The sequence below is a fragment of the Oryza sativa genome, chromosome 1 (genome assembly GCF_034140825.1).
Source record: "Oryza sativa Japonica Group chromosome 1, ASM3414082v1".
NCBI classification, from domain to species: domain Eukaryota; kingdom Viridiplantae; phylum Streptophyta; class Magnoliopsida; order Poales; family Poaceae; genus Oryza; species Oryza sativa.
Window position 1 is genome coordinate 43,093,053 of NC_089035.1, and position 65,870 is coordinate 43,158,922.

A 65,870-nucleotide genomic window follows, 5' to 3' on the forward strand; every position below is an offset into this window, starting at 1 on the left:
AGTTTTATGGTTGAGGAATATGAATCGGATTCAATTTATATTTGTGTGAGTAGTTAAATTTGCTTGTGTTTTTCTTTCTTCATCAGCTTATTCTTATTTTTCAATGATGATAAACTGATCAGCGTAGCCGCCGGCCCGTCGCCCACCCTTAAACAACGACAGCTAATTTATGCATGCATGGATTCCGATGGAGGAGCTGTGTGCACCACTCATTCGTAAGACTTCTTTCGAATAATTCAACGGAAGAAGGTTGAACCATTTGAAGCGAATCACACATTATTGATCTTTCTCTCCAAAGAATCGTGCTAGCTCGTTGGAAAAAAGGGGAAAAAAAAACGGCGAGCCTAGCTATAATTCAATTTGCGAGATTACACATATGTGAAAAATCGCCAAGTTAAGGGTTTTTCTTTATACATAACTAAATTTGCTACTAATCCTTATATAGCCGCCTATGAGCATTTGTGCATTGTACTATGCACCAACCTCCACTTGTAAAGTTTCAACCAAAAAGAAAAAAAAAGCCATCCACTTGTGCTGCCAATTTGCTCAATCCCGACAAGCTCGCTCGATCGTTCGCCGCATCAGCCAGTCTCAGTCCGCTGCAATTTGTTCGCGCATGCGTTCATATAATAGACCTATCATAGATTTTTCGACGATTCCAACGACCTCGTGGAAAAATCGCAGATGCACGCACCAAATCCATCAATTTCATCACGACACTCGCAAGTAGTGCGCGTCCGCTATAAAAGCGATGGAAATCCTCGGAGGACGGCACACGGTTGATCGATCAGTACGAGTACGACGAGAGCTAAGTAAACTTAGCTATATCGATCGACCATGGCGTCCAGGACTAGTGCTACTGCCGGCATGCTGCTGCTCGCCGCCGCGGCTGCGCTGGTGTGCAGCTCGGCGGCGGCGAGGATGCCGCCGTTGGCGAAGGGGTTGTCGTTGGGCTACTACGACGCGAGTTGCCCGCAGGCGGAGGCCGTCGTGTTCGAGTTCCTGCAGGACGCCATCGCCAAGGACGTCGGCCTCGCCGCGGCGCTGATCCGGCTCCACTTCCACGACTGCTTCGTCCAGGGCTGCGACGCCTCCATCCTGCTCGACAGCACACCCACCGAGAAGAGCGAGAAGTTGGCGCCGCCGAACAAGACCCTCCGCAAGTCGGCGTTCGACGCCATCGACGATCTCCGCGACCTGCTCGACAGGGAATGCGGCGACACCGTCGTGTCCTGCTCCGACATCGTCACCCTCGCCGCCCGCGACTCCGTCCTCCTCGCCGGTGGCCCGTGGTACGATGTTCCCCTCGGCCGCCACGACGGCTCCAGTTTCGCGTCTGAGGACGCCGTCCTGAGCGCGCTCCCGTCGCCGGACTCCAACGTCACCACGCTCCTCGAAGCGCTGGGCAAGCTCAAGCTCGACGCCCACGACCTCGTCGCCCTCTCCGGCGCGCACACCGTCGGCATCGCGCACTGCACTTCCTTCGACAAGCGCCTCTTCCCTCAAGTCGACCCCACCATGGACAAGTGGTTCGCCGGCCACCTCAAGGTCACCTGCCCGGTGCTGAACACCAACGACACCACCGTCAACGACATCCGGACGCCCAACACCTTCGACAACAAGTACTACGTCGACCTGCAAAACCGCCAGGGCCTCTTCACCTCCGACCAGGGCCTCTTCTTCAACGCAACCACCAAGCCGATCGTCACCAAGTTCGCCGTCGACCAGTCGGCCTTCTTCGACCAGTACGTCTACTCCGTCGTCAAGATGGGCATGATCGAGGTGCTCACCGGCTCGCAGGGGCAGATCCGCAAGCGCTGTTCGGTGTCCAACGCCGCCGCCGCCGGCGACCGTGCTTGGTCCGTCGTGGAGACCGTCGCTGAGGCCGCCGAGAGCTTGGTGCTGTAGGGTGCTAACAAGGATGGCTAGTTTAATTAAGCTTATTTCCTTGATAAATATTTTGTTGCTTCCAAATGTCATGAGTATGTACACTTGCGTGTATTTTGTAGCTTATTTTTTATTTGCAAATAAAGTTGAATATATGAAAACTATTTAAATCCCTCGAGAGGATATCCCCTCGTTTGCTTAAAAACATCAAAACGGTTATGAAAAATTCTGGAAAATTTTGACAATATTCATATAACATATCTATACAGCTCCACAAAATCTTAAGTCCAAATGTGATTCACACGTCGAGATATAAAAAGACAAATTCAACCTCTACATTGTTTTTTTTTCAGAAATTTTCACAACTATTTATATCAAATTTGAAAGAAAAAAGGTGTACGAGGGGATATCCCCTCGAGGGATCAGAATCTACTCCCCAAATATATAGGATTTATTGGATCCATGCAACTTTGGTGATTTGGAAATCAACCATTACAATTCAAGAAATCACCTAGTATAGGAGAACCTTGGCTATTGATTTTGCGTATAGTAAGCCAAACTTAACCTTAAGTAGAAACTAAGCAATCTAACAAACAATGTGGGTGGCTAATCATTTTTTATAAGGATATTTTTTTACCTGGCCTCTACATCCAACCAGATATATGCAGTCTTTTTAAATTAGGAACTTATCCTATCAAACAAAAAACTTAGCCCTCAAATAACCCAATCTGAAATTCGTTTCAATAAAGATTTGAATTCAAGATAATCATGTTCATGTTTGAGCTCGATCGGAATCACAATTCAGATGAATACTGAATTTAAAATCAAATCAAAATTAAATCATCAGACGGCGTCTAATGGATGATCAACAGCAGCAGCAACCCTGTCTTCTTCCAGGGGAAGGCTGCCGTGGATGGCGAGTTGCACGAGACCTATGCAACAGAAGCACACGGATAGGAAGACGAAGACGGACAGCACGAGGAGGAAGACGGCCAGCGCTCCATGGCCATGGTGGGAGCGGTAGTAGAGCACCATGAGGACGCCAATGGCGATCAGCGCGCCGGGTAGGCAGGCGAAGAACACCGCCGCGCCGTAGCCGCTCTCGCCGTCCCGCTCCGCCACGGCGGTGACGGTGATGCCGCCGCCGCCGCCGCTTTGTACATCGGCCATAATATATTACTGTATTTGCTTCGATAATTTGATTCGATTCGATGCCTCTTGTTTCTCTTGTCTGTGCGGATTGCAAGCAGTGCAAGTCAATTCTGTAAAAATAAAAAAAGTTGCAGGGTAAGTCAGTTATTCGATTCGGTCATGGTGCGTTTCGAATATCCATACTGATCTTGTTTGAGTTTGGAAAGGAATCCTCTAGAGAAATTGAGGAGGAAAATAATTTCCTTGATAGCAAACCCAGATCGATAAAGAAAACAGGACATGCATGCACCTTCCTTGGATTATATCTCTAGCTAGGAAGTGGATAAAACGAGTGTACATGTCCACTCGAGTGATAAAGGATCACCAAATCCTCTCCCTAGTTTCTTGATCAGCAAAAGTTTGTTGCTTCCATTAATTTGCCAGTACGTACATGCGTGCGTGTATTCTTGTAGCCTTACATCTTTTCAAATAAAGTCAAATAAACTGAAATCTGGTATGTATCTTTTATTACAAACACGTAAAATGAGACTATTAACTACTCATCCTTTTAACGTTTAATCCATCTTAAAAACTCTGTAATGCACACAAACAATGCAACGGCAGTGTATCAGGGGACAGACCGGCCGGCCGGATGAATGATGGGCACGGTGACTACTAGTGTGGCTGGACTGGTACAGTAGTTGCTAGTGGCTGATCTGCAACATAGCGCCAGGTGCAACCTCTCTCATCCGCCACGACTCAGTACGTGTACGCTCTTGTGCTGCACAGGCGGAAGAGGATTTTGATTCCCTCGAGTTATTTGCATGTCACTCAAATGGTTATAAAGAAAATTAAAAAAATTAGAAAGATATATTAACATGTGATATATCACTCCATAAACATGCAAATAAAAATTCAACTTCTATATCTCGCAAAAAAACAGATTTGACTTTAAATATACGTTAACTAGCTGTAGTTTAATTTGTTTTTTTGTTACGAGATGTAGAAGTTGAATTTGAACTTGCATGTTCGTGGAGTGTTATATCACATGTTAATATACATTCTCAATTTTTTTATAACCATTTAAGTGATATGCAAAGAACAAGAAGATATCCCCTTGAGGGATTAGAATTGTTTCTATGCACAGTGATATGTGAACCAACAAGATTGTTGTCGGACTAATGCCTCACTGCTTGGTCAATGAAAGTGGCTAAAACCACACTTCAATTTGTGCACCATGCATGACACTCAGATTATTCGATATATCTGAACGAACACGTACAACCTACTCGATCATATGATGCTAAAGTAGATGAGAATTTTCAGAATATGCCATTCAATTCACATCATCTTCAAGATTTTTCACTTAATTCTTAGCACTTTCAGATCATGCCACCGAGGTTCTTAGTTTGCTGCGTTTATAGCAAACGTGTACACGGTATGGGCAGGAACAGCAGAGTGGTCGACGTGTTTGGCCAAGAGCGCTACCCTGCACTCCCAACTCCTGGAGAAACCGATAAAATCAACAGTACACCGACACCCAGGACGTAGGGAGATAGGATCGGTTGTTCTCTTCTCGCCCATATCTTGCATCTCACAAAGCATCCTGCATTCACCTACGTCAACATGCATGCATGACAAGTTTGATTAATAATATTTTAAATGTCCAAAAACAAAATCCCTATCAATTATGAAACTATTTTGATCCATCCATAAATATTCCCTCGTTATTTACATGTCACTTAAATGATCATGAAAAAAAATTAAAAACTATAGAGAAGATATATTAATATATAATATATCACTCTACAAATATACTAGTTCAAATTCTACATCTCGTAAAAAAAATTAAATTACAGCCAGTGAACATATACTCACAGTCAAATTTGTTTTTTGACTGTGAGATGTAAAAATTGAATTTGAACATATATCATATGTTAATACATCTTCTCAAAATTTTTCTAGTAACATGCAAACAACGAGAGGAAATCCTATGGAGATATCAAAATATACTCCCCTATAAATTGAAGCCTACAGCTGCGTATGTTCAGTACGAGCTTACACTTAGAGCAGTAGAAATACAATTACGGGAGGAAATGGCTTCTGCGACGACGCTGGTAATGCTGGTAGCTGCCGTCGCTTGCCTGTGCGCTCCGGCGGCTGCCGGCGACGGCAACGCCGACGCGACGCGGCAGCCGCCGGTGGTGAGTGGCCTGTCGTTCGACTTCTACAGGAAGAGCTGCCCCAAGGCGGAGTCCGTCGTGAGGAAGTTCGTCAGGGACGCCGTCCGCAAGGACATCGGCCTCGCCGCCGGCCTGCTCCGGCTCCACTTCCACGACTGCTTCGTGCAGGGCTGCGACGCCTCCGTGCTGCTCGACGGCTCCGCCACCGGCCCCGGCGAGCGGCAGGCGCCGCCCAACCTCACGCTGCGCCCGTCAGCGTTCAAGGCCGTCAACGACATCCGCGACCGCCTTGAGAAGGCGTGCGGCGCCTCCGTCGTCTCCTGCTCCGACATCCTCGCTCTCGCCGCCCGCGACTCTGTCGTCGCGGTAAACGTATAAATTTAGAGTCTTACAGTTTGCATGATCGTGAGGGCGTGTTGTGTATAATCGAAAATTATTTATACTTTTTAAGTAAATTTTATAGAACTATATATACTTGATCAAATTATTGTAAAAATACAGATTTAAGATAATGTATTAGAAATATATATTTAACAATAAATTTATCATAAAAACTATAGATTTAATAATTAATTAGCACAAAATTATAGCTTATAGGGTTTAAATTCTTAGCATTTATGTTATGCCTGAGTTATAAATATCCAAGTTTTTTACTAAATCAATATTTATGAAATTTCACAATTTATAGTTTTATGATAATTTAAAGTATCTGAAATTTACTTTTACTATTATTATTTTTGACGTGTAGTCAGGAGGGCCGGAGTACAAGGTGCCACTGGGGCGGCGAGACAGCGCCGAGTTCGCGTCGCAGCAGGACGTGCTGAGCGGGCTGCCGCCGCCGACCGCCGCCGTGCCGGCGCTGCTGGACGCCCTGGCCAAGATCAAGCTCGACGCCACCGACCTGGTGGCGCTCTCCGGCGGCCACACCGTGGGCCTCGCGCACTGCAGCTCCTTCGAGGGCCGCCTCTTCCCGCGCCGGGACCCGGCCATGAACGCCACCTTCGCCGGCCGGCTCCGGCGAACCTGCCCGGCGGCGGGCACCGACCGCCGGACGCCGAACGACGTCCGGACGCCCAACGTGTTCGACAACATGTACTACGTCAACCTTGTCAACCGGGAGGGGCTCTTCACCTCCGACCAGGACCTCTTCGCCGACGCCGCCACCAAGCCCATCGTCGAAAAGTTCGCCGCCGACGAGAAGGCATTCTTCGACCAGTTCGCCGTGTCCATGGTGAAGATGGGGCAGATCAGCGTGCTCACCGGCTCGCAGGGCCAGGTTCGCCGGAACTGCTCAGCCAGAAACCCCGGCACCGTCGCCGCCGGCGACCTCCCGTGGTCCGTCCTCGAGGTTGCAGACAGCTTCGTTTTCTAGATAATAAAATAATACTCTGGGACTACTACTAGTTAGCCTGGATTAGTGGATTAGCAGCTGTATGCTTTCAACTTATGGCCTTGCTTGTATGCAATCTTAGTGAAATAAATTCAGTGATGAGGGCAAGTGATGGTATACGCATGATTTTGCATGACATGATCATTTGTTTATTTATGTGAAAGATATATTAATCACAGGTAGACTGGTAGTGTTTCGAATCTCCTGAAAATGAAGATAAAGATTAAATGTTTCACGGAAAACAAGGTGCTAATAACATGTGACCTTTTAATATTACAAACTTGAAAAATGGATTAATCTGATATTTTAGAACAACTTTCATATAGAAAGTTACCGCACGAAACATACCGTTTAGCAGTTTGAAAAGCGTGCCACGAGTATTAAAAGTTTATCCAACTTTTGTTGGAGAAAAAAATAGGGCGTATGAAATAAAAAGATCATAATAGAGATGGAGCAATAATCAGGTAGGATTTGAAAGATATGAGCAACTCGTGTATTTGTTTTCTGTTCTCCACAGCTTACAGTAGGTAGGTACAGCCGCAAAACACGAGGCTTGGAACACTAGTGCGTTATGTCAAGAACACCAACACGAAAAGTATAATGAACAGAACCACAAGGAAGAGGATCAGCATAATCTGCCCTTTTATGCCAGCCTTTTTCATGACCATCGCCACTCTTTTCTGCACCAGGCAATGAGAGGAAAATAATTTCAGGGCACTACTCTAATTTCCAGGAACTTCTACACAACTTGAATGCAGCAAATAAGTATGACATGGTACAGGCTTGTTAACTGATTCAGCAATAAAAATTGCTAGCTGAAACATAAATATAAGCATCTAGTGCACATCAACAAATAACTTGTGGAAATTTAAACTATCTTGAATACAAGAAACAACGACGGCGTCATGCTTTATAATGAAGCAACTAACCTGCACGAAGTCAAGTCTGTTTGAAGTAGTTTCCATCTCCAAGCTTAGGTCGTTTAAGATCCTTTCCTGTAAAAAAGCAAGACGTTCCCAGTTACTTCAGCTGACATGTTCTTTTTAGAGTGCTACACTCCCAGCCAAAAAAAAAAAAGAGACTGAATGGCCCTGTAGTGAACATTTTTTGGCTCATTAGGCAACATCTCCATCAATTTGCCGTGTGACAAGGGCAATACCTGTCCAGACAGCTCTTCGTGTATGGTTAGCCCTACACCACCAATCCTTTGAACACTTTCGCTAAGCTCATCAAGTTCCTCATCCTGCTGCCTGAAGGTAAATTAAGTACAGTTATCAGATAAGTGCAGAACATCAGGCTATATGAACTTTACACTGCTAGAACCAAAAATATATCCTTCTTAGCAATTCCAAGTGTAACTCGAAGATTATGCATCAACCAGCTAACCATTAACAGAAACATAAATGCAGTGCTCATATTATATGTGCAGGGCAGACAATATATATTTCTAACTAAAGTATTTGCAAAATTGCAAAATGCAATAAATGTAGCAGAATGAAAATTGACCTCATAAGTAGAAGCTGTCTATCTGATTCTGAAGCAATGAAGTCATCATTGTCTTGTGCAGTGTAGTGGTTACTTCTGCTTGTGCCCATGTCTTGGTGCGCCGAGAAAGTTGAATTACTCTTCCCCTTTTCAACAGATCTCCTGACTGCAGCAACCTGGATATGTTTACCCGTAAACAGGAATCCAGCGTAGATGAAACTTGCATTGGCTACATAGAGTTCAGAACACAGTAACATCAAAATTATTCTCGTGTCTTTTTTTTTCCCACGCCACTGTATATCATGTTTAGCAGTCATTGTATTTCTAAGATGCTCACACATGATCAGGATATACCTAATTGATAATCCTATGAAAATGAAATAGGCGCAAACGAAAAGGCACATGAAATCTGTAGTATAAGTATAATTTGTAAAGTTCCAATAAGTCACCCAGCAGTTTATATAACATAAAAAGCGAAACAAGATGAAACATCAAGAAATACCTGATTACGAGCAGAACCAATCCAGTTCCGTCGTCTAGAAAGCTCAACTTCGTCCAGTCCATAGTACGCTGGATCTCTTGATGCAACTAAGATTGTCTTTTCCAACTCATCCACCTTCCAACATAAAAAAACACCAGTTATACCAGAACAACTGTGCAGGAAGAAGAAAACAGATATTCCGATAAGTAACTCTAATATATTAAATGCAACAGCGGCTTCTTCCTGTACCAAAAACATCAAAGAATGACAGCACTGATATTCCCTGTTTTCTCACCTGCCACTCAATGCTTTCACAGCTGGTATGAAGCTCCTTTGTCAAATGAACATGTTCTCCTGTGTTTGACGGTGTTTTCTCCCATCGATGGAAAGTAGTTTGCAACTTATCAATCTGTCACAGAAATATCTTTATCCTCAGTATTAGAAGAATAAGATAGATGCATGTGTGTTGATGGTGTGATATGTTTTCGAAGTTATGAAGGAAATAAGCAGCACAATAACACGAAGGGGCTATATCTTCAGCGATAACAAAATCTAGCATAGTAAAATGCATGAGGATGAAATATGTTTCTGAATGTGTGAGGGAGTTAACAATAGAGATGCAAGGAAGATGTATATTCAGGAATGGTAGAATAGCACAGTGAACAGCATGATGGTGCAGAATGTTTCTGAAACTATGAGTTAAACAGAAAAGCTACTCCAACAGTTCTTAATCTTAAGGGGTCATGAGTTATGAGCTTAATAGGACCAATTAGTGATGGAGTCTGTAACATGGCAATTCAGTGATAATATAAGTGTATCAGCTACCAACTTAACACAAATCTGTTCAAGGTCTGTTCAAGAACATAATTACAATTCTTCCATCATTACATCAAAAATGTTAAAAATGCAACACCAGACTGTTGTCAATTTCCCACGCCCTGTCACCCAGTCCCATTCCTCAAGCCCATTGGACACAACATGTCATCCTAGCATACGTTGGAACTACTCTAAATTGGATAGACATTTCTTACAGTGTACCGACAAATCTGTACTCTTAATCCTTTTGGTGGCATCGCTAGACATAAAAGACATCCCAAATCACAGGTAGCATCTGAACAGAAACAGGACGATCGGCATAATCTACAAAATCGGTCAGAATCAAGCAACTAAGGGGTATGTCTGCGCGCAAACGCTCGAATTTTTGGTTTTGATCCATATGCATACAGGACGACGGCAACTAATTTCGCATTTGCTGGAAGCGGAGAAAGGGACAAAGGAGAGAAAGAGCAAGAATTACCGAGTCCTGGATCTCCTCCCGGACGATGTAGAACGGATCCTGCGCCGAGCTCATGCTACCTCCTCCAAAACGTCTTCCAAAACGAATCCGGATTTGGAGGGATTGGATTTCCTCCCAAACCCTAGAATTCGCTCGCAGGAGAGCTGCGAAACCACCACGAGGAGTTTGGTGCGGAGATCGGATGCGTCACCTTGCTTCGGTTGCGCAGAGGAGGTAGTGGGCCGTGGGCCAGGCAGGTTGGTGGCTGCTGGCCCGTGGACCGTGGACTCGGTCCACGAAAACCAGTCCACGCATCTACGTGGTGGACCGGGTGCACCACGCTGGCGCACCTGGTCTTCTTCCTCCCGAATCGCCGGGATAAGGGTAAGCCAGCCACAAAACCCTAGAAGGCGCGCGCGAGATTCCATGGCGGCCTTCACCTCCACCACCACCGCCGCGGCGGCGTCGCCCACGCCGTGCCGCCCCGCGGCCCTCGTCGCGCGCTCGTCGGCGGCGCCGCTCCGCTCCGCCGCGCCGGTGGTGGTGGCGGCGGGGCTTCGGCGAGCGGCCGCGCCGTCCCGCCGTGGCGCCACGCTGCGGGTGAGCCCCCCGCGAGCTTCGTTCGGGTTACTCGTTGGTTTGCCTTGCTTTGATGCAGCATTTCGTAGTGATTTCGCTGCATCAAGTACTAGCTGTTGCAGCTTCGTTCGGGTTGCTCGTTGGTTTGCCGTGCTTTGATGCAGCATTTCGTAGTGATTTCGCTGCATCAAGTACTAGCTGTTGCTGTGGTGATCTGGCCTGGATCGATTTTAGATGACAACGAAGTGAAATTTGGGGCTATGAGTTATCCAATAGATTTGTTGGTCCCAGTTCAGTCTTTCTGGGACCAGTGTAAGCCAAAGCCACCATTTCTGTACTTCTATTGCCCGTGGAATAATTGAGTCAACAATTTGATGTCCCTACTATTTGTCATTTCTTCACATATCACTGTGCAGCATCAGTTACTTGATTTGATGGCTGTATGTCATGAATATTTTTAGACTTAGTTTTATTTTTGCTAACCACACCTGTTGCGGACCCATATCGGTTGGAAATCTTTCATGAATGTAACTATATATGATTAGATGTAATGCTGTGTAACCAGATATTCATCATAGGTTTATTAACCATCATCAATCCAAATCAGTATTTTCTCCAATCCTTCAATGTGCTTATATTCATGGATGTCTTTCTAATTAATTTGATAGTTACTGTTAACATAATATTGATATTCCGTTTCTAAAAATTGTTTGTATGTTTATTTGAATAGGTTCAAGCGAAGAAACAGACGTTCTCTTCGTTTGACGAGTTACTGGAGAAGTCTGAAAAGCCTGTACTAGTCGACTTCTATGCAACTTGGTAAGCTACTGGTAAGAGTAAACTGTGTTCCAAATGTCTTGATGGGTTATATCACTATCAGTGCTCTGTACTAGATTTATGTACTCCAATTCTCACAGTGTTAGACCTTAAGGAGTTAGTTTTGATGGAGGTAATGTCCTGTTCCTACCTGAATGCATCACTGACCTTGTGAAAGTGAATGTGGAATTCCCTGCACATTGAGTAATGCAAACACATTATTAATGGGATCAATTTTTTTTTGTCCAATCTTTAGTGTTTCCATGGATAAAGGGAGAAGACAAGTGTATGTTTATTGTCCATCGTGTAGGCTTGCAAGGTGCTGTTGTGTTGTTTTTGTTTTTAATCAAAATCTTAGATCAAATCTATTTCTTCCTTATGGGAGAAAAAAAAGAGAGAATAATAGTCTGGCCGTATTCTCTCTACCACTTTGGCAACTCCCAACACCAAACTGACAAAGTGATTGCTCATTGATAACGGTTACTCACCATTCAGATAATATGATGGCTTAGCAGTTCTTGGCTTGTTAGTAGGAAGATTGATAAACGCATTTTGAGTGTATCTCTCCATTTATTTATTTATCTTCCTTTTGTCAGGTGTGGTCCATGTCAATACATGGTTCCTATACTTCAGGAAGTAAGCGAAAAGTTAGGCGATAAGATTCAAGTCGTAAAAATTGATACAGAGAAGTACACAAGCATTGCTAATCGTTACCAAATTGAAGCATTGCCAACTTTTATTATCTTCAAGAATGGGAAACCTTGTCATCGCTTTGTAAGTTTTGAGGATCCACCTTTTCTCAATTTTAATTGATTTGTTAATGCTAACAATAATGAGGTTATCTCTTTTTTTGTGGTCTATGCTGTTTTTCATTTTTGTTTTGGCAATGCAGGAGGGAGCGCTGCCTGCTAATCAACTAATCCAACAGATTGAGAGTGCTTTGGAGGTTGCAAAGTAGCATGTGTGGTGAGCACTGAGCTGGGCAGAAAATTGTCCCTGACATTTGTATTGCTACCCATCGCATCTGCATTTACATGTTTGAGTATTATTGGTGCACATTATTCATTATTTGTTAGTTATGCATGAATGGTATTCGATAGTTCTTTCTGCATCTACATCTCAGATACATTACTGAAGTGACATGAGTCACTGTTATTTGATATTTTTATTTATATAACTGGGCAAGGTCATGGACTAAACCTTGTCTTCTGTACCTTGTAATGAACTCTCTGAAATATAGGTCTGAAATATCACGATAACATAGTTTTGTAATAAGTACAGTTAGTTATGCAAAAGTTTTTTTTAGAAAACACCTTCTCTATTCGTCATGCTGGTTCACCATATTTTTTTTCCGCGCCTTGGTGAATTGAGATCTGTTAGCATCCAACTTTAGTTAGCTCCTATTCCTTTCTATGATCGCATATTGTGGCCACTTTCCATGTTATTCGCCTAGTTAGAACTTAAAACTTACAAGTAGTGTGAAATACTGAACGGGCTTCTTTAACAATATAAGTATTGGTGGGAGATACTACTGGTATTAGTAAATGCCATTTGGATTTTCTTTCCTGACTATTCTAGACTGAATGTTACATGGTTTGCTGAATGAACTGAATCTGATTTTTCTTGTTTCTCTTATTCTGTATGCAAACAACCACAGTAATCATACTATAGAAGTGTAGTATAACAAACTAGCTAGTATATGCTTGTGTAATATAATCTAATTACTTGTTTTGGGACATCAAGCCAATAATGAGCTTATAGATGAGGTGTTCAATAATATGAATTATGGAAAATCAAAGTATCAAAGTTAGACACTGTTTTACATAACTATGCATTAACTAAAGAATCCCTACTGGATTGTGTTTATATGTTATCCTAACGGATGCTCTGTACTGACTTCAGAATACTATTATTCGTACCAGCGGAAGCTACCAATTTTCTTGTGGACAACAGTATAGGTGAACAATTGATTCTCCGTGAATTGATGCTGTCTTTTTTAAATTACCTCAAATCCCAGCAAACAAGATATGGGTGCAAACACCTAAGATGCAGCTTGCTGATCTTCTGTGGTCTGTTTTTTTTTTATGTTGTTGTAAAATTGTGTGAACTAACTGATGATTATACTTTGTACCTCTGGGCACCATTTACTGTATTTATCAATTCTGAGGGAAATTACCTTATCATTTTACCTTTTGAAATGCGGACTATTTACTTAAAATTGGCTGTGGTAATTCTGGTTTGCATCCAGAAAAGGCGATTTATAATTTTATACGGGTCGTCCTTTAGTTAAGTTGAAGCATGTATATAGTATTTTAAGGCATGTTGGGGAATGAAATAATTCTCACTTGACCACTTCTTTGCTCCATTTTAGTGCTGAGCGATTGTGGATTCTAGCATCTAAGAGACACTCCATCAAGGTTATCTGTTGTTTGTGGAGAAAATTATGAAGTGTGCATTTGGTGCTGTTTTTGAGGAGGATGTTTTGCGTTCAGATTGTCGTCCTGTAATCTTCTTTTCTATTTGTTAGTTATGCAATCCCTGTCTGGAACGCGAAGGCATCATCGTGAGAACTACGTAAAGAAAACATCGTCTGCTACTGTGCCCTTACTCTGTTCAAGCAGTTGTTCAAGATTGTCGGCCTGTGTTTGTCATAAGGACGTGTTGATATGCTCGCATTTTCTTTACCTACTGGAGATATGAAAAAACTCTCTTGATAAAAGATCAAGATGAAAAAAAAAAAGCAAATGATGCCGTTATTTCTTAAACACAGAATAACTTTACTGAGTGGCGCAGTTAAAAATAGGTTGGTATGGTCCCAATTGGCAAATTAACGCACATCCCTTTTCTCCAAAGCAAATAAGACAATGCGCACGGGAATCTTAAGGCCCCATTATTTTCAGTTTATTCACTGGATTATTGAAATGTATTATTTGCTTCATATTTTAAAAATATATTTTCTCAATAAATTTTCTTTCACCGCATTCCCTTAAAGGGAAAATTGGAACCATACCATTATAATTGTGCAAAATTTGAGATATGTCATCCTGACCTACATGTTATTGACTCATATGGGGTCCTACATGTCATTGAGATACTGATGGCATATCTTAAACTTTAAAAAATTATAATGGCATGGTTCCAAATTACCCCTTAAACCACTAGTCCATGTTGCATGTTGTATGGCTTTTCCTTAGTATCCTACCACTACGGGTACTACATAACCATACACCAGTCATCATGACGAAGTAAATCCTCACCGTTTGTCGTGATTATCATTAGGTCCCGTTCGGTAGACTTCAAGATGAAGATTAAGTTTAGGTTCACGAAACGAGAGAGTCATCGATGTTTGATTAAATTTTTTTTAGATAATGAAAATGGTTACATCTCCGGCCTCTGCCTGTAGGCACACAACCAAAAAGTTCAGTAGTGAACAGAAAATAACTTAAAAAAGATGAGATGGGACAAACCCCCAACTTCTACCGATAATATGATCTACTAAGATAAAGTTTTTTTAAAATCACGTAGATTCTATCATGAAATTCTGTAGGTACTGCGCCATCCAAACTGGAATAAAAGTTTCTTGGCTACCAATTCCAAACGCGTAGCACCATTGCGCATAGTGTCTTGGTGTTCCTGTGAAAGCATCATACAACAAGAGTGAAGCCAATTGGAACACATGAAGATAACCTGCATGATGTTAGACATTCTTTTATGATTAAAAACTATATCATTACGGCAACGCCAAATTGACCAACATAGAGCACTAGCACCAAATAAAATCAATTTTTTTGGGGTCTAGGCACTCCCCTTAGCCAGTTACCAAAATTATCTTTTGCATTGCACCAAACAAAATTATCTTTTCCATTGTGGGCGCTCCCCTTAGCCAGCGATGTTTGATTAATTAAATTTTAATTATTTTATACTCATGAAATGGATTTATCTGATGTTACGTTTTCGCGTGATGCACCATTTAAAATGCGTAACTTATATATATATATATATTTGTTTGGTGCTCCATGGTGCCCGGGCACCATTGTTGAAATTGAGTATATACCCAATTCAAATGAGTATGAAACTTTTTCAATTACCTAGGTATTAACATTAACTACTTTACTAACTAGTTTAAAGCAAGTTTGAACTGAATTTGAACTTGTTTTTGTTAGATTTTGATTCTAGGTATATAGCATCCATACATATAATTAGTTAGGTATGTAATCATGGATTGTGAAATAAAGTTAAATTTGAGTTGTTTTGTTGATAAGTATAGGTATGAATCAAATTATTATAACTAGGTATATACTCACAATTTGAAAATTTTGAAAAATTTGAGTGATTTTGTGCATTAGATACCATGGTGCCCGGGCACCATGGTGCCCCATATGAGTGTCCTATATATATATATATATATATATATATATATATATATATATATATATATATATATATATATATAAAGTTTTTGCATGATGCACAATTTAAAATACGTGCTAACAAAAACTGAGACTGTATTAGAAGAAAGAAAAAGACCTTAGTCTCACTCGCGAGACGCTACAAATATATAGTCCCCTCCACCGGCACTCACATCAACCAAAGCTGAAGAGCACACCACACCTTGTTAGTGGTGCACGATCGAGAGAGAAAGATCGATGAGAAGGTCGATCGAGGCGATCCACGTCCGCACCGACTACGATGATTGCAGGAGGAAGGGTCACGGTCACGGCGCCATGAGGATGCAGGACGAGCTTGCCCGCACCAAGACCAGGTGGCCCACCCCCGCCCAGCTTGAGATGATAGAGAGAATGAAGGAGGAGGAGGAGGACGACGAAATTGTAGCGTCGGTAGGTAATTCAATTCGATCTCACGATCAAATTCAACCAAAATTCATCTATCGATCTCATCTGTATGATATGACTGTGTGGATGAAGGACAATCGGACGCCATCCGTGGTGGAGACGAAGGTGCAGGTGCCGGAGATCGTCGAACAGAACGTCGTTGAAAGAGATGAGCGGCTGCGCACCAGCGATGACAACGACGACTACGAAGACGAACCCATAGTGAGGAGAGACGGGCACGGCGGCGGCGGCGGCGGCAGGAGGGCGTACGGCGACATCGGCGGGTACCACGGCAGCAAGGGCAGGTGGCCGCGCGAGCCCGAAGTGGAGAAGCTCGAGAGGGAGAAGGAGATGCTAAAGTATGGCATTATGTCCAAACCGACCACCACCAGAAAGGTGAAGATCGTCCACAGGATGATCCGGCCGCCGAACCAGTATGGCGCCGCCGGCAGTGCACCACCACCAACAGCAGGAGGAGGCCACCAGCCAGCTACCAGTAGCTACCTACGGCCCATATACTACCACTACTAGTACAAGATAGTTCGTTCGATCATCCATCTTAAAATATAGCAACTTAACGTTGAATCATACGCAATCTAATACTATGAATCTGAATTGATGTTTTTTAGATTCGTATATTTTAGAATGGAGTGAGTATATAATAAGAAGTTAATGGATGCATAGACGCATCTAGGCAGATAGCTAGCTTAGCTAGTGTATGTATGTATGCTACTGTGTGTTCAGTGTGTACCACCCGATCGATGGTTATATGGAGTATTCTCCTATTGTAATATAGACTATGAATGTTATACTATACTGTATATATGGTTTGGTTCGGATTAAGACTGTTAATTTCTTTGGCTTTCTTCACAAAGCCAGGATAATTCAATCGCTGAATTGCCTGAGTTCCTCCAGAAGAAGAAGAATAAGATTTGGTTTCATTCGCTGTCGATCAGTTAGTCGATCGATCTATACCTGCGCTCAACTCAACCTTTGAGTGTTCAATCCGACTAAGGCTATATGGCCAGCTAGTTTATTTCTTCACGTACGTCTGGCTGTTTCACGGGCGCTTCAGTGGCATGTGCATCCTCCTCGTCGTCGACGAGGAAGCTGAAGGAGAGACGGTGTGCCGGCGGCGAGGCATTTCGTCGAGCAGGCGGCAAGGACTGAGAGCTACTAGCTGCAGGGGAGATGCGAGGCGACGCGGACTGAGTGTCTTCGGGCCCACTCCCGATGACGGGCCGCGTGGTGGTCTATTGGCCCAAACTAATCCCCACAGGGCGAAGAATAGATGGCCCATTACAATCGACCTTCGCGGGCCCCGCGTAGTGGTCGGCTGTTGCCTATTGGGTGGGCCGTGATACTGGGCCGCGTTTCCGATAGCTAAAGGTGTGATTTGCCTGCTGCATTATATTATATTGCTCCATTATTATTGTGCGATGTCATGTGGTGAGTGATTGTGGATTCCAGCATCTGTACAAGAATATCTATCTGGTTGAGTATAGAATAAGTAGTGTGCCATAAATATTCATACAGTGCTCGACCTAGGAGGACGATGTTTTGTCCGTCTATAATTGACTTAGGGATTGGGAATTGGGATTATTAAGCTTACTTATCAAAGTGTTTATTGATGAGTTGAAAAATAATGAAATGCGTATCTAGCTAGAAACATTATAGTTGTCCAAAGACTTGTTTTAATTATCTCCATTTATCTAATTATTTGCTCCCACTATATAATTAATTTGGACATATAGCCTCGGTTCCTGTTTATTTAGTCTCTGTTGGAACATATTAATTTGATCCGTGCCTTAATTAAAGGCATCATACTGTATTACTGTTTGCTATGCTGTGCGTTTACTTTGTTTAAGCCGGGGTCTTCATATATATGTTCAATTCATTAAACATTCTGAAAATTGTCGGCATGCGTGCATTATTATCATCCAGGACATGGATGAAGAATCTGTCGTCAGGACGCGTGTGTGGATGCTTTCCTTTTAACACTGAAGATGTGAAATTCTCTTGTCAGAGGAAGAACAAGATGAAATGCAAATGGTGTTGCCATTTCTCGATAGAGAATAACTTTACCGAGTGCGGCGAGGAAAGAAGATAAAAATGCTGATATGCTCCCAACTGGTGAATAATCGCATACCCTTTTTTAAAAAGAGAGAAAACAACGCGCACAAGAATCTTAAGAAACTACTATATATGTATATCATCAACGTATGACTCTTACAATGTAGGTGAAGGATTCTTCATTGATTGGCCAATGAAGGTGGTATAAAATGTTAGTACTAGTAGTAGGAAACCTTTGTGTGAACATCTTTTCCTTCAAATGTTGTTTTGTACTATTTCCGTTCTTTAATAGATGATGTTGTTGAATTTTGACATAATGTTTAACAATCTATCTTATTATTAGTGTAAATATGTAAAGTACAAGCCATGAATTTTAGAAGTATTACTAGAAACTTTCAAAATTTAGACCACCGAATATGAATCAAAATTCATGTTGCAGGAGAGTAGGAAAAAAAAAGACATGTGCTTTCATCTGTGTGTGCGGCAAATATCGAACTCGTGACTCGCGATCCGAATGCTACTTGCGCCAGGATGGTTTTGCAACAATTGCATACTAGTTATATAAGACTTATAATGTTAATATTCTAGTTACAATATAATTACAGTATAATTATATTTTATTTGAAAGTTATAACTTAAAAAACTTTCAAAAGTAACATATGTACTTTTTGATGATAAAATAATTCACAGTAAATAACATTTATATAAATATTTTGGATAAGATAAATGATCAAACATCATTTATATAATCAATGACGTTACTAAAAAAAAGTGGAGAGTACGTAGCTGGGTTCTACATCTACTGATCCAATCGTGTCATCCAAGGGGTGGTAGCGATTCCTGCCGTGGTGGCGCCTTTAGAGCAAGTTTATAGCCAACTACTAACTTCAATTCATCTATAACTAATCTAATAGCTCATTTATACAATAATTACATACTACACTATTAATATCTGGTCCCACCTGTCATACACACACTGTATCTTAAAGTTTGTGCTACAGCTGGCTATAAATCTGTAGCCCGCTGCTCTTCTCTCTCCTTATTTGTCTTCTTAAAATATGTTTGCAGCTGGTTTATAGCCTACTATTGTACCTGCTCTTAAGTTACATCAGGCCGGTGTCAATTAGGCAGGCAAGGCTTAGCTAGCTAGCTAACAAATACTCCCTCCGTATTTTAATGTATGACGCCGTTGACTTTTCGATCAACGTTTGACTATTTGTTTTATTCAAAATTTTTGTGCAAATATGAAAATATTAATATCATGCTTAAAGAACATTTGATGATGAATCTAGTCACAATAAAAAAAAGACAATTACATACATTTTTTGAATAAGACGAATGGTCAAACGTTGGATAAAAAGTTAACGGCGTCGTACATTAAAATATGGAGATAGTACCAAAATAAGTAACTGCCAATTATTAACAGAGCGGCGATCATCAACAAATCGTTGTGAATTAATCCAAGCCGTCCATCTTCACCCGTCACTGTCACTCGCCACACTATAAATAGCACCCAAATCCACCCCCACATATTCAGCAAGCAAAGCAAAGAACTTCCCTTGCACCACCACCTGATCGGAGAAGTAGCTAGCTGCAGGAGAGAAACCGACCAACAATGACGGAGTACTACTCCAGCACCGTGGACGAGTGCTACGAGACCACCGGCAGGCAGCACGGCCACGGGCACGGCCACGGTCACGGGCACGGGCACGGGCATGGTGGCATGAGGGTGGAGTCCCACACCGACGACTACTACAGCGAGGGCGGCGAGATCGACCGTGGGAGGAGGAACAACTCCATGCACTCGCAGGAGTACCTGATGAGGCAGCAGAGCGGCCATGGCGGCTACGGCTACGGCGGCGGCCAGCAGCAGGAGTACTACAAGCGGGAGGAGCGCGAGCACAAGCAGCGCGAGCGCGTCGGCGAGATCGGCGCCCTCGCCAGCGGCGCCTTCGCTCTCGTATGTCTTAGATCTTCTCATCTTCGAATAATTCTTGATGTATTCCCTCCTTTTTTTTATAGATGATACCGTCAAATTTTAAACACATATTTAACAATTCATTTATTCAAAAATTTTATATAACTATATAAGATGTAAATCATGCTTAAAGTACGTTAAGTGATAAAATAAATAAATAAAAATATAAATACACAATTTTTTAAATAAAATGAATGGTTAAATTTGTGATGAAAACCAACGACATCATCTATTGAAAAACAGAGATAGCATTATATTAAATTAGAGCAATTTTATGGTTTTTAAGATGTATACCACACGTTTACATTAAAACTTTTGGTACGTACATCATAATACATTCTCAAGGATTGTAAAACTGCTTATTAAATTAGCTGAATATATATATATCGATCGGTAATATATACGATGTGTTGGATGATCAGTATGAGGGGCACCAGGCGAAGAAGGACCCGGCGAACGCGCAGAGGCACAGGATCGAGCAGGGCGTGGCGGCGGTGGCGGCGGTGGGCGCCGGCGGCTACGCCTACCACGAGCACCGCGAGCAGAAGCAGGCCAGCTACGGCGCCAAGGAGCAGCAGTACGGCTACGCCAGGATGCCGCAGCAGCAGGGCTACTACTGCAACTGATTAATTATTAATCACCCCCAAATTATTAATAATCCATGCGTACGTACGTACCACTAAATAAATACTGGCTACTACGTACGTATATATACGGTACAATAAGATGAGCAAGGATGTACGTACGTACACGTATATACGTTGCTCACCCACAATTTCGCCGCCGCGGCCGCGCGCCTTATTCCAAACCAGTGTATGTGTGTACGTACATCTATATATGTACTGTGATTTCTGTAAACGTGTGGCCATCGGATCGATGAATTCTACCGTGATGATAGAAACTGCTTCCTCGTACTCCCTCCATCCCTAAATATTTGACGCCGTTGACTTTTTTAAATATGTTTGAGCGTTCGTCTTGTTCAAAAACTTTTATGAAATGTGTAAAACTATATAGACATAAAAGTATAGTTAACAGTAAATCAAATGATAGGAAAAGAATTAATAATTACTTAAATTTTTTGAATAAAACAAACGGTCAAATTTTTTTAAAAAAAGTCAACGGCGTCAAACATTTTGGGATGGAGGGAGTATTAGATATGATGTTTCTCTAGTACAATACTAGAAAATCGGTGCGCCTTTGGCGCACAAACTAAAAAAATATCCCATGAATACTTGTACTTTTTCTAGGATATATAAATGTTGTATAGTTATTTAGAATTAGTTTGATTTCTTAGATATATATATGAGATGGAATAAGAATGAACCAAGCAACAATAATTGGTGATATTTCTTTTTGGAATATTTCTATTTGGGAAAAAAATTCTAGAAATGTTTATTTCTCAACAAACATATTACACTTGGATAAATGAAAACTGGTAAAAAGAAAAATCTAAGCTCAAAATAACATCTCAAAACAAACACAGCTTTGCCGCATAACGGGCCAATAAGTAGAATATATTAATGTGCTAGCATGCAGAATATTTTATTTGGCCAATCATGTAAACTCTTCACGTGAATACTATTTACCAAATCTTCGATATAATTAACAATTCTTGAATAAGACAAGAGCCAGCTCTTTGGGAAAATAAAGGTGCTGGTTGACATGCTGCTCTCTATGCCTTGTATAATTGCTGAGGGTAATTAATGCTAATATTTTGCTAGACTTTATATTAATTAGCTCAAATTTTCATCAAATTCTTGTGAAGATCATGCACTTCGAGTTATTCACAATGAAAGTGTTTCACGATGCACAATAGCCTTATCGTAGCCTTATCCTCTTATTTTATTAATTAATATTTCTCTTGATTTCTTTTTACCCTTGGGGACCATAGATTAGAAAATTAATTACATAGATACCATATGGGCCACTTCACATTCTAATTTACTGTCTCCATCCCCAAATAACTACTCATTTGGATGTGTTTAAGTGAAGAAGAAAAGAGAAGAATGATAAGATACGCTAAATGAGATACGCCATTAGCGTATGATTAATGGATATTAATTATTTCAAACCTAAAAAATGGATTAATATGTTTTAAGATAACTTTTCTAGAAAATTCTTTTTGGAGTAATTTTTTACTTGGGTCATCTTTTATTACCGATGTTTCGCTTTTGATCACCCTTTAATCAATGTTTTCACTTTGGATCGGATGATGTTGCCTTTGATACTCTCTTCTCATGCATATGAATGATCTCAATACTTCTGGTCTTATTGGTCAATAAACTCCCTCAGCTATATATACACCGTTTCTTTGACATACGACAATATAGTTGTATACGATAAAATAGCTAAGGACGGTATAAAATGCCACAAAGGTAAAAGTATCCCGGTCAAAAGTGAAAAAGTTGGACGAAGGGTGACACCCGGTTTACCATTTTATTTTACTGTAGAACCCATAGATGAGAAAATTAATTTCACAAATACCCTATTAGCCCACTTTGCATTCTAATCCACTCCATCCATTAAAAAAAAATGCTCTTTTGGGTTTAAAATTTATCCCAAAATAATTAACACTCAAAGTGTGTTTGAGTAAATGAGAAAAAAGAACGATGATATGATACACAAAATTAAGTTATTAGCATATAATTAATGATGATTAATTATTTTAAACATTGAAAATGGATTAATATGGTTTTTAAATAAATTTCCTATAGATTTTTCTTTTGAAAAAAATATCATTTATCAGTTCGGGTGGTATACATGCGGAAAATGAGATTTTCTTTTCACCTTCTCACACTGTCAAACATAGATTAATGTTCTCATCGATTGTCCATATTTTCTAATAAACCAAAACGGCTTATTTAAAATAAAAATATGTATTGTTAGTGACTTAAAAACAAATAAGTAGAAACTACATTAAAAATACCTTTAAATCAACTTTAGAAGTAAGTTTAATTTTAGCTTTAATTTTGAGTTCTAAGGCCTTATTTGGATCCCATCCCAAAATTTTTTACCCTGTTATATCGAACGTTTGAACACTTGTATGAAGTATTAAATATAGGCTAAAAAATTAACTAAATGCACACTTGCGAGATGAATATTTTAAGCCTAATTGCTCCATGATTTAACAGTGTGGTGTTACAGTAAACATTCGCTAATGGCGGATTAATTAGGCTTAATAAATTCGTCTCGCGGTTTACTGACGGATTCAATAATTATTTTTTTATTAGTGTCCGAACACCCCATGTGACACCCTATATAATACCCGATGTGACGCATCAAAACTCTTTGATCTAAACAACCCCTAACTACCTAAGTAATATAGGGGCATATAATATTTGTCTTTTTTTATTGGTAGTACTGTATTTTTTTATAGGGGTATGTTTTAATGCAGCCTTGAAGTGAATAGTTGTAAATAAAAAGAAAAAAAAGAGAAACGCAGACCAGGGTACTACTACTGTGCATGTAGGAAAGAGCAGCGTTTCCCATGAAGCCACAACCACTCGTTTCCCAATCCCACAACCACGCGAGTACGCGAGGATGGCTGCAGAGACGGCGACCTTCAGGAGCACATGAGCAGCAGGTACATGGCCCAGTGGGAACGACCACTGGCGGCGCAGGATGGCGGCGATGATGGGCAAATCCGCGGCTCAACTGCTCCATCCGTCGCTGGCCATCAGCCTCATCGTCGAGCTCAGCTTCCTCTCTCCCCCGCCCCACTCTCTCGCCCTCCGCATCCTCTGAACTCCTGAAGCGGAGAGGCGGCCGGCTCGAGCACATCGAGGAGGCGCAAGGGGGCTTCCATCTCCCTCCGCCGGTGTTGCCTCACCATCCCCCGTAGGTGGAGCAGTCCGTGTAGATCAAGCCGCTGCCACCCCTCCTCGTCGCCCGAAGCAGGCGCCAACGATGTGGATCGAGGGTTCGACGCAAGGCGGCGGCACAATGAGTTGGAGATTTTTCTTGCGTTTTTTTCCCTTGGATTTTTCTCTAATAACCCAGACTCTTCCGGTTAAGATCACACGTTTTGAAAAAAACCCCTGTCAAAACTTACAATTTACATCAAGGTCCGCCAGATGGTTTTTCACCGTTGATATCTCATCTAACGGCTGTGGAGGGGTGCGAATGCGTGGCACCTTCTCCAGCCGAGAATCACGACAGAGGGCAACACGCGATGCCACGTGGCCCAATGAGAGGTCTGGGGTCAGACCCTTAAATCGGTTTATAAGATATCAACGTTTCAAACATCTCATCTGATCCTAAATTCTTAAATTTTAAGACGGAAATAGTACTCCCAACAATTTTCAATGTTTGACGCGCATTAACCTTTAATAACGTGATAATTTGACCATTCATCTTTTTAAAAAGTATATAAATATTATTCATTTTGTAATGACTTATTTTATGAAAGAATAGTCTTAACATATAATTATATTTAAAAATATTGTTCGAAAAGTCAAAGGTTTTTATACATGGTTCGTCGTCTCCATCGCCGGCGGCGCCTCCGTCATCTAGCGATGGGCCGTACGTAACAGGCGAACTTTTATTGTGCCGCATGGAGAACAGCGGATCCAACAGTCTTGGTTCTCACGGGCCTAATCGCCGCACGCCGGAAATGGCCCAATATGAGAAATTGGGACGGACAAACACTGGCTGACCTTGCTGGGCCGCGCCGTGATGAATTATACGCGTGCTTTTAATTGTTCGCGCCAAATTAATTGTGATTCTTTTTATAACGTATACCAGTGTTTTCCTAATGATAAACCAATATGTACGACTATCCTATGGAGCAGTAGCTAGAAAAAAAAATGTAAATAGATGAGTTCGTACAGTCACCATCATTTCCTTTTTGGACGGTTATCCAAAAAAATAAATATAGCGACTTTTAATATGAATCTAAATGCACGATTATCCAGATTTATAGTAATAAATGTTTGTATTTTGGGATGTTTAAGATACTCAATTTTAATTTGATGGTATATCTAATGGTACTTCTTTTAACTTACTTATAAAAAGGTAATTGAATAAATACTGTTAGTCAAAGTTAGGGAAAAAATCAACTACGTCCAGTAGTGTATCAGAATTTTTATATGGGTGATCCAATTTCTATATCTTAAATATCGTAAATATAATAAGATTAGAAGTATAAATTAATCAAATGCACATCATGATATAGAAGTATAAATTGATCAAATGTCTATCATAATATACTAATAAGGAGTTATTTTTCTTTCAAAAGTTTCTTTTCACATATGTAGGGCTAGGATTTTTTTTCTAGGTTCACCTATGACTACATCATTAATAATTAAAAAAACAGTAGTATTATGCATTTACTTTGTTTAAGCCAAGTTTTTCATTTTGTTCAACTCCTCTAAACCTACGGAAAATTGTTGACATGTGTGGACTATATATGACCCAGCATGAAGAATTTGTGTCATAATAAGGACGTGTGGTAGAGACGACGTGGATGTTTTCTTTAACACTGAAGACGTAAAATTCTGCTGCTAAAAGAAGAAAAGGTGAAATGAAAATTGTGCTGTCATTAATGACTTGAGAATAACTTTTACCGAGTGGAGCATAGAAAAAGAAATAAGTGCTGATATGCCCCAATTGGTGAATTATTACCGAGCGCATACTACCCTTTTACGAAAAGAGATCGAGAAAACAACGAGCACAAGAATCTTAAGAACTATGCATGCATAAATGCACTGCACATCAGTATGTCAGCATATATAGATGACTCTTGCGATGTTAGCTAAGGTGAAGGATAGTAAGAATCTGCCATAGTAGGAGGTAAAATGTTAGTACCAGAAATTCTGATGGCTGCATGATAACCTTTTGTCATGCATCTTTTCCTTAAGATTGCTGTTTTCTTAGATGCAGCTGGGTTGTACTTTGTACATATATATACAAATCCAAATTATAAGCTAGCTCATAATAATAATTAACCATCCAAAAGTTACAGGATTAATAGTTCCTCTGTATTAACAAAGGCGAGATCATCCAAACGTCATATCCATTAATACTTTCGCCACCACCACCTGAGAGTTAATTAGCTGCACGTACGAGAGAATGGCGGAGTACTACGAAACTGGCAGGCACGGCCACGGCGGCAACGACGGCGAGGACCATGGCAGCAGCAGCAAGAAGACCTCGCAGCAGGGCGGCGCCGGCGATCAGGAGTACTCCCACAAGCAGCAGGAGCGCATGGCCGCAATTATTCAGAAAGGGCTCTCCCTAGTGGTTGGTAGCCAGTAACCTATACTTGACCCACCATTAATACATTAATACAGTGGTTATTTCTCAACCGTTATTGACTTCTGGTCAATGATTTCCAGTAAAAAAGAAGATAGACTTCTGGATATCAGTATTAGGATTAAATTTCATAAAACTTTATTTACTATGTTCCAAGTTATACAAGATCATAAGTACGTATAACCCATGTATTATACTCTTAATATTTCATAAAACCACACCGTAAACTAATTTGACATACTTGTATATATCAAAATTTTAAAAACTATAGTTACATGGACATAACATTTAAATACGATAGATAAAACGACTCAAAAGATTTGTAGAACTTAAAAGTGTGATAGATCAAAATTAAAATAATTAATAGTGTAGTTTTATGAAACTTGATGACATAAATTGAGATACGACAAAAAAGTAAATGTTACCGATATGGTAAATAAAGTGTCGGAGAGAGTAACTATCGATGTTATTAAAATGAATCGGAACCTTTGAGTGCTATATTTTTAAAATCGTGAACTTTCGATGCTATTAAAATATTTTTTTCCTGTTATTTAATATCGAACAGTTCTTTTTTAAGTACTAACACCTTAATTTAGCTCAGGTAATGTCTACAATACTGATTCATCATCTCTAAGCTATGGACACCATGCATTATTATATAGGGAAAATTTGAACCATGCCACACAAATTTTACAAAATTTGTGATATGCAACCTTGACCCACATGTCATTGACTCATGTGGGTCCTACATGTCATTAAGATACGAGTGACATATCTTAAATTTTATAAAATTAGGGTGGCATGGTTCCAACAAACCCTATTATATATCCCATTCGAGCTAACGTGACCTATGTCGTCTCATCTTGATTGGATCGTGCGTGTATACGTACATTAACTGAATCTGTTCATGTATACTCCATGTATGTTAGATCAGTACGAGGGGCACAAAGCGAAGGAGCAGTACGCCCCTGCGCCAGGATGCCGCAGCCGCAGCACGGCTAGCTACTACTACTACGGCAACTTATTTGATTAATCAACACACCCCGTATATCATGTATGTACGCCGCTACTGAATAAATATTTATACAGTAACTGTATGCTCCGTTCAATAAGATGTGCTGCATATCAAGCATATGTATGTTTGTACGTACATGAAATCCTGTATCATCGGATCGATGAATGTACTGAAATTCCGTTCAAAAATGAATGTACTGAAATAAAGAACGGTGTACTACTCTAACTTATAGAGGACTCTGTTTTCGAAGAAAAAAAATTAGGGCCCCTTTGAATTAAAGAAATTATGAAGGAATTTCATAGGATAGAAATCCTATAGGAAATTTTTCTATGTAGCCCTTTGATTCAAAGGATTGAAGTTTTTCAAATCCTACAAAATTCCTATGGAATGGTTTATTGCATGTAAGTTTTGGAGAAAACTTAGCAAGAGGTCCAACCTCTTGGTAAAAATCTTTTGAGTCTATCTCTCTCATCCGATTCCTGTGTTTTTCTTATGATCCAATCAAACGATCATTCATATGTTTTTCTTGTATTTTGCAATCCTTTGTTTTACACTTACATTCCTGTTAGAATCCTATATTTTTCCTATTCCTCTGTTTTTTTATTCTTACGATTCAAAGGGGCCCTTACAGAGGATGGTCTTTATACGAGCAAGTTTAATAGTATAGCTAATTACTGGCTCCAAATCATCCATAGCCAATATAATATCTGGTCCCACCTATTATACACATATTACGTCTTGGAGTCCGTGCTGCAGCTAATTACAGATATGTAGCCTGTTGCTTTTCTCTTTTTTCCTTTATCTGTTTAAAATATATTTATAGCTGGCTTATAGCCTGCTATTGTACCTGCTCTACAGCCACTTCCAAATTCCAATCCAGACATCACCAAATAGTAATGTCTATCCAAGCAAGGCAACTCAAATTTTTAGATAATAGTACAATTTATTCTGCCTTTTTTAAAAAAATATAATCAATTATTACAAAGTTGCAGATCACGGCTTTGATTAAAAACAAGAAGACTACTTCGAATCCTAAGCAATGTGGAGCCATTTCTCTGGAAGACAAAACTAGGCGAGTGCTACGTGCCTGTTACTCCCCATTCGGTTTGACGGTGTTGAGACAGTTCAGGACAGGCACGCAGTCCGGTAAAACTAAAAGAACCTCCCGCCGTAATTAGCATCTCATTACTTACCTTTAGCACACCTTTATGAGTAATTTAACAAGAGCCGGTGCTTTAACTAGTCAAAACTCATCTTCCAAAACAGCACTCTTGCTGTTACTAACTGTTTGTTTCTTCTACTTGTCGAGATGCAGACTGTTGGAGGAGAGACATGGATGAGCTTAATTAACTGAAGAAAAGATGCATTTGCTGCCTGCCTGAAACTGCACAAAACTGCATTGATGTAAAAATCCTCAGTCAATTGATGTCATGTACTGGTAGTCTGGCACTATGACTGGATGAAAGTGCAGTGAGTGGTGGCAGTGCAGTGCTCCAGTCATTTCCTTCCGGATGAGTTCAAACCTGAATGATATACTCCTACGAAGGCAAAGATGCCAGAAAAAAAGATTGCTGAAAAAAAAAGATTGTAAACTCATCCCTGCTCCAAAAGCAAAGCAAACAAAGCAAGCAGAAACTTGCACAGAGATTCCAAGGCCTCGTTGCTGCAGCCCATAGAGAGGGAGAGAGAGAGATGAAGAGAGAAAGCTTTGCTTTACTATACTATTGGTATAGCTTTTGGTATTGGGGCTCACTGTATTGTGTACTGTGCAATTTGTACATTTGCACGATAGTAGAGTCACTGTAGTGTGTAGATTGCATGGTAGCTGCGTCCGTAGCCACTGTAGCGTCATTATCATCACCATTCCCTCTCCTCTCCTTGGCCTCCTGTGGCTACAAAGCTCTCTATTCTGCACAACACTCTGAATCACTCATCACTCACTAGTTAAGTGCAACTGACCAAGAATTAAAGATCAGCAGCTACCCTCGTCTCCTCCAAGAGACAGAGCTGTTTAATTATTTACTCAGACTCACGGTCACAGTCACAGGAGCAAGAGCCAGAGATGGAGAAGAGGAGGAATCATGGCGGTGGCCTCACCCTGCTGTTTCACTTTCACCTCGCCGTCTTGGTTGTCTTGCCGTCTTTGCTGCCCCGAGCTCGAGCTGCCGCCGCGGCTGATTCCTCGGTAACCCGCTCATCTTCTTCCTTTCACATTCTTTCTCATCGTTTCTTAATTAATTAGCTACAAGAAATGGGGTACCATTTGCTTCTGCATTTCACAATTTTTAGCGTCACTACTCACTTGCGTCAACCGCTTTGCACCTCGCGAAACTTGAGACCAAACTGAAACTTTTCTGTTCTTAAGTTCTTGCTTTCTTTCATGCGCTCTGCTGAAGCTCACATGCTATAGCTGCTAGCTGAGCTGCATTCCCTAAAAATCGCATGCATGCTTTACTATACTCCAGGAGTTTAAATTAGGAGTACCAAACATTGCAGCAAGGATGCATGCTACACTTGCCAAATTCCATTCAAGATTGAATAACTGCATTTCTTTTTCAGTCAAATCCATGCTACACTTGCCAAATTTCATTTGAAAGAAAAGTAGTACTAGTAGTAACATTTTTAATATGACGTTCCCTCGCAGTGGCACCCGAATCATCCTCCTACACGACGAGGCCACCACGTCGGCGGCGGCAATGCCTCGCCTAGCGCCGCCGCCGGCCACGGCCTCCCGCCACTCTCCGCTCCCGCTCCGGCGCCCATCGCCGGCGCCGACGACCTGCCGGCCTTTGGCCGCGCTCCCAAGCAGGCACCCCCGCACTTCGGCTTCCCGCTCCAGCCGACCTTCGGCGTCGCGGCGCCACCTGTCGCCCCGACCGCCGCCGGCGAGGGCTACCCGTTCATCGGCAGCAACCCGACGGTGCCGCTGCCCACCGGCATGACCGACACCTCCACCGTGCTCCCGCTCCCGGACCGAGGCGACGGCAACGACAAGGTAATTAACCTCTAAATTAAGCTAACAAAGAAAACTCAAATCATCCCTCAAGAGAATATCCCTCGTTTTTTTATGTCACTTACAAAGTCATAAAAAAATTAAAAAAAATTAGTATGATAGATTAATATGTGGTATGTCACTTCACGAACATGCAATCTCAAATTCAAATTATACAAGTAGAAACAAAAATAATAATTTTGTCTGTGAAGTGAACGTGTAATTCACAGTCAAATTTATTATTTTTGTTTTGAATTGTATAGGTCGAATTTTAACTTGTATGTTTGTGAAAAAATATATCATATATTAATCTATCTTGATAATTTTTTAATAACTTTTTTTGAACTACACGTAAAGAGCGAGAGGATGTTCCCTCCGGAGACAAAAATCCAGTTCCAGCTAACCAATCACTGTGAATTCCATTCCATACTGGCACCGGTCACCGGCGATCTTTGGAGCTCATGCTTGCTTTTGCATTGCTTTGCCTTGCTGCAGGTGGTGGGGCGTGCTGCTGCTGCTCCGGTTCGTGCTCAGATCGCCATGATTGGGCTTGTGGCTACCATCTCCATCTTGTTCTTGTCGGGGAGGAGCTGACCATCCTAGCCTCTCCTCGATTGATGCACTCTGTAGTAGAATTTGTTAATTTGCATGAACCAAGAAGGAGATTAGATATAAACCTGTCACTGCTTGCTTGCAATTGCATTGTCTGTAAATATGGTTTCTGTCGCTGTGATTCGTACTCAGCTCCCAGCTTTTGTTCAAAGCGGCAACGAATTTTACCTTTCTTTGACAGTGGTATGTCTGAGGAGACACCGACCGAGATGGAGCCCCACGAGGAACAGCGCTTAGATCTGAACTGTTCTCTATTGCCGGCTTCCAAATAATTCTTGGGTTTAGCATATAGTATTCGAGCTATATGAACAACAAACAAATACAAACGCAGGCCTTCGAGAACTAACAAACACCTAGAACAAAGCATCCAATGATCCCAAATTACGCAGGCGAAAAAACAGAAAAGGAAAAAAAAAGAATACCTGTAGGTTCAGTAAACTTGGTATTGCAGTTGAATGGTAAAAACACCTCTCTGGATCTAATGATTCGATCGATTGTCCTAATCCCTTCTTTCTATAAAATTAAGACCCAAAGCTGAGATTTGGTGAAGCCACGTCATCATTTAATTATCGGCTGTTGGATTACATCTCAGTGGTCCTCATTGCGTTTTGGAGCATGCCCTCGGTCCCTTCGCTCCCCACCGCATCGCCTCCCGCACCGTATCGCCGCCCCGCCCCCCCCCCCCCCCCCCCCCCCCGCGCGACAGCAACAGCGACTACGGCGGCGACGGACTCTGTCGATGGTGGCGGCGGTCGCGGACGAGCGCGGCGACTGCGGCGGAATTGGACGCGGACGAGGGCGGCGGCGGCGGACGCGGGAGAGGGAGGCGGCAGCGGTCGAGGGCGGCGGTGGACGAGGACGAGGCGGCTGTAGTCGACGGTGGCGGCGGCGGACACGGATGAGGGCGGTGGCAGCGGTCGAGGGCGGCGGTAGTGACGACGACGGCGGACACGGACAAGGGCAGCAGCGCCTTTGCTTCTGTTGCTCGTGCTGCTATCATCGGTTCCTCTCTCTTGGAAGCTCGCCCACTCTACTGCTGCAGGTTAATTGGTGCCCTTTTTTTTCTTTCGTTTGGCCAACAAGAGGAAATCTTCCTCCTTGGCTAATTCGGTTGTGCTGCTCATTATCCTCATTGTTTCTTGGTGATTTTTGCAGACACACAGAATTGGGGGCAGACCTCTGTTGTTCATCTTAGGTGAGAATGAATTTACAGACTTTCCTTTTTCTGCTGGGCAACACTAGCAATCTATTCTGGCATTATCTCTCTTTCGCTACTTTGTGTGAAGCTATTCAAGGATGGTGTGCTGCAGACGAAGATTAGGGACAAAGACGATCCCCGCCTGTCCAAGATGCGGAAAGAGGTGGTGGCTGGGGGAAAGGATACTATGGAGGTGGACAATGACTTCTTCCTGGTGCCTGTCAAGATCTCTGATCACCAGGTATTCTTATTATTTCCTACCTGTTGCATAGTATAATAAAAACTTACAGTTTGCTAAATAAGTTTGCTTCCTACAACATAGCAATATTAAGGTGAAAACCAAACATGCATGGACATTTCACTTGACTGGGTAGCAGCATGTTCAGCATGTTTGAAACCTTGAATCATCACCCCTCATATCATTTGCACGATATTTTAACAAATCTATCTATCACTTTTATAATATTTAACATATACTTATCAATATGTTTCACATTGAAGCATGGTATTATTTGATTGATAAACCCTGATGTTTCATTATTATTTTTTTCTTTTTACTCCTAACTTGCTGTCAAAAAAATTAATAATTACTTAGTAATTCCCGCAGTAAAGCGCGGGGAATCACCTAGTTGTAACCAATAACTAAGATTAAAACAAGACAGTTAATGGTTAATGCCAAACAAACTTAAAAAGTTATAAGTTACATAAAACATTCTAACTGTCAGTCTTGCTTCAAGATTCTAGAATTCTACCCCATAACCAATTTTATTGTAAGGCCCTGTTTAGTTCCCACATAAAAATTTTACACACTGTCACATCGAACGTTTGAACACTTACACAAATTATTAAATATAGGCTTAAAAATAACTAATTGCACAGATTGAGACTAATTTGCGAGACGAATCTTTTAAGCCTAACTAGGAAGGTAGCCCACGCAATTGCACGGGCATCTTATTTAAAATATCATAATTTTTGTTGTTATTAGGATTGTGAAATATTATGACTTTGTCTATCCGTGAAAGAATTTAGGGACTCCTTTGTAACATAGGATTTTGAAAAGAAAATAGAAAAGGTACATAAATATGATTGAAATGTATGTGCAAAATATAGTATGGAAAAGAAGTGTACATAAACACGGGAATTTAAAATTTATTAACCCACCAAGATAAAATTATCATCCATCAGTGCACAAATAATAACCAACCTTTGCATTAGTGGCTTGATTGCCTCGATGCTATGTGAAGGAAAAAAAAGATGCACGGACATCTTATTTTTATTTTATTGATTTTATTGCCGTATAGATATGCGACGACTTTTACTTAAGATGTTAATTAATAATAGTTTCAATATACGATGTTTGTCCATAAAATATTTAGTACTTATGATAATATCATATAAAATTATACAACCATATCCTTTTGTTTTGAATATGAGTGTTTGATATTTTCAAAACTAAATGTTGAGCGTTAGTTATCTTAAAAATCATTAACATATTTAAGCAGTGAAACATTAAAATCATAATTATATTCTATGCGATGACCTAGTCCGGCATCATAACATTATGCGTGCATTATAACTTGTCACATGGTCTGAGTATTTTATTATTTTACTTTTACTCTAATTGAGTTGCCCTGCACCAAAAAGATTGTATTTACACAATAGAACAATATATTAAATCACATGTTTACAACAATCATACCTCTGCATCTAGTACAATCATCTGTATACCATAGAAATCATCAGCCATTGTAGGATTAACCGCATCCCATAGCCTAGTAACTTTTACTTTGATTTTCCACCTATCGTTCTTTGGTGTTAATGCAATAATCAAATTATCAGGTGCCATGTTATCTGCAGATGAGTAGTATTGCATATAGTTACTAAACAAATTTGACAGAGAATTGTAAACAATTTTATACATGTTTATGTTATTTTATAGAACTAATTAATATAAAATAACATAATTGTGTTCTTTGGTAGGTGCAAGGTTACTTTTTTGTGCTGAAAAAGAATGTGACAAAACTGTATACATAGATAGATGCAACATAATATAGCTCTAACTAATACAGGATATCGTAATTATGTTCTTTAGTAGGTGCAATGTTAGTTTCTTCTGCTGAAAATATTATGACAAAACTGTACAGATGCTTATGTTATTTGCTAGTTGCAAAATCATGTAGTCCTAATTAATAGAGGATGACATGATTGTGTTCTTCTGTGGGCGCACAATTACCTCCTTATGCCAAAGATGAGTAGCTGGAATTGAGTAATGTCGCAAGGTGCTGCAGAGCTCTTCTTCTCCATCCGCCGAAATTGACTAATGTCGCAAGATCGTGTTGCTGGCGGGGTGTATATATATGCATTGCCTTAGGAATCTTGTCTCATGTATATATGGAACTAATCTTTGGTGCAATTAATAATCTTGCCTCATGAAACTAATCTTGCCATATGTGATTTAAATTTTGCTTTGAGACAGATTTGGAATCTTGCCTCACGTACACAATTATGGAATTAATCTCTGTTGGTTCACGACAAATACATGGCCCTAAAATTTGCTTTGAGATTGACTTGCGTACATATAGTAACTAATCTTCAATTATAGAAGCTCACGAGTCTGCTGCAAAGCTGAAAAGAGACAATGTATAAGAAGAAGAATCAGAGCGTATGATCCAAGAGCTGAACGAGTTTGGTTTGGTGGAGAGCATCATTGACGAAGAATTCCTCAATTACTTCTATCAGCTACCACGCCAGCCTCCTCGTTCTCATGATGATACCTACTTCTATCAGTTGCCACGCCAGACGAACGCCAGCCTCCTCGTCCTCATGATGATACCCAACTCACTGATGATGATCAAATTCAGGACCTCTTAATCCGCCATGCGCTTTATCGCATCAAGTACTAAAGGTACTCCAGATATAAACAAATACTATCTCCATTTTAAAATGTATGTACAACGTTTGATCATTCATTTTATTAAAAAACTATATAAATATGATCTATTTCATTATGACTTGCTTTATCATTAAATAAAATATAATCTTAACTTATATTTTACATATTTATACTAAATTTTTAAATAATATGAATGGTTAAACGTTATGCAAAAAGTTAACGGCGTCATACATTTTACATTTTAAAATGGAGGGAGTATATTATATGCATGTATGTATGTTGGATTCGTTAAAAACCTGTCATTATTATTTACATTAACTAATTATCTTGTTGCTAATTGATCTTGTTTTCATTACTAAGTTGTCAAAGCAGCAAGTAAACAATACATACTTTGAGCAATATGCTAACAATAAATTGGACGAAGATTTGAATTTTTTTTTTTGGATAACTCTAAATGCATTAAGGAAGATAACATTAAGCTGTCGTTTCTCCATATGCATCGATATTTTTATGAAATTGAGAATGATGGTACATTAGATGGTAATTTCACACTAACTATTGTATACTTCCCCTCGATTACTATCAACTTGCAATTCAGAAATTTTATCATAAATAGTGTTCCAGAGAAGTATACTTCCCCTAGATTACTACCAACTTAACAAAATAGGTTTGCTATTTCTCTTCACATATAACTTTTGAGTTACTTTATAAATGTTATCTTTGTGGTTTGCGTGCTTATCTATTTTAACTTTTTTTCATTTTCCTTTCAGTTATATGCTCAAATTAAGTTACTGAAGAATAAAGATAAAAACTACTAGTTGAAAAAACATAAAAACATGTTTTCTATTTCTCTTCACATATAACTTTAGGATTACTTTAAAAATGTACTTTTTGGTTATTTTAAAAATATTGTCTTTCTGGTTTGCGTGATTATATATTTTATCTTTGTTTCATTTTTCTTTTTAGTTTTATAATTTTACCAAAGATGTTTCACTTATATGCTTTTTCCAAAAACATTTAGAGGGAAGTAACTGAAGGATCAGAAGTACAACCGCTCAAGAGGAGCAAACATACACCACTTAAATGTAAATTTAAACACAAAAAAGCCCCAAAGGCAACACACGCATAACTCACCCAAAACTCTCTCAAAAAACCACTCAAAAGATTGCCAAAGGCACACTCTACCGTTGCATCCACTATTACCAAAGGCACACTCCATCATTGCATCCACCTCTCTGTTTATAGAATTATAGCCCAAGATCGCTAAGAAAATGTCACAATTGCCCTTAGAGTGAAACCCTTGTCTAGACTCAATCTTAGACATCCACTCTTCCTTCTCCTCAAAGGAAATACTCTAGATGATTGCCATGCCATCGATCCGAATTTTCCACACCGGTCCGGGCTCACTTGCTTGGGCCGCCTCCTGGCTCCCTTGCTTGGGCCGCCTCCTTCTCTCTCCCTTTTTCCTTTTCTTTTTCTCCTTGATTTTCTTCACGAATTCCAACACTTGCAATTGACCTTGCAAAGTCTTCCCAACACAGTGTTCGTCCACCGTGCGTCACCTTGATCTCAACCTTGTCAAATAACTTCCTCGATCGTTCTGGACCTCAACTCCTTGAGTTCTGTTGACCAAGGTTGACTTTGATCAAGTGCACACACATGAACCAAACGACCGTTGTCTTGGCACAAATATAGCAACATGACCCACGTTAGTTCACTCACACATTTCCTGCAATCTAACACTTGCCAATCTTCCAACACAAATATATCAAAACCACACATGGTTTCACAGTAAGTAGCTTCTTGTGTAGTTCACATTCAAGTGGAATCCATTGGAATAATGTTTTTTTTCGAGAATAATTGGGATAATGTTTTCATATATACCTTGTTTGCATGCGTTTAGGTTACAGATGATAAAGCTCTGGAGTTAGGTTAAATACAAGGTACGATGCTTCTAAATTTCATGTCAAGTGTAATATTTAAAGACAATTTGGCTGATGTGAAAATGGTTTTCTTCTTTTTAGTGGCGAAGGCCAAAGTTTTATGGCAATTATGTCAGAAAGAAGATGGACATTGCCATTGATTCCACGGTACAAAATTGATTTTGTTGATAACTGACTGTGAATCCAAATTAAGATATACAGGCTGACAACTAGGGATGAAAACGGTACAAAAACGGATAGAAACTACCTTTATCATTTTCGTTTTCATTTTTTTTTTCAGAATCGGATACCCCGGATACGAAAACGGAATCAAATATTGTCGAAACCGAAAACGGCGCTGATACGGTAACGAAAATTTATCGGAATACAAAAGCCCCTCAAACTAAGCTTTAAACTATGTCAAATCCAATTCTCAAGTCTCAAATTTCAACATTACATTACAAAACACAATCATGTCAAGTCCAATTCTCAAGTTTGAATTGGGTGTATTGGGTTGGACTGAATTGAGTGACTCAGGGGATGCTGAATTGGGTTGGGGTGGGGAGGAATTATAGACTATGGTATGGGCCTTTATAATTCCAAAAATTCCGAGAAATTTTTCGGAAAGCTTCCGACCGATTTTGAGTTCCGACGGAAACTGCCCTTATCATATTCGATTCCGTTTCCGAGAAAATAGTTCCGAATCCGTTTTCGTTTCCAAAAAATTTCCGACCGACAGATTCCGTTTTCGAAAATAGGTCCGGAACCGGAAAGTTTCCGTACTGTTTTTATCTATACTGACAACCATCATATATTGTTGGGCCGTATATGTAGAAGTATGTCTATCTAGGTTCAAGAGGCCCATATATCCATATGTACATGTATATATTCAGATAGAGTAATGGAAAGAGTGAGCTTCCAGAGAGTTCAGCTCAAAAAATCCCTAACAGTTTCTTCATATATATTTTAGAGTAAATTTCAGAAAACTACAACTTTAGTGACAAAATTATCAGTTTGCTACAATATTAGCGACATGTTTTTCAGTTTGTGATAATTTCCCACGCTATTGTTGCAGCAAACTGAAACATATCACTAATGTTGCAGCAAACTGATAGTTTTGTCACTAAAGTTGCAGTTTTCTGAAATTTACTCTCTATTTTATCCTTTCAGGGATTAGTTGGAGCATCGATTAGTTGAAGCAACAGGATATCAGGATACCCCAGTCTTACGGTCTCTGTTCGTGTTCCATGTTCTTGTCGAGTACTCCTAGCAATTGTCGAGTACTCCATGTTCTTGTCGTGTTCCATGTTCTTGTCGAGTACTCCTAGCTATTGTTGAGTACTCCATGTTTCTTGTCGAGTACTCCTACCCAGTCTTACGGTCTCTGTTCATGTTCCATGTTCTTGTCGAGTACTCCATGTCTCTGTTCGAGTACTCCTAGCTATTGTCGAGTACTCCATGGACTCCTAGCTATTGTCTTCGTGTTCCATGTTCTTGTCGAGTACTCCATGTTCTTGTCGAGTACTCCTAGCTAGGTGCGCTCGCTTTGCTGTACTCTAGCATTGTTGACATGTGCTGTACTCTGGGATTGTTGACATGAACCAGGAAGGAGATTTAACCTGTCATTACCTATAAATATTTCCTCTGTTTTTGTCACTTGACTGTAAATGTTGGTTTTGTGTTACATCCGTCCCAATTTGGGTTTTATAAAATTTACTATTATATTTTTGTTAGTCTGTTCCATTTATTTTTTATGTGCATGATGATCCTCATGTTCGGGTCTTTATACAATTTTCTTGCATCGTTAATGAAGTTGGGGGTCAAGATGACAGTACACAATTTCATCACTAATTATAGCTTTGACACAGTACCAGGCACAGATCATCTCAATGGCAACCACACTTGTGTTACTTACAAAAAATTACGTAGGGTAGCCCTGTGGCATATGTTAACCGCTAACTTTGTTTAACACCTCGGACACCAGGATGCTATGACATTAATCGCAGACTTGCAGCAAAGAAAATGCCAACATAGTGTGCTACTGCAGAACTCTATACCAGAGTTTCTATTACAGGATTGTACAACAAGAGTTGGTTTTCTTGGCCTGCTTGTAGAACATCTGCATAACAAGGAGGGACAAATCAGCACAAAAGATCATAACTGAACCGATTGATTAACAACAGAAAATATTATCAGATAGCACTGAATGAAAGGGTCATTCATTCCTTATATATGTTAATTTAGCATGATCTAGGAAAGATTTTCTTAGATGTTGTCTACAACCAGCAGCTGGTGGTGGATACTGGGTACTAGTTCCAAGGCAAAAGTGAGAAGGCCTAACAACTTTGTGGCAAAGGAGCAAATTTCCCAATTAGAAGGGACATAAAGCTTCAGGGATCCAACGATTTACAGTTCAATTGTTACGTGCAGAGTTAACTAAACAGGTTTCATTTCGCTGAAAAAAGAAATCACTGAAGCAGAAACATAGAGTGGATCTGTATCCCATGATCTGTCACTTGCCATATCATAATACCTACCTGTGAAGCAGCACTTAGATCTGAACTCTTCTCCACTAGGCTATCCAATCTTTCACCTCTAGAAAGTACACTATCGATGGTCTTGTGCTGCAATTATCCAAATTAAAGATAACAAATGAATAATTTGCCACAAACAGAGCAAAACCAAAACAAGCCTAAAAAGTTATTCGTGGGTGGGGAAAAAGACACTTCCAGAAAAATAGAGAACACCTGGTCCAGCGCATTCAACTATACACAGTTCCACAGGACAAAAAGAACTTACTACGGTTCGATTTCCCTCTGTTTATTTAAATTGAATGGCGTGCAAGAATTTGCAGTATAACTACCGGGCACACAATAATATAAAACACCAACCACACATTTTATTGCTCGAGCTAATTTCTAACAGCCAACAGGAAAAGCATATCAAAATTTCTCATTGTATACTTCAAACTTGTAGCTTAAGCAAAATTAAAATAAGATACCAATAGTGTTCTTTGCTGAATACTAATATCTGAAAACAGAAACATGAATCCATGCACACTGAAATAAGGAATATGCCATTGCCAGCATAGGGTATAAATTGCAATCAGGATATATTAATTCATGAGCGATAGAGTTACTTACAAGAATAATCTTAGTTTCATCCAAATCCCTCTGAATTTTCAGCAACTTGTCAGCCTCTGCAGGATCCTGCAGAATAATAATTGGGAAGCAAGAAATTAGATGTTTAACAATACAAGCATCAGTTAAGCGGTGCACCGTTGACAATTAACAAGAAAATAATATGGCCACAACTTTAGGTACATGCTCTAGTTTAGAAAAATACAACTGAAAAACTAAACGTACAATAATGATTTTATCTGGTGTACAAATGCTAGTCCAGCTTTGTCTTCTAGCCTAGTAAAATGTTTTAGCATGCTAGTTGTGGATTTCCAAGGCATTACTTCCATCAAAAGATCCTTTCGATTTTTTAATTAGTAGTGATGTTGAAGAAAAATGTGTGCAAGTATTAAGGGCAAATCAAGCTGAAGCTATAACTGTTTACTCTATGTATGGAGATAAAACAACAAACAATGTTGAGAACAGTACACAATTTTACAATTCCCATTGAAAGGAAGTCAAAGCATGGCTTCAAGGGTATAAGGACAGTGGAAAAAGGATATTGGACCGTAGGATGGATGGCAGAGGATTACTTGTCCCTTGGTTAATAATGATACAGGGACATCTCATGTATATGAAGAGATTGATTATTTCAGTGTCCTAATCTCTAATAATACAAGAATATATGTAAACTAGAATAAAGGTGCTACATTAATAAGCAGTTCATTCACATAACAGGATGCAGTGTGATTCATAGGCATGAGCATGGCAAGCCATTGCTTCTTCTGTTGGTTGGTTGTAATATTTAGTGTAGACACATCCTATTACTGCTGTACTATTCAAGCCGAATAAAAATGGTCATGATCGAAGAATTCCAAGACATGCACTCAACCTGCATAGGTTTGAATTTGCTTCTTCCAAATCTACAATCCCCAGAGAACCGCTTACTCAAGCAGTGACAACATTAGTAAACCCTTCGTTTCATATTATAAATCGCTTTGACTTTTTTTCTTAGTTAATTTTTTAAAAAAAGTTTGATCACGCTTATAGAAAAATATAGTAACATTTCTAAGACAACAAACATATTATCAAAATATATTCAAACATATTATCAAAATATATTCAATCTTACATTTAATGAAACTAATTCTTATTGTAGATGTTATTTTTTTCTATAAACTTAGTCAAACCTAACGAAATTTGATTAGGGAAAAAGTCAAATCGACTTATAATATGAAACGGACAAACCTGGTATTTTGTCAAGGCATCATCCAGGTATTGCCAAGGCTGGGTGTTATCAGTTTTTGCTGTCCTCCATCTCTCCCCAAAAGTCTTGTGGTACTCTTCCAGCACCTGCAAAAATCAAAAGGAACACATAACCTTTCAGACAAAAAAAATAAGTGAACAATCACATTGTTTCCTTCTGAAAAATAGAAGCAATAACTTTGAAAGTATCAACTCGCCAGAAAAATCCCTATGTGAAGGCTGCCTGAAATTACTACAGAACCTCACAACAGCTAGCGAAGAAATTATTACAAACAGGCTACAAATCCATCCCAACAACAGAAGAAGGTGAGAACACACAGGAAAGCATTGCACCTACTCGATCCAATCTCCTAGTACTAGAGAAGGAAGGACTAAGTTTGGGTCAAACTTGGAGCAGTCTAGGTTGAATTGAGTGGGTCAATCAGAATGACTATGCAAGGAGAATCGTAAGCATAATAACTAGGTTGAATTGAATTGGATGAAGCCATATAGGGGTTAGTTACCGTGTTGAGGAGGGAGAAGGCGCTCCTGACGGGGTAGTGGTCGTCGGTGAAGGCGATGGCGCAGAGGCCATTCTGGTTGTAGCAATGCACCTTGTACTCTGCAAATCGTAAAATCGTTCGTTGTTAGTAGGGTTTAGAGTTTAGAGCGAGCGAAGGAGAGAAGGGGAGGAGGTTTGCCTTCGTGCTGGACAGACTGGCGGCGGCCGGCGGGGGTGCGGGCGGCGACGGTGCGGGCGACGAAGAGGATGAACTCGCGGGCGGGGTTGCGCTGGAAGTAGCCGAAGTGGCTCACGTCGGTCGCGTTCGCCACCACCACCGCCGCCTGCTGCTCCTGCTCCTGCTCGCCGCCACCGCCACCCGACGACGAGTCGCCGTCGCCGGGGGATTTGAGCACCAGCAGCGCCGTGATCTTCATCGCCGTCGGGGAATCGGCGAGCCGCCGAGGAGGAGGAAGAAGATGAGATTGGTTGGAAGAATCGGATGCGGGATGGATGGATGGAGAGGTTGGAAATTTGGAGAGGAAGAGAAGAAGCTTGACGCGAATACGATCGATGGGGCTCGGCTAGTGGGAAAGCGAATCGAATCAAACCAACGGATTACAAGGGAGAAGGAGATGGGCGGTTGCCCACGTGTACAACCTTCTTAAGCTGCCCTGCTTCTAGAACCAACACCAGCTAATCACGCAGCCAACGCTCTAATCACGTTGCCTCTTTAAGTGTTAATCCTCTTATACTTAACAGGGCGGTATTCGTCCACCAAATTGCTAAGGGCCCATACGATTTCATGGGTATATCGGTTTATTTCCCATATTTTTTCTTCAAATTCCTTCCTTCGTTCCAAAGGATGCTTAGAGTAGTCTAAAATAGGATAATGGATGAAATTGAATTTATGATAATTACTCGAGGACACGAACCAATGAATTACTATATATTGTTTTATATTATAAGTCGTTTTAATTTTTTTCTTATTCAAACATTTCAAAGTTTAGTCAAATATATAGAAAAATATAGCAATATTTTCAACTCAAAATGAACATATTATCAAAATATATTATAATGTTATATTTAATGAAACTAATTTGGTACTATAGATGTTGCTATTTTTCTATAAATTTGATCAAACCTAAAGAAATTTGACTATAAAAATAAATCAAAATGATTTATCAAATGGAGGGAACATTAAAAAGTTTTAGAGTTTACGAAATACAGATAAAAAAGTTCTTTTTTCAAAAAAAAAAAACTAGAAGTCTGGTAAAGAAAGGTAATCTATACGGCCCTTAGAATAAGAATGCGAAAACCATCCGGGACAAAATGCCTTGTCACTTTGGTAGGTATACTAGAAACGCATCAAACATGTCACCAGATGACCAGACACGGATATATATAGTTCAAAATTCCACATGAGTTTGTACCCCAAACAACACCAGGGCTATCAGCTATCACAACTCCATCCAACCAACCAAGCCAGAGAAGTTCCAGAGGTGACCTCACAGTCACAGAGCTAAGAACATAGTACAACGATATCTGGAGCAACCAACCACATAAGAGAGTGACGTACAATTCACAGGCAGTTTATGGCTGCATAAAGGCAACTATTTCTCCTCTAGTACAAACCGACGCACAGGGCAGCATGAGAAACTCAGAAGCACTTCCTGTGAACAATTGCTGGGCCAGATTCATCATACTCATCCTTCGATATCCACATCTGTTTTTATCAATGCCAAGCAAACAAATCACATGTGCATTAGCAAAACCATTAAAATACAACTTGGTGTGGACAAATAAACAAAATGGATTGGTTATGAAGTAGTTATGAACTAATTCTGGTGAGCATCTAAGAAGCTGTAATGATAAGGACTTACCTGCTGGAAGGTGCTGAGAGAAGCCAGGATAGACCCTCCTATCCAGACACTGTACTTGCGTTCAGGTGGAGCGACAACCTTGATCTTCATGCTGCTTGGAGCAAGGGCAGTGATCTCCTTGCTCATACGGTCGGCGATGCCAGGGAACATTGTTGTGCCTCCACTCAGCACTACGTTGCCATACAGGTCCTTCCTGATATCTACGTCGCACTTCATGATGGAATTGTAGGTTGTTTCATGGATTCCAGCGGACTCCATACCAATCATGGATGGTTGGAAGAGGACCTCAGGGCACCTAAACCTCTCTGAGCCAATGGTAATCACCTGGCCATCAGGCAGCTCATAGCTCTTCTCAATTGAAGAGCTGTTCTTGGCAGTTTCCAGCTCTTGCTCATAATCAAGTGCAACATATGCAAGCTTTTCCTTGATGTCCCTCACAATTTCCCGCTCGGCAGAGGTTGTGAACGAGTAACCCCTTTCAGTGAGGATCTTCATAAGAGAATCCGTGAGGTCACGGCCAGCAAGATCCAGACGAAGGATTGCATGAGGAAGTGCATATCCTTCATAGATGGGAACAGTATGGCTCACACCATCACCCGAGTCCAGAACAATACCTGTTGATTAAAACAGCATTAGCCATATGCACTGACCAACATTAAATAATTGCACGACTATTATTGAGCATAGATAATATAATTCTAACACCTACTGACCAACATTAAAAATGTATAAGAATAGTTCTTAATCATCCGAGCTCTCATCTAAATGAATCTATAGATGCAAAAGAACCAAGAAATTGGAAAGAAAGAAGTTAAGTAAAACATCACATACCTGTTGTTCGGCCACTAGCATAGAGTGAAAGCACTGCTTGGATTGCAACATACATGGCAGGAACATTGAACGTCTCAAACATAATCTGTGTCATTTTCTCCCTGTTGGCTTTGGGGTTCAAGGGAGCTTCAGTGAGCAACACAGGGTGCTCCTCAGGTGCAACACGAAGCTCATTATAGAAAGTGTGATGCCAGATCTTCTCCATGTCATCCCAGTTGCTTACAATACCATGCTCAATTGGGTACTTCAACGTGAGAATACCTCTCTTGGACTGTGCTTCGTCACCAACATATGCATCCTTCTGCCCCATCCCTACCATGACACCAGTGTGGCGAGGACGACCAACAATGCTAGGAAAAACAGCCCTTGGTGCATCATCTCCAGCAAACCCAGCCTGCAAAATTTTAAGGAATTCAAATTGGTAAAAATGCAGTTGGAGTCTTGGAGATGATAGATGGTTTAAAAGATGAAGTTCCTGACCTTGACCATTCCAGTGCCATTGTCACAGACAAGAGGCTGGATATCCTCACCGTCAGCCATTTCCTATAGATTTACTCTGCAAAAATAAGTAGCACGTGAAGGTTGTCAATTAAAAACAAAGAAATAATATCTTTTTCGATAGTTACTATACTGTGCAGAGGAAATCTTGAGGTGCTAATAAACATGATCTCTAAGAGACATAAGCTGGAATGACTAGGTTGGGTTATATAGCTACAAGTAATTAACAACAGAATACGTCTAGAACTTGCTTTATGGCTAGCATGAGATATGCTGCCACTCAAATAGAGTAATGAAGAGTACTAACAGAGCTTCACAGTTATCATTATCTCGTATTTTCCACTATTAAGAAAAAGAATGCATGCCACTAATCTCATATGTTTTGCATGTTAATTTGAGTCCATACATAAATAATATTAGAACAACTAAAGTATTGTCATTAACTACTTCTATGATTGCACCTGACCTGAATGAATAAAAACATAAATGTTTAGACTAATTAGTGAGCATGTGCTAGTTGACAGCCCTTCTTATATACGGCCCACATTGTACCAGTTCTACAAGAAGCTGGAAGACTACAAGTATTCAAAAACCAAAGTGTGCACCGGCAGTGCTACCTAAATCAGCAGGCTAAATTTATATTCCTGACATCAGGAACCCACCACCCAAAACCAGGATGCATAATCTACAAAAAAAAAAAGTATGCAATGTGATTTTGTAGTAGCTGGATCACTCAACCATTTTATTACTGGCGATAGATTGCAGAGCACAAATCCACATGTAACACTAGGTTTGGATCTGAATTTTTCATGAGTGCTCACCAATCACCATGATGGAACATGATAAATAGCATGGTAGCTTACAAGGATATGTTTGTAGCATCACATATTCACATTCCTAACAAATTTTGGATCGGCCATAAGCTGTGACTACAACAGCTTCACTTATTCCTCCTGTCTTTGGTTGAATGGTCTAATTTTAAACTTGTTAGGTTTAGAAAATCCACCAGTGAATTATGCAAGACGCAAATCAAGAAATGCACAGCCTACAGCCTACTACATGAATTTCAGCACATTCAAACACACTGAGCAAAGCAATGCCGCTGCCCGAGTTGACAAGGCCATTTGCCTATATAACTCAGATTGCATCCGCACTCGAGAACACACGCTGTCATCAGCCACAGACGCCAAAATACAGCCATAGGGCACAAAGAAAATCCCCGGACCCGGATCTGACCCCGGATCTTGAGCCAGGTAGCCGAGATCTACGAGGAGTAACTAGTGTAGTGTGGGAGATCTAGACAGCAGCACAACAGTTTGGAGAGGAATGGCGAGGTTGGTAGGTAGGTTACCGTCAACGGAGGTCGCCGCCTCGTCTCGCTGGTGTCAGCGGCGGCGCTTCTCAGTCCCACCCACGTCGCCGCCGGAGTCCTCGCCGGTCGCCGCTAGTGTTGGGACTTTGCGGCGAAGGCGATGATATGCTCGGGGCCTCGTGGGGAGTTGTGTTGGTGGGGCGGCTTTGATGGCTGCAGCTGTCCATGGGCCTCAGCCTTTGGGCCGGCCTTCTTGTTGATTTTGGGCTCGCTTTGGACCATGCTGCAACTGTCGATTTGGGCTCGATTTCACCGCCACAGCCCACTCAACCCCGATCGAGGTCGAACCAAACAAGGAAGAAATAAGTTCATATGAGGTCTCTTAACTTGTCGACGAATCCGAATCCGATTTTCGTCCCTCAACCAGAAAACCAGACACACTGGGTCCCTCAACTATTAAAACCGGTGCAGATTAGGTCCTTGTGGTTTTAAGGGTGGTTTTGGCTGACGTGGCGCCTATGTGGCTAATTTGACTCAGGTCTTCATCTGGCGTGGCATTGACGTAGCGCTTACGTGGCAATTCGATCCGGAATAGTGGGCCCCACGTGGGCCCCACATGTCATCCTCACCCTTCATCTTCTTCTTCCTCTCTCCCCATCTCCCCTGTCTTCATCTCTCTCCTCTCCTCTCTCTCCAGGCGACGGAGAGGCAGCGGCACGCGGCGGCCGGCGGCCAAAGGAGGGAGCGGCGCGCAGCGGCAGAGGCACGGCTCCGGCGGTTGAGGGCGGAAGAGGAATCGGCGGGGGGAGGTGGCCCTGGCTGCGGCGGCTCGAGCTAACTCCTCTCTATCTTGGGTGCTCCCTCGGGGGAGGCCGGCGAGCGCGCGGGGAGGCCGACGAGCGGGACAGCACCTCGGCGGCGAGGCGTGGACGAGCGGGCGGGCGCGGGCCGGCGGGGCGGAGCAGAGGAGGAGCGGCGGCGGGCGAGCTCCTCGCCCTCACCACCTCCTTCTGGCTACTCCACTCCACGACCCCTTCCCGTGTTGCCGCTCCTCGGCGCTGCTGCGACCAGCCGCCGCACTGGCATCCACCATGGCCGTCGTGGTCGTCGCATAGCTTCTCTCCGCGACGCGTTGCGCTTTGGCCATGCGCCCTCACCGCCACCCCGCAGCCACGGCCACATGTGACGGCGACGGAGGCGGAGAGGGGGATACGCTCGGGGACGAGGCGCGGGCATGAGACGGCGGCTGTTCCGGCGGCCACTGCCACGGCCATGGGGTGCATATGCGCGGCGATCAAGGCGGTGGCGGGTTCCGGCCGTCACGGCATGGTACGGCCACGCGCGCCGTGCCGAGGTCTGCCGCGGCGCGCGGTGGGGCCAGAAGAAGAGGTGGGAGGAGGGAGGTGGTGGTCGGGCGCGGGGGTTTGGTTTCCACGGCGAGGTTAGTTCGGTGTGGGTGGTAGTGGTGGTGGCAACTGGTAAGTAGTGGCTGGGAAGTGAGGTGCGATGCCGCATGGAGGAGTGGATAGGTCTCTCTCTCCTTTGTTTCTCGGGTTCGTCCCGTGCCGGGAGCGTAGGCGTGGCATCTTGTTTTTCTCCAGTTCTCCTCTGGTTTCTACGGCCTCGGTTGAGTGCCCTCAGGCCCACGTGGGTCCCACTATTTTTATTATTATTTTCTATGTGAGACCGACATGTAGGACCCACGGTTTTTATTATTTTTGGGATCAAATTTGTCACGTCCTAATAAATTCATCCCGAAATAAAAATCATTCTCTAAAAGGAATAATAAAATTAATTAAAATTCAAAAAGAAATTGGCAAACATTAAAATGCGTACAAGAAAAATTCGAATGTGACCCGGAGAATTTTTGTTAAATTCTCCTTGGTCTAAAAAGAGCCCTCAAATTTTACTTAAATTTTCAGAGCACAAATAATAATTATTAAGAAATAAAAAAAGTTGAAAAGGTTTTTATAAAAAGAAAAACCCTAAAATCTCTCTCCCCTCGGATGGGCCGAATCCGACCCATCTCCCTTCCTCTCTCTCCTCTCCCCCGCAGCCCATTCGGTCTCTCCCCGCGTGCGTGCCGCTGACGGGCGGGCCTGCCCGCCACCCTCGCTTACGGGTGGGGCCCACCCGTCATCCCCGTCCTCCCGCCGCTCTCGCCGCCCCGCCCGCGCCGAGCGCCGCCGCCGCCGCCGCCGAATCCGCCGCATCCCGCCGCCCCCGCGTGCAATTAAGTGGGGGGGGGGGAATTATTCCCCGTGATCCCCTCCCCCTTTCCCCCCATTTCTCCCTCTCTCTCTCTCGCATTCAAACGGCCGGATTTGCTCCCGCAAATCTCGCCGGCGCCATTGATGGCGGCCAGACCTCCCGCGCCGGTTTCCTTCCCCGTCGGCCGCCCTCTCTCCCTCCCAACCCTATTTAAACCCTCCCCGCGCCTCTCTCGCCCGTTTCCGCCACTTGCCGCACCGTCTCCCCGCCAGAATCGAGCTCGCGCCGTCGTCCTCTCTCTCCTCTGTCGCCGACGACCTCCGGCCGGCCCTCTCCGCTCGCCGGGACCGTCTCCCGCCTCGGCGTCGCCTTCTCCGGCTTCGTCGCATCGCCGCTGACCCCGTCCACCACCTCGCCGAGCTCGCCGACCGCCGGAGCGCCATCGTCCCAGTCCACCCGAGCCGCGCCGCCGCCTTCCTCCGCTCCGGCCGCCTCCTTTGTCGTCGCCGTCGACCCGGGGTAAGCCGTGGACCGCCGCCTCTTTTCCCCCTTCCCTTCCCTTCCCCTCTCTCGGCCGCCGCTCCGCCGTGCCTATGGCCGCCGCCGGTGACCATAGGGGCGCGGGCGCCGCCTCCCGCCGGCTGCACCGTCGTGGCCGCCTCCGGGCGCACTGTGTGGCCGCCGCGTGGGGCCTAGCCGTCAGCCGCCCGCGCCCTCGGGTACGGCTGACGCGTGGGGCCCACGGCGCCGGCTGGTGTGAGCCCGGGTGCGCCCGGTCCACCGTGGACCATGAGGCTGCCGCGTGGGCCCCACTCCCGTGGACCCGGTCCGCGCGCCCCCTCTCCTCGGCTGACGCAATAAATCCTTTTTAAATTAAAATTTAAATAAAGAAATTCGCAAATATTCACTTAAAGAGCATATAAACTTCAAATGGCCATAACTTGGCCATTTGAACTCGGAATTGGACCGTTCAAGTCTCTAATTTTTCCTCAAGAAGTCAAGAACCCATTTTTGTGCTTTGTTCCTACTTGTTATATGGAGTTTATTAGAGTAAAAGCCTTTTTCCTTTCCGTTGGTCGTGTAGACGCTGCAGCTTCGGAAGATCCGCTCTACGTGCAGGTTGAAGCCGACGTTTGGGAAAGCGAGCAAGGCAAGTCACATCATCCTTGAATATATTGAATCCCAGTTTATAAAATTATTTTTATTTGAATTAATGCATTATAGCTTTATTTAAATTCCCGCGTTATCACTGTTTTATTTAGCCATGCCTATTTACCTTTGCTATGACCTTATTATTATTGTTATTGTTATTATTACCTTGTTCACCCTAGAATAAACAAAACCCCAACTAGTGGGTACTCTATTCATAGTACCACTAGTATGAATTTAGGTAGATGCTTCGCTGTTTAATTAGGCAACATTAGGTGGTTTTATAACTCTAGACTTTGGGAATATCCATTTCACTTGGACATTGTGGAATGGTTGGATTATTGTGGAATTGGATTCACACCTCCCCCTCTATTCAAAACCCTCAAAATGGTTTTAGGCTAGGCTCGGGGTGCATGGATTTGATAGTAGCACCTCGGCCACATAAGGACCGGTCTTCGGGCCTCTGTTGCAAAGCACTACCGTACTTCCACATGTCTAGTGGGTAAGGCTTAGTTTGTGGCTCAGTCTGGTTATAAACAAAAGTACACGGATGGAGATGGATGAAGTCGGGGGTCGATGGACATCTCTAGGACAAATGAAGGCTACACGAGCTGCGGCCCGGTAGTCGAGATGTCATGGCACAGGGCTGGTGTCCTGCTGCTAGGGGCTCAGTCCTGCCTACCTGTCCCGGAGGTTCCGGCCGTAGGTGGGGTTGGGTCGGCACTCTTGTCTATGGCTAGGATGGGTTGGAAACTATGTCACGTCTTCCGTCCGTATGCCGTGGTGGTATGTGGCACGTGGTTACACGTGAGGAAGACGTGTCTTGTGGGTAAAGATGTACACCTCTGATCAGAGTATAATCTATTCGAATAGCCGCGCCCTCGGTTATGGGCAAGCCTAGCAATGTACCCAAGTTAGTGTTTTAATTCTTAAAACCTGCTTAACAACTAAAATGTGGAATGGTTGGCCTGGGTTGGCTTGGGACGAGCTGGGACCTAGGGTCAGGTTGCCAGTTCGGTCTGAATCATCATAGGCCTTGGGTTAAGGCAGGTTCGTGCGGGTTCACGGCCTTGATTAATAATACTGTGTAGCTCTAGGATCGTCTTTTTAAAATGGCTTTGGGCAACTAAGTGACTTTTAAATGCTGTTTACTGCAAAACTTAACCCATATTATTATCCCCTTGTACCCCCTTGCATTAATCATGCATCTCCCGGTGTGACTTGCTGAGTACTGTGGTTGTACTCATTCTTGCTCTATCTTTCCCCCCTTCAGTAAGAGAAGCTTTGGAGAAGAAGTCTTAGGTGGAGTCCTAGCTTATACCCCAGTTGAGCGCCTGTGAAGATGGAGCCATAGGCCCGCTAGTCCGCTGCTGTTTATTTTTGTTTGTCAGGCCTGAAGTGCCTTTGTAATAATGTAAATATTATCGATATAATAAAGATGTGTCTTTTATATCATGTTTGTGTGGTGTACCCCGGCTTTTCCTGGGACGGGGATTAATACACTAGCGTTCGGGAAAATGCAAATTTTCTCGGTCGCGACAAAATTGCCACGTAAGCGCCATGTCAATGACACATCAGATGAAGACCGAGTTAAATTAGCCACGTAGGTGCCACGTCAGCCAAAACTGCCCTCAAAACCGCCGAGGGACCTAATCTGGTTTTGGTAGTTGAGGGACCCGTTGTGTCTGGTTTTCTGGTTGAGGGACGAAAATTGGATTTATTGACAAGTTAAGGGACCTTAGATGAACTTATTCCAACAAGGAAACCCTCGTCTTGCATCCACAATATCGCATCGTCTCCACTAACATTAGCGATGCTTTATTGAGTTCCACGGCGAGATTCGCGAGAGTTGTGGTCGATCTCGACGAGAGTTCATCACTAAGATGTCGCCAATCGAAATTACACCAATATATTCTCTTTTGGATTTGGATATGCACAAGGTTATTCTCTTTTGGATTTGGATGTGCACAAGGTTGATGTAGAGAATCATATCTCCAGCCAAGCATCACACAAATCGCAAGATTTTACAGGTTTAATTAGTTACATAGATGGATAGAAAAGTGGAAGAAGAAGAAGAAGCAGAGCCAATGATCCAAGAGATGGACGAGCTGGGGTTGGGGGAGAGTATCACTGACGAGGAGTACCTTGCTTGTCTCGGAAATCTGCCTCACGGGCCTCCTCGTCCTGACACCAAGACTAAACTACAAGGTGAACAACTACATGACCTCTACATTCGCCACACAGTGTATCGCCTCAAATACTACAAGGTATAATACTTAGTTGTCATGCTAGGTCTGCTGATCTTCAATTACCTTTGCTTTTCAGAAAAGTATTTCATAACGTAATATGCTCTCTGGCAAATGTAGCTCATCAATTTATCAACTTTTATGAGAAGCTAACCAGATTTAGTACTTTCAATAAATTTCCGACAGTGGAGATGTTTTTTCACCTTACTGCACTCTCTAGGTGTTCCATTCTTTCTTCTTTTATGAAATAATATTATACATGTTCCCTTTCTATAAGAATCAATCACTAAAGGGGTGAATAAGCAATATTAAAAATAAATTACACCTAATCAAAACTAACTTAAGTGACTAGGCTTTGTGAAGGATAAGACTAACTAAGCAACTAGATTAACTTTTGCAATCCTAGGGTGATAGGGCTTAAGTATGTCTCTATGAATGTAAATTGCATAGAATTACATGAAATAAGGTAGATGAGATAAGAGACAAGGAATTTTTCATCCGATGTTCGGAAATTCGCGGGTTTTATAATTTGCAAAGAATTTTATAAAAAATATTTTTTTGTCTTTTTAATTTTTCATATTTTTTGTCTTTTTTATTTTTCTTTTCCTCCTTATTTTATGTATTTGCACTGGCCCAATCACGCATTGTGTGGCCCAACTACGCACATGGAGCGGCTTTTCTTCTCTTTTATTTCAATTCACCATTGTAACTCGCACGCTCGCCAGTTTTATAGAGAGGGTTTCTTACCCGGTGCTTTTTCTGTCGCTTGTATCTCGCCACATGTCGCTCAGCCAATTAGCTGGCATAAAACCAACCAACATGAGATACATAGATAGATTGAAAAGGGGAACGATATTTTAGGAAGCCTTTAGAATCTGGATGTTGTACCTTTTGTTTGCTTCTCGATATTTTTTTCGTATGGATATTCTCTAGATTTATCTCAAAGAGTATAGATAATTGTGAAGTGTAGCGCCCGTTCCGTCGTGGCGCCTAGCGGGAAAATTATCTCTTAAAAACCCTAATTGCGAAATTTGTTTCTTTGCTTGTTGTCTAGTGTCCGTGCCATCTCAAGATCTCAATCCCCGATCTATCGTCGAGTTCAACTCCGAATCCAATTCCTTTCAATCAAATTCCTCCGCAAAAGTCTATTTTGCCTCCCCCGAGGTCGATGGGCCGAATCTCGCTCGGCCCATCTTCCCCTCTTCCCCGGCCCATCTCTCCCTCTCCCCCCTGGGCTCTCTCTCTCTCTCTTCCCCGCCCGCACGCTGCTCGCGCGTGCGAGAGCCTCCCCGAGCGCCTCTCTCCCCGCCCCCCCTCCGCCCCGCCCGCGCGCCGCGCGCGCGTGCGCGGGAGTCGCCCGCGCCGAGCGCCCCTCCCCTCGCGCGAGCTCCCCGCTCGCAAAGACGCTTCCCGCGCGCCGTGTTCGCGTGCGCGCGCCCGCGCGGACGCCGCCCGTTGTTTCCCGCACGCGCGCGCCGAGTGGCCGACCGCCCGGTCGCCGCCGTCGTCAGCGTCTACCGCGCCTGTCGCCAGTGTCGCCGCTCCGCTCCAAACCGCCCGCCGTCATCGCCGTCGTCACCGCCCGGCCCCCGCCACTCCGCGCGCAAGCCGCCAAGGGAAGGAGGCCGCGCCCCTCCTCTCTCTGCCGCGTCGCCCCCGCTCCCCTCCCCCTTTTTCCCGAATCGGCAAAGGGGCAAGCCCCCTTTCTCCCCCTCCTTTTCCCCTTTTCCCTCCTCGCCGGCGTCATCCTCCCTGTCGCCGCTTTGGCCGCGACCGCCGAGCGCCAGCTCGCGCCCTTGACCGCCCTAAGTCGGTTCCCAAACCGACATTGCCATCCTATAAACCCAAGCCTCCCCCTTTCCCTTCCTCTCCCATTCGCCTCCTCACCGTTGCCGCCGCCCCCGTGCTCTGTCTCGCCTCCGCCGTCCTTCGCCAAGCGCCGGGAGAGCCGGTGCGTTCGAGGACGCGGAAGGGGACTTCGGCCGCGCCCTCTCCTTCCTCTTCCCCGGCCCGAGGCCGGAGAGATTACTCCCGCGCCGCCGGCCTCTCGTCACAGCGCCCCTCCTCTTCTCGGTGATGTCTCTCTCCGTTCTTCCTCCTCGCTCCATCTCCTCCCCCTAGCTTTCGGTAGTAGCTTGAGTAGCCTCCCCGTAGTTAGCCGGCGCCGCCCCGACCGCTGCCGTCGCTCGCCGTGTGTTCGCCGCCGTCGCCGCTCGAGCTCCGTAGCACCCGCTCGTCGCCGGCCTCGCTCGGCGTAGTTCCGCCCAATCCGACGCTAGCGTCGAGTTCCCGAAGCCACGTAGATGCTCTCACCGCCGGGAATCGACCTCTCGTGACCTCGTCGCCGTTTCCCTCTTCTCCCGCCGCCGGTTGCCGCCGCCGCAATCCGCCGCCGTCGAGCAACCTCCGGCGAATCCGAGCCGATGGCTCGCCTTCCCTTGTCACGTGCAACCGCCCGGTGTGCTCGCTGTTGCCCGTATCGCCGTGGTTCGCTCCGCCGCTCGCCGCCGCCGCCCGCCGTCCATTCGAGGCCGGGTCGTCGTCTACCTCCCGCCAGCCCACGTGGCCGCCACGTAGGCGCCACGTCGGCGCCAGCTCAGCCTAGACCGGATCGAGCCGACCCCGGTCAGTCCCTCCCCGTGCGCGCGTTCCACCGCGAGCCGTGAGGCTGCGCGTGGGCCCGCCGCACCTGCGTCCACCACGGACCGCGCGCGTGCACCGCGTCCTTTCCCCGCCCGCGCGCATGAGCCACGTACTCCCTCCGCATGGTGAGCCGAGCCGCTGACAAGCGGGTCCCACCCGGGACCGCGCGTGGTGAGCCCGGTCCACCGGACTCTCTCTTCTCCCTCCCGCGCGCGCGCGCTTGGGCCGTCTTGGGCCGGCCGGCCCGTTAAGCTCGGCCGAGCCGCTCCATTTACCTTGGACCGCGCCCTAGCCGCCCGAGGAAAAGTCTAATTTCCATCCCTCTGTTCTTTCTTTTCTTTTCTTTTTCAAAAAGGATTTAATTAAATCCTTTTCCTTTAGACCAAAAATCCAATAATCTTATAAATTCAATATCTTCCCAACCGTAATTCCATTTGACTCCATTCAACTTCTAAAATTTCCCAAATCTCGAGATCTATCTAGTGGCACGCTTAGAGGTCTTTAATAGGGCTCTATTTTCGCCGTTTTGTTGAGTTGTCCCGTTTCGCGTGTAGTTTCGGAGCCCGAAGACCCGCAGTGCAAGGATTTCGAGGATCAAGCTCCAGATCTCGAGCAAGGCAAGCCACCTTTGAACATCTTGAGCCTATATTTGAAATTTAATTATTTTGCTTGCGAAATATTATGCATTGATAGGATCACACTTAATCTGTTGTCCCGTCTGCAAGGCAGATTGGCAGACCTACCTAATTTGTTGCATTTGATCATTCCTTTGTTAATTGTTATACCATGTCCCCTTGTAACCACCCAGTTGCACCTCGATATTCGTGCACTCTGTGCGAGTATCGACGGTCGCCTTCAAACTTAAAATCTGAGAAACAACTTGGGTAAAACTGGAGTTTTACAAAAGACTTGGAAAACCCGACACCTGGGTCGGTGCTTGCGAACTAAATGAATTTCCAAAACCGCGGACCGGGGAACGTACCGGGTGTACGGTTTCCCGCTCTCGCACTTAAGGACCGATTCCTTGGAATTTCATCCAAACATAAGACAAGTACGACCACATGGGTGGAATGGGACACCCCTGGCTGAGTAACTAGCTTATCAGGGGAGCCTTGATGCCGAGAGACATGTGGATTCGCCGGGGTGGTGTCGGGGAGGACCCCTGGGCTTCCTGGCACAGTATGGTCTGGGACCTAACCTGTTGTTGGTCTGGGACCCCTCTCGTCGGCATATGGTAAACCTGTATCGGCTTTCGAAATGCCTTGTCATGAAAGCTTGGAGGTCTCCCGACGTGGCTGATCCCCACGGGCTGGGTGATCCGGGTTAGTAATGTCGTGTGGGTAAAGTGTACCCCCTCTGTAGAGGTTAACAAACTGTTCGAACAGCCGTGCCCACGGTCATGGGCGGATGTGAGGTGATTCCTAGCGTAGTTTTGTCTGACTACTGCTTGTGAAATTGCTGTTGTGAAACTGGGTTCGATGTTTGAAAAATCAGCAGCTGACGGGATCAGCTAGGCCCGGGTGGCCGTTTGAAATGTTGTTGGCCCGGGTGGCCGTTTGAAAAGCTGTTGGCCGGGTGCCAACCCTGTTTCAAGATCTAAAGACTGATACATTGCACATACTCCGACCGGACGAGACGCACTGTCTCATCCGTGTCGTTTGAGAAGCACTCACTTAGACTTTTTAGAAAAGAGTTCAAACAAAATCAATTACGAAAACAACAGCCTTTCCTTGAAGCCTGCATTAAACACTTATTTCCCCTGGCTTGCTGAGTACTCCCGTACTCACCCTTGCTCTATATAAATAATCCTCCCCCAGTTGCTGAAGAAGATGAAGTGGATCCTGCTGACGAGGAGTTCTTCCAGGAGCAAGTCGGCTACGATGAGTTTTAGGGTTTCGGCCTAGTTCCCAAGTCGCGCCTGTGATGATTGGTCCAAGTCCTGGCTTCCGCTTTCCTTTTGTAATGCAGTTGTGAGCTCGGGATCTGTCCGCAGCCCAATATGACTGTACTTCTACTCTATAATAAAGAGACCTCTGTTGCTGTGATACTCTGTCTCCCTGTGATACCAGCACTATTTCCTGGGACTGGTATCGATTAACAGGTTAATTTGGAGCGTCACGGGCTAGTTCCGGTCGGGACTAGTTCGGGGCGTGACAAGAGATGGTATCAGAGCACAGGCTTGGCCCTAGGGCGAAACCCGACACTTAGGACGACCCTAAGGATACTAAGTTCAAAACTACTTGCGAAAAGCTAAGGTTTCTTTTGTCTTCTTTATTTTCAATAGTTTGTTTCTAAAATGGTTACTGATCTTTCTCCCTCTTTCAAAATTGTAGATGGCAGTGAACGCCAGTTTCAGTTCCCACGGTTTTGGTGAGGGTCACCACGTCGCTCAGCTTCGTGACCTCGCCCGTTTCCTTGGCTTCTCGTGTCCCGAGTACACGGGGTACTCCGTGGACCGTGTTCCCCCTCACTGTGAGCTCTCTGTGTACCTTTACCCCCGTGGAGGTATACACGGAGCTGGCCTTCGCCCACACCACTTCACTGTAGCCAGGCCCACTCTCCAGATCGCGTACCAGGACCTCTCCTGGACTGCGCTTCGTCGCCTGGCCCACGACTACAGCCACCGTCTCGGAGGCTCCGCCTTCCGGCAGCTTCCACGCCTTCCTTCTGGCCACTCAGACGCCAGGTACCCTTGTCCGTACAGCGAGTCTCAGCCAGTGCTGACTCGCATGGTTGAGCTTTCGGAGGCTCAGGCCACTCAGCACGACCTACTCCTTGAGGCTTACCGCTCCCTTGCCCGCCGCTACGCCGCCTTGGAGGCCCGTCTGGCCGAGGAGGGTGTCACCTCAGTTGACACTATCTCCTGGGACTCAGGCCGCCTCTGCCACGCCAGCCACCTGTCCTCCCACAGCTCCCGCGGCTCTGCCCGCACTCCCAGTGGCCCGCGCTCCCCCAGCTCGCGTGCGCCGTACTCACCAGTGTACTCGCCCTACCCACACCCAGTTAGCCCTTCCTACACCCCAGGACACACCCCAGTTGCTTCCTCCTGCCGTGGCCCACGCTTTATCCGCACTGCGCGGAAGCGTGTTGTTGGTTCTGCCACCGTGTTCCGTTTCCACTACCCAGCTCCCCTACCGCCAGCGGCCCGTGCTGCTGCCGGCCCTCGACAGGTTCCGCCGGTCCCTTCGCGCCAGCCGATCGACGTTTCTTCGACTGAGGAGCCGACTACAGGAGGCAGCCAGGCCGACGAGGAGTAGAGGAGGCAGTCTTCAGCAGCCGTCCGTGTGATAGGCCCTTTTGTTCCGCCGCCAACTCTTTTGGAGTCGTGGCGAGGTAGTGCGTGCGTGTGTTTGTTGTGGGTGTTGTTTGGTAGTCTGGTTCTCCTAGGTGGTGTGCGCACAGTCAAGCTCGGCGTAGCTCTGTGACTTGTCCACACCCGTTGTATCAGGTGTTTTTATGATTTGAAAAATCCAGTTTATGCCTAGTGTGTGCTATCTGAGTTGCTATTTGCTTTGCTCCTTGCCCTCCTAAGTGCTTATCTGACTCTTACCCCGCCCTCTTCTGGGAGTTTAGATGGCTAGCCGCCCCCGCCGTGCAGCTCGTGCACCAGCCCGCTTTGGTTTTGAGGATGGTAGAGTTGAGCCAGAAGAAAATCATGAATCAGCTAATGAGCAGTCTCACCACAGCAACCGTTCGCATCGTACTGTTTCCCGCAACGCAGAGGTTGAGCAACCCCGCCGCAGCAGCCGCTCGCATCGCACAGTTTCCCGTGATGCAGAGATGGGACAGTCTCACCGCTCTCACCGCACTGCCAGTCACAATTCTGGAGAAGAACGCCTCCCTTTCCCACCTCATGTGGAAACCAACATGCAACACTTAATGGCAGTTCAGACACAAATCTTGCAAGGACTAACCACAGCCATAGCCAGTTTTCAGCATAATGCGCATGGAAATGGCCACCCTCACATGGGCAACAACAGATCCAAGCTGACAGACTTTCTGAGGTCTCGTCCGCCAGAGTTCTCTCAGACCGTCGAGCCCGTCGAGGCTGACGATTGGTTGAAAGATGTTGATAGAAAACTCAACTTAGTGCAGTGTACTCCTGTTGAGAAGATGCTCTACGCCTCTCACCAACTAAGAGGACCTGCCGCAGATTGGTGGGAGAATTACTGCAATGCACACCCTGAACCCACTAACATTGCTTGGGATGAGTTCGCTACGGCTTTCCGTGCAGCTCATGTGCCTGAAAGCACTATTGACATGAAGAAAGAAGAATTCAACAGACTTAAGCAAGGCAACAGCAGTATCAATGAGTACCTAAGTCAGTTCAACAAGTTGGCTCGGTATGCCCCTGAGGAAGTGGACACAGACAAGAAGAAGATCAGGAAATTCTTGAAAGGAATCGCAGTTGGAATGAGACTCCAGTTGCTTGCTCATGACTTCCCCACTTTTCAACATATGATCAACAAGGCACTTCTACTTGAGGATGCCAGAAAAGAGGCTACCGAAGAATACAAGAAACGCAAGTCTAACCATCAGGGAAATTCTTTCCGAGGCGCACCTCGCCCTCGCTACGGTCAACCCATGCAATACCACCAGTCGGTCACTCAGGCTAACCGCCAGCCAGGCTACGCCCCTCGTCCTCAGATAAACCGTCCGGCACCTCAGCCACAGCAGCGTGCCCCTAGTGGCAATACTGCGCCTAACAGTGTTATCTCTTTCAAGTCACCGCAGGGACCGTCAGCAGTTCAGTGTTTCCGGTGCAACCAGATGGGTCACTATGCTAGACAGTGTCCTCAGAATCCTACCAACACCAACTCAGGGCATGCTAATGGCAGCACTGCCAGAACTCCTACTCCAGCGGCAGCTCAGTCTCGTCCTAGCTCTCAGGCAAGTGGACAAGGTTCACGTGCTTCCAACAACTTTGGTCGAGGCCGTGTGAATCACATTCAAGCTGAAACCGCTCAGGATGCTCCAGACGTTGTGATGGGTATGTTCTCTGTTAACTCCGTACCCGCAATAGTTCTGTTCGATTCGGGAGCTTCCCATTCTTTCATATCGCAAGCTTTTGTGAAAAGAAATGGTTGGAAAACCCAAAATTTGCGTGTACCAATGATAGTACATTCCCCTGGAAGGAATATAAGGGCAACTCAAATATGCCCGGAAGTTAACCTTAGAATTGAGGAAGTTGACTTCCTAGCCAAACCGATAGTCCTAGACTCGCAAAGCTTGGACATCATTCTAGGGATGGATTGGTTGGCTAAGCACAAAGGACAGATAGATTGTGCCGAAAAGTCCATCACCTTGCAAGGACCTGGAGGAAAGCAAGTCCGCTTTACCCCTAACACCCCTACCGCAAGTCGGTCTATCCTAACCTGTTTACAAGTCACCTCCTTGGAGTCGGTGCCCATAGTCTGTGAATATCCCGACGTATTTCCGGAAGAATTAAAAAGAATGCCACCAGACCGAGAGATCGAGTTCGCCATAGAACTGGCACCAGGCACAGCTCCAATTGCAAAAAGACCCTACCGAATGGCAGCTAATGAGTTAGCAGAAGTTAAAAGACAAATCGAAGAGTTGGAGAGTAAAGGTTATGTGCGACCTAGCTCATCCCCTTGGGGAGCCCCAGTGCTTCTGGTTAAGAAAAAGGATGGCTCTGAGAGAATGGTAATCGACTATAGAGCCCTGAATGAAGTAACTATAAAGAACAAGTACCCGTTGCCACGGATTGACGATTTATTCGATCAACTTAAAGGAGCAAGAGTCTTCTCAAAAATTGACTTGAGGTCAGGTTACCATCAACTGAAAATCAGATCTGAAGATATTCCGAAGACCGCTTTCTCAACGCGTTATGGTCTATATGAGTTCACAGTAATGTCCTTCGGACTCACCAATGCTCCAGCATTCTTCATGAACTTAATGAACAAAATCTTTATGGAATACCTGGACCAGTTTGTCGTGGTATTCATCGATAACATCCTGATATACTCCAAGAACGAGGAGGAACATGCTGAACACCTGAGGCGGATAATGGAAAAGCTCAGAGATCATCAACTATTCGCAAAATTCTCGAAGTGCGAATTCTGGTTAGACCGAGTAGCATTTCTTGGACACGTGATCTCGTCCAACGGTGTCGAAGTAGATCCCAGCAAGGTTGAAGCTGTACTTGCTTGGAACCCGCCCAAGAATGTGTCAGAGATTCGCAGCTTCCTTGGCTTAGCGGGATATTATCGAAGATTCATTGAAGGATTCTCTAAGCTAGCCAGACCTATGACCGAGCTGTTAAAGAAGGAAAAGAAATTTCAATGGTCTGCAGCCTGTGAAGACAGCTTCCAAGAATTGAAGAAAAGGTTGACCACTGCCCCAGTTCTCACCTTGCCAGATATCCGAAAAGATTTCGAGATCTTCTGTGACGCATCAAGACAAGGCTTAGGATGTGTCCTAATGCAAGAACAAAAGGTTGTGGCCTATGCATCCAGGCAGCTCAGGCCTCATGAAGCCAATTATCCCACCCATGATCTCGAGTTGGCAGCCGTGGTTCATGCTCTTAAGATCTGGAGGCACTATTTAATCGGGAACAGATGTGAAGTATACACCGATCACAAAAGTCTTAAGTATATCTTCACTCAGACCGAGTTAAATATGAGACAGAGAAAATGGTTGGAACTAATCAAGGATTACGATCTTGGAATCCACTATCATCCTGGTAAAGCCAACGTGGTCGCTGATGCGCTAAGTCACAAGGCCTATTGCAATGTAGCTCAAATACGGCCTGACCAAGATCACCTGTGCAGAGAATTGGAGAAGTTAAGACTGACCGTGGTACAGTCAGGTGTCCCTGCCAGCTTGACAGTACAGCCTACCCTAGAGTCGCAAATCCGGGAGGCTCAGAAAGACGACGAAGGGATAAAAGAATTAATAAAAAGAATACAGGAGAAGAAAGACACCAATTTCTCCATAGACGATAAAGGCACAGTTTGGTGCGGACCACGCATCTGTGTACCGGCCAAGAAGGAGTTAAGAGATCTCATCCTAAAGGAAGCTCATGAGTCCGCCTACTCCATTCACCCAGGAAGTACGAAGATGTACCAAGATATCAAGGCATACTTCTGGTGGGCTGGAATGAAGCGAGACGTCGCAGAATACGTAGCCCTGTGTGACATTTGCCAAAGAGTCAAGGCGGAACATCAGAGGCCAGCTGGTCTGCTGCAACCCCTACCGATTCCCGAGTGGAAATGGGAAGAGATCGGAATGGATTTCATCACCGGTTTGCCAAGAACCCCCAGCGGGTACGACTCCATCTGGGTAATCGTGGACCGACTCACGAAGTCAGCTCATTTCGTGCCAGTGAAAACCACCTATGATGGAAAGAAACTAGCAGAACTCTACATGACTCATGTCGTATGTAGATTTGGCTGTCCCAAGAAAATAGTGTCGGATCGAGGCACTCAGTTCACCTCAAGGTTCTGGAAGCAGTTGCATGAAGCCCTCGGAACTGATCTAAATTTTAGTACGGCCTACCATCCACAGACCGATGGTCAGACGGAAAGGGTAAACCAAATCCTAGAAGACATGCTACGTGCGTGTGCCTTGGATTTCGAAGGCACTTGGGATCGTTGTTTGCCGTATGCTGAGTTCTCATACAACAACAGTTATCAGGCCAGCATTCAGATGTCGCCGAATGAGGCAATGTTCGGAAGAAAGTGCCGCACCCCCTTGTGCTGGAATGAGGTGGGCGAAGCCCTGGTATTCGGTCCTGACATACTCAAGTCAGCAGAAGAACAAGTTAAGCTGATCCGAGAGCGTTTAAAGACAGCGCAGAACCGTCAGAAAAATTACGCAGACAATCGGAGACGTGACCTTGAGTTCGAAAAGGGAGATCATGTGTACCTGCGAGTATCACCCCTCCGTGGTATGAGAAGGTTTGGGATGTCCGGCAAGTTAGCACCCCGCTACATCGGTCCCTACCTCATAACCGCCAGACATGGCGAAGTGGCTTATCAGCTTGAGCTACCTGAAGGTCTCGCAGATGTGCACAACGTGTTCCACGTATCCCAGTTAAAGAAATGTCTTCGAGTTCCAGAAGAGCAAGTTCCCCTGGGTAATATCGAGCTGGAAAAGAATCTGACCTACAAGGAAAGACCGATCAAGGTTCTTGAAGAGGTAGAACGTCAGACTCGAAGGAAGACCATCAAGTTCTATAAAGTCCAATGGAGCAATCATTCCGAAGACGAGGCAACCTGGGAGCGAGAAGATCTTCTCCGCGCCGAGTTCCCGGACCTGCTCCCTTAGGTGTTGAATCTCGGGGTCGAGATTCTTGTTAGGGGGGTTGGTTTGTAGCGCCCGTTCCGTCGTGGCGCCTAGCGGGAAAATTATCTCTTAAAAACCCTAATTGCGAAATTTGTTTCTTTGCTTGTTGTCTAGTGTCCGTGCCATCTCAAGATCTCAATCCCCGATCTATCGTCGAGTTCAACTCCGAATCCAATTCCTTCCAATCAAATTCCTCCGCAAAAGTCTATTTTGCCTCCCCCGAGGTCGATGGGCCGAATCTCACTCGGCCCATCTTCCCCTCTTCCCCGGCCCATCTCTCCCTCTCCCCCCTGGGCTCTCTCTCTCTCTCTCTCTCTCTCTTTCCCGCCCACACGCTGCTCGCGCATGCGAGAGCCTCCCCGAGCGCCTCTCTCCCCGCCCCCCCCTCCGCCCCGCCCGCGCGCCGCGCGCGCGTGCGCGGGAGTCGCCCGCGCCGAGCGCCCCTCCCCTCGCGCGAGCTCCCCGCTCGCAAAGACGCTTCCCGCGCGCCGTGTTCGCGTGCGCGTGCCCGCGCGGACGCCGCCCGTTGTTTCCCGCGCGCGCGCGCCGAGTGGCCGACCGCCCGGTCGCCGCCGTCGTCAGCGTCTACCGCGCCTGTCGCCAGTGTCGCCGCTCCGCTCCAAACCGCCCGCCGTCATCGCCGTCGTCACCGCCCGGCCCCCGCCACTCCGCGCGCAAGCCGCCAAGGGAAGGAGGCCGCGCCCCTCCTTTCTCTGCCGCGTCGCCCCCGCTCCCCTCCCCCTTTTTCCCGAATCGGCAAAGGGGCAAGCCCCCTTTCTCCCCCTCCTTTTCCCCTTTTTCCTCCTCGCCGGCGTCATCCTCCCTGTCGCCGCTTTGGCCGCGACCGCCGAGCGCCAGCTCGCGCCCTTGACCGCCCTAAGTCGGTTCCCAAACCGACATTGCCATCCTATAAACCCAAGCCTCCCCCTTTCCCTTCCTCTCCCATTCGCCTCCTCACCGTTGCCGCCGCCCCCGTGCTCTGTCTCGCCTCCGCCGTCCTTCGCCAAGCGCCGGGAGAGCCGGTGCGTTCGAGGACGCGGAAGGGGACTTCGGCCGCGCCCTCTCCTTCCTCTTCCCCGGCCCGAGGCCGGAGAGATTACTCCCGCGCCGCCGGCCTCTCGTCACAGCGCCCCTCCTCTTCTCGGTGATGTCTCTCTCCGTTCTTCCTCCTCGCTCCATCTCCTCCCCCTAGCTTTCGGTAGTAGCTTGAGTAGCCTCCCCGTAGTTAGCCGGCGCCGCCCCGACCGCTGTCGTCGCTCGCCGTGTGTTCGCCGCCGTCGCCGCTCGAGCTCCGTAGCACCCGCTCGTCACCGGCCTCGCTCGGCGTAGTTCCGCCCAATCCGACGCTAGCGTCGAGTTCCCGAAGCCGCGTAGATGCTCTCACCGCCGGGAATCGACCTCTCGTGACCTCGTCGCCGTTTCCCTCTTCTCCCGCCGCCGGTTGCCGCCGCCGCAATCCGCCGCCGTCGAGCAACCTCCGGCGAATCCGAGCCGATGGCTCGCCTTCCCTTGTCACGTGCAACCGCCCGGTGTGCTCGCTGTTGCCCGTATCGCCGTGGTTCGCTCCGCCGCTCGCCGCCGCTGCCCGCCGTCCATTCGAGGCCGGGTCGTCGTCTACCTCCCGCCAGCCCACGTGGCCGCCACGTAGGCGCCACGTCGGCGCCAGCTCAGCCTAGACCGGATCGAGCCGACCCCGGTCAGTCCCTCCCCGTGCGCGCGTTCCACCGCGAGCCGTGAGGCTGCGCGTGGGCCCGCCGCACCTGCGTCCACCACGGACCGCGCGCGTGCACCGCGTCCTTTCCCCGCCCGCGCGCATGAGCCACGTACTCCCTCCGCACGGTGAGCCGAGCCGCTGACAAGCGGGTCCCACCCGGGACCGCGCGTGGTGAGCCCGGTCCACCGGACTCTCTCTCCTCCCTCCCGCGCGCGCGCGTGCTTGGGCCGTCTTGGGCCGGCCGGCCCGTTAAGCTCGGCCGAGCCGCTCCATTTACCTTGGACCGCGCCCTAGCCGCCCGAGGAAAAGTCTAATTTCCATCCCTCTGTTCTTTCTTTTCTTTTCTTTTTCAAAAAGGATTTAATTAAATCCTTTTCCTTTAGACCAAAAATCCAATAATCTTATAAATTCAATATCTTCCCAACCGTAATTCCATTTGACTCCATTCAACTTCTAAAATTTCCCAAATCTCGAGATCTATCTAGTGGCACGCTTAGAGGTCTTTAATAGGGCTCTATTTTCGCCGTTTGTTGAGTTGTCCCGTTTCGCGTGTAGTTTCGGAGCCCGAAGACCCGCAGTGCAAGGATTTCGAGGATCAAGCTCCAGATCTCGAGCAAGGCAAGCCACCTTTGAACATCTTGAGCCTATATTTGAAATTTAATTATTTTGCTTGCGAAATATTATGCATTGATAGGATCACACTTAATCTGTTGTCCCGTCTGCAAGGCAGATTGGCAGACCTACCTAATTTGTTGCATTTGATCCTTCCTTTGTTAATTGTTATACCATGTCCCCTTGTAACCACCCAGTTGCACCTCGATATTCGTGCACTCTGTGCGAGTATCGACGGTCGCCTTCAAACTTAAAATCTGAGAAACAACTTGGGTAAAACTGGAGTTTTACAAAAGACTTGGAAAACCCGACACCTGGGTCGGTGCTTGCGAACTAAATGAATTTCCAAAACCGCGGACCGGGGAACGTACCGGGTGTACGGTTTCCCGCTCTCGCACTTAAGGACCGATTCCTTAGAATTTCATCCAAACATAAGACAAGTACGACCACATGGGTGGAATGGGACACCCCTGGCTGAGTAACTAGCTTATCAGGGGAGCCTTGATGCCAAGAGACATGTGGATTCGCCGGGGTGGTGTCGGGGAGGACCCCTGGGCTTCCTGGCACAGTATGGTCTGGGACCTAACCTGTTGTTGGTCT

General features: G+C 44.5%; 9 protein-coding genes and 1 long non-coding RNA gene across 20 annotated transcripts; 7 read left to right on the plus strand and 3 right to left on the minus strand.

The window, feature by feature from the left end:
- The first annotated feature begins 750 nt into the window (after positions 1-750).
- LOC4324556 (cationic peroxidase SPC4) lies at positions 751-2,060 on the plus strand. Its single transcript, XM_015765438.3, has one exon. The coding sequence runs from the start codon at positions 838-840 to the stop codon at positions 1,906-1,908; it is 1,071 nt and encodes a 356-aa protein (XP_015620924.1). The 5' UTR covers positions 751-837; the 3' UTR covers positions 1,909-2,060.
- A 3,008-nt stretch (positions 2,061-5,068) lies between these two features.
- On the plus strand, positions 5,069-6,708 carry LOC4324557 (cationic peroxidase SPC4). 2 transcript variants are annotated; one of them, XM_015769656.3, is made up of 2 exons: positions 5,069-5,573; positions 5,950-6,708. In XM_015769656.3, the coding sequence occupies exons 1-2, from the start codon at positions 5,115-5,117 to the stop codon at positions 6,571-6,573; spliced, it is 1,083 nt and encodes a 360-aa protein (XP_015625142.1). In that variant the 5' UTR covers positions 5,069-5,114; the 3' UTR covers positions 6,574-6,708. The 2 variants fall into 2 exon arrangements, with proteins under 2 accessions (XP_015625142.1, XP_015625146.1); XM_015769660.3 differs by having other exon boundaries at positions 5,069-5,567.
- A 332-nt stretch (positions 6,709-7,040) lies between these two features.
- On the minus strand, positions 7,041-10,042 carry LOC4324558 (syntaxin-61). The gene is made up of 7 exons (XM_015769670.3): positions 9,855-10,042; positions 8,853-8,966; positions 8,579-8,692; positions 8,098-8,252; positions 7,751-7,841; positions 7,521-7,586; positions 7,041-7,271 (listed from the first exon to the last, which is right to left on the minus strand). The coding sequence occupies exons 1-7, from the start codon at positions 9,906-9,908 to the stop codon at positions 7,161-7,163; spliced, it is 705 nt and encodes a 234-aa protein (XP_015625156.1). The 5' UTR covers positions 9,909-10,042; the 3' UTR covers positions 7,041-7,160.
- A 177-nt stretch (positions 10,043-10,219) lies between these two features.
- LOC4324458 (thioredoxin Y, chloroplastic-like) lies at positions 10,220-13,857 on the plus strand. 3 transcript variants are annotated; one of them, XM_026022495.2, is made up of 5 exons: positions 10,220-10,433; positions 11,143-11,231; positions 11,825-12,002; positions 12,121-12,194; positions 13,600-13,857. In XM_026022495.2, exons 1-4 carry the CDS (start codon positions 10,260-10,262, stop codon positions 12,184-12,186), a joined length of 507 nt encoding a protein of 168 aa, XP_025878280.1. In that variant the 5' UTR covers positions 10,220-10,259; the 3' UTR covers positions 12,187-12,194; positions 13,600-13,857. The 3 variants fall into 3 exon arrangements, with proteins under 3 accessions (XP_025878280.1, XP_015622279.1, NP_001415040.1); XM_015766793.3 differs by lacking the exon at positions 13,600-13,857 and adding an exon at positions 13,131-13,426; NM_001428111.1 differs by lacking the exon at positions 13,600-13,857 and adding an exon at positions 13,151-13,423.
- A 1,962-nt stretch (positions 13,858-15,819) lies between these two features.
- LOC107278089 (uncharacterized) lies at positions 15,820-16,845 on the plus strand. Its single transcript, XM_015790044.3, has 2 exons — positions 15,820-16,066; positions 16,154-16,845. Exons 1-2 carry the CDS (start codon positions 15,875-15,877, stop codon positions 16,589-16,591), a joined length of 630 nt encoding a protein of 209 aa, XP_015645530.1. The 5' UTR covers positions 15,820-15,874; the 3' UTR covers positions 16,592-16,845.
- A 2,820-nt stretch (positions 16,846-19,665) lies between these two features.
- On the plus strand, positions 19,666-21,025 carry LOC4324459 (uncharacterized). The gene is made up of 2 exons (XM_015765796.3): positions 19,666-20,093; positions 20,534-21,025. The coding sequence occupies exons 1-2, from the start codon at positions 19,749-19,751 to the stop codon at positions 20,735-20,737; spliced, it is 549 nt and encodes a 182-aa protein (XP_015621282.1). The 5' UTR covers positions 19,666-19,748; the 3' UTR covers positions 20,738-21,025.
- Positions 21,026-29,301: 8,276 nt separating this feature from the next.
- LOC9271482 (uncharacterized) lies at positions 29,302-31,162 on the plus strand. The gene is made up of 3 exons (XM_015790052.3): positions 29,302-29,563; positions 30,023-30,373; positions 30,866-31,162. The coding sequence occupies exons 1-3, from the start codon at positions 29,441-29,443 to the stop codon at positions 30,962-30,964; spliced, it is 573 nt and encodes a 190-aa protein (XP_015645538.1). The 5' UTR covers positions 29,302-29,440; the 3' UTR covers positions 30,965-31,162.
- Positions 31,163-31,621: 459 nt separating this feature from the next.
- Positions 31,622-38,723, plus strand: LOC107279883 (uncharacterized). Of its 8 annotated transcripts, XR_003240290.2 has the most exons (7): positions 31,679-32,024; positions 32,138-32,177; positions 32,269-32,421; positions 34,783-35,085; positions 36,977-37,016; positions 37,098-37,163; positions 38,166-38,723. It is a non-coding gene; the product is annotated as an uncharacterized lncRNA (long non-coding RNA). The 8 variants fall into 8 exon arrangements; XR_001542733.3 differs by lacking the exons at positions 36,977-37,016; positions 37,098-37,163; XR_010738830.1 differs by lacking the exons at positions 36,977-37,016; positions 37,098-37,163 and having other exon boundaries at positions 32,293-32,421.
- A 98-nt stretch (positions 38,724-38,821) lies between these two features.
- Positions 38,822-42,447, minus strand: LOC4324461 (VAMP-like protein YKT61). The gene is made up of 6 exons (XM_015767008.3): positions 42,061-42,447; positions 41,884-41,981; positions 41,363-41,467; positions 40,139-40,204; positions 39,533-39,619; positions 38,822-39,114 (listed from the first exon to the last, which is right to left on the minus strand). Exons 1-6 carry the CDS (start codon positions 42,296-42,298, stop codon positions 39,064-39,066), a joined length of 645 nt encoding a protein of 214 aa, XP_015622494.1. The 5' UTR covers positions 42,299-42,447; the 3' UTR covers positions 38,822-39,063.
- Positions 42,448-43,236: 789 nt separating this feature from the next.
- On the minus strand, positions 43,237-46,564 carry LOC9269066 (actin-97). Its single transcript, XM_015766066.3, has 5 exons — positions 46,425-46,564; positions 45,056-45,131; positions 44,576-44,969; positions 43,745-44,358; positions 43,237-43,587 (listed from the first exon to the last, which is right to left on the minus strand). Exons 2-5 carry the CDS (start codon positions 45,113-45,115, stop codon positions 43,522-43,524), a joined length of 1,134 nt encoding a protein of 377 aa, XP_015621552.1. The 5' UTR covers positions 45,116-45,131; positions 46,425-46,564; the 3' UTR covers positions 43,237-43,521.
- Between the last annotated feature and the right edge of the window lie 19,306 nt (positions 46,565-65,870).

Excerpts from the sequence above, each read along its gene's own strand:
- LOC4324556 (XM_015765438.3), top strand. The coding sequence starts at position 838 with ATGGCGTCCAGGACTAGTGCTACTGCCGGCATGCTGCTGCTCGCCGCC.
- LOC4324557 (XM_015769656.3), top strand. The coding sequence starts at position 5,115 with ATGGCTTCTGCGACGACGCTGGTAATGCTGGTAGCTGCCGTCGCTTGC. Across the intron at positions 5,574-5,949 it reads ACTCTGTCGTCGCGGTAAAC|TCAGGAGGGCCGGAGTACAA; the intron begins GTATAAATTTAG and ends TTTGACGTGTAG.
- LOC4324558 (XM_015769670.3), bottom strand. The coding sequence starts at position 9,908 with ATGAGCTCGGCGCAGGATCCGTTCTACATCGTCCGGGAGGAGATCCAG. Across the intron at positions 8,693-8,852 it reads GTGAAAGCATTGAGTGGCAG|GTGGATGAGTTGGAAAAGAC; the intron begins GTGAGAAAACAG and ends TTATGTTGGAAG. Across the intron at positions 7,842-8,097 it reads AGACAGCTTCTACTTATGAG|GCAGCAGGATGAGGAACTTG; the intron begins GTCAATTTTCAT and ends ATTTACCTTCAG.
- LOC4324458 (XM_026022495.2), top strand. The coding sequence starts at position 10,260 with ATGGCGGCCTTCACCTCCACCACCACCGCCGCGGCGGCGTCGCCCACG. Across the intron at positions 11,232-11,824 it reads GTCGACTTCTATGCAACTTG|GTGTGGTCCATGTCAATACA; the intron begins GTAAGCTACTGG and ends TCCTTTTGTCAG. Across the intron at positions 12,003-12,120 it reads GGAAACCTTGTCATCGCTTT|GAGGGAGCGCTGCCTGCTAA; the intron begins GTAAGTTTTGAG and ends TTGGCAATGCAG.
- LOC107278089 (XM_015790044.3), top strand. The coding sequence starts at position 15,875 with ATGAGAAGGTCGATCGAGGCGATCCACGTCCGCACCGACTACGATGAT. Across the intron at positions 16,067-16,153 it reads ACGACGAAATTGTAGCGTCG|GACAATCGGACGCCATCCGT; the intron begins GTAGGTAATTCA and ends GTGTGGATGAAG.
- LOC4324459 (XM_015765796.3), top strand. The coding sequence starts at position 19,749 with ATGACGGAGTACTACTCCAGCACCGTGGACGAGTGCTACGAGACCACC. Across the intron at positions 20,094-20,533 it reads CCAGCGGCGCCTTCGCTCTC|TATGAGGGGCACCAGGCGAA; the intron begins GTATGTCTTAGA and ends TTGGATGATCAG.
- LOC9271482 (XM_015790052.3), top strand. The coding sequence starts at position 29,441 with ATGGAGAAGAGGAGGAATCATGGCGGTGGCCTCACCCTGCTGTTTCAC. Across the intron at positions 29,564-30,022 it reads CCGCCGCGGCTGATTCCTCG|TGGCACCCGAATCATCCTCC; the intron begins GTAACCCGCTCA and ends GTTCCCTCGCAG. Across the intron at positions 30,374-30,865 it reads GAGGCGACGGCAACGACAAG|GTGGTGGGGCGTGCTGCTGC; the intron begins GTAATTAACCTC and ends GCCTTGCTGCAG.
- LOC4324461 (XM_015767008.3), bottom strand. The coding sequence starts at position 42,298 with ATGAAGATCACGGCGCTGCTGGTGCTCAAATCCCCCGGCGACGGCGAC. Across the intron at positions 41,982-42,060 it reads CCAGTCTGTCCAGCACGAAG|AGTACAAGGTGCATTGCTAC; the intron begins GCAAACCTCCTC and ends TACGATTTGCAG. Across the intron at positions 39,620-40,138 it reads ATGAAACTAAGATTATTCTT|CACAAGACCATCGATAGTGT; the intron begins GTAAGTAACTCT and ends GGATAATTGCAG.
- LOC9269066 (XM_015766066.3), bottom strand. The coding sequence starts at position 45,115 with ATGGCTGACGGTGAGGATATCCAGCCTCTTGTCTGTGACAATGGCACT. Across the intron at positions 44,359-44,575 it reads TGCTAGTGGCCGAACAACAG|GTATTGTTCTGGACTCGGGT; the intron begins GTATGTGATGTT and ends TTTAATCAACAG. Across the intron at positions 43,588-43,744 it reads CTCTCAGCACCTTCCAGCAG|ATGTGGATATCGAAGGATGA; the intron begins GTAAGTCCTTAT and ends TGATAAAAACAG.